A 72089-nucleotide genomic window follows, 5' to 3' on the forward strand; every position below is an offset into this window, starting at 1 on the left:
TTTATTAAATAATTTATGTTCATTCTTTGAAGTAGAGACAAAAACACAGCTATTTAATAAGAGCAGCAATGTTTCTTTAGTTCTTTCGAGCTTACAAATTTTTTTCGGAAGTAGTATTTTAATTGACAATCACAAGAACATTGTGACACCCCAGCATTGCCCCCTTCTCTAAACAGAGGAACCCCATCACTGGCAGAATTGCCTCAGCCAACAAACTAGGATCAGGCCATTCAGAGACATTCCTCAGCCTCCTCCATGCCAGCTCCTGTTGCCCAGTTCTTGCAAGTATTCCAATTTCCCTTAACCTCATTCTCTAGGAATTCAATTTAAAAAGACACTGAGCACTACCTCTGAAAGTCACCTCACTGTTAGTCTTCTGATTGTCACACCTCCTTGATGTCCTTTGCCACATGGTTTTCCCGGGCACCTTCCTTGTTCTGACTGATCTACTCCGTGGTATTAGTCTGGTATGAGCATTTGGCTCTGTGCGTTCAGGAATTTCTCTCCACTTCAGCTCCACTGTGTCCCTGTTCTTTAATTAGAGGAGTGTAGGTGGAAAAACATCCACAAAGCCTGGAGTGCAATACAAATTATCTGCTGCTTTCAGATATTTATTTTACTAATTATGTACCAATATGTGACTTCTTTTGCTGTCTGACATAAGGTTTTTCAATCCCATTTTGTAGACAAAATGACTTCTGATGATCGGTGGATGTCAGTAGCACTACAGAGACGGCTCTTTACTAAATCTGTCTGGCTTTGGGATACCTGTAGGAAAAATGAAGCAAAGAACTCAAAGACAACACAACAGAAGGTCACCATGTAAGAGAGAATGGGAGGCTATGGCTTTGAGAAAGTATATTGGAGTCCCCAGTCAACTTCTCAGCATGCATCCAAAGGAAATACTAGAATATTAGAGACACCAGCATATGTTTGCTTAGTGCCTCACTGTTTACAGTGGCTGCAGACCTTCCAACAAACAGATCTGTAAAGAAATGGGACATGTGTATGTATGTATGTATGTATGTATGTATGTATGTATGTATGTATGTATATGAATGCTACTGAGCCATTAAAAATAACATTTTAGGGCTGGAGAAATGGCTCTGCCATTGAGAAAACCTCTTCCAGAGGATCTGGTTTGATTTGCATCCTCTACATGGTATCCTACAACAGTCAATAACTCTAGTTCTAAGAAAACTGGTGCTCTCTTCTGGGCTCTGGGGGGCACAATAGTATTGTATAGACAAATAACACACACACACACAAATTAAAATTTTAAAGAAAACTTTTGAAAGAATGACAATTTGGAAACTGCTTCCAAAGAAAAGTGTGGTAAACGGCCCGTGTCTGAGTATGATCAGTGAGGACTGTTGCTTACTTAGAGACCTGAACTTCAAAGTATGTTTTCCACTGACTCTTCCTGTAGAATATGATTCTTCATAAGCTCTAACAGACTTACTGTGGTTTCATCGCCACCCCAGACTTTTAGCTATTCAAACTGGAGTGTGAAGAGTGTTGGAATTATTTTTAAAAATCATAATTTTTGAAAACCATAAGAATCCCTGTGACTGAGTTTGTGCCTGAATCTCCAATAGTAACATGCCAGGAATTTGAAAACACTAAAAAACTTACTCCTGTGTTCCCCCACTGTAAGTTGTAATTCTAAATTGTATGACTGTTTGCCAAGTCCTTGCACATTTCCAGGGCTTGACCTGACTGGGGCAGCGAGGACATGAAGAAAAGACAAACACAGATAAGTAAATGCACCAAAAAGCTGAGATCGGTGGACTTGGCAATCTAATAGAGAAACCACAGAAACCAGAAGCTCAGAATGTTATGTGTTATGATACACAGTTGAACAGGAAGGTGGGGTTATAGCATACAGCTAAATAAGGGAGGTAGAGTTAGGTAATCTCTCTAGAAGCCTTCTTTGTCAGGAACAGACCTCAGGCTGTAAATATCTGTTTGGAGAAAACTATGGTGCATATTTTCTGCACACACTATCAGCGCCCTAAAGAAGCCATTGCCATCCTTCTCATCTCTGCCCGGAGAAGGCTCCACCACTCCCACAAGGCTGAGGCAGTGAGCGCTTGGCAACAGGACTGCAATCAAATCAGTCACTCGGAGTTTTGTTCACTCCGGGCTTCCTCCTCTCCTCACAATTGTTTATGAATGAATGTACTGATTTTTGTTAGTGGTGTTGTTATGTTATTTCGTTTTGTTTTTAAGGATACTATTGTTAACAGCAAAACAGAGTACGTTGCAGGATATTATGTGACGTGAAAGAACTCAAACACAGAAAGATATGTTGTGCTTGTTCCCTGGCCTATGTGCATGCTTTAGGAAGTCTATCGGAATGTGTGATCATGGTTCCTGGAGGCTGAGAAAGTGGAGGGAGGTTGGATAATGAACATCAAGGCTCAGTAAGACAGACAGAATAGGATCTGGTGTTATACAGCACCATTAGCTCATAATAATTATTACCATATTTTATGACTTATTAGAAGATGGTGCTTGAAGTCTCCAAACACACAGTAATAAGATGTGCATACTGATTACTTTAACTTAAGGACCATCTGTTTCTCCATTATTATATTGAAAGATTTAATTGTTTCTAATAAATATATGCAAGTAGTCTAAACAACCAGATAATCAAAGGAGTGTTTACATGTTTAAGGAGGTAGAAATGTTCTCCTGATTTCATCACTCTACAATGTATATCTGAATTAAATAACTACATTTATCTCATGGTTTCACGTAACTAAAATAACAATTAATGAACAAAGAATATGCTGTGGAATTAACTAGAATGGATATGGAAATTGCTGAACTGTGTCCCCAGGTGGCTAGCAATGAAATAATGGGACAATGAAAAAATGAATGTGGAAATATGTTATGTATGAATTAGCTGTGATGGGCCCTATCATGTCTATGTTCTCTGAATGGTCCTTTGCCTAATACAACTATTATTACACTTAAACAGATCAGGATTCTGAGGCGCCAAATGACTGGAGTAGTAACTAGAGACTTCTAGATCCAATCAACTTTCTCTTTGCTTGCCATTCCATGTCCTCAGGATTTCATTTTATTTACATGTGACAAGGTCAGCAGGTCAGAGGGTAACTGCTATCAAAAACATGCTTTGTAACTACTTCACAGCACCCCCTGCACCCCACCCCCTGCAAAAAAAGGGCACACTATTCAAGCAAAGCCACAAGGTTGAGTGAGGCACAGGGACAGTGGGAATAAGAGTGAGGGGAAAGAACAGGCCTGGACTTTAGTCTGGTGCTGGCAGGGAGGAAGAGGTGTGACACTTAGGCAGCTGAGCCTAGGACAGGAACTCAGGCAGGCTGTGTGCATGTGGTCCAAAACTCAGGTACAGAGAGGTATTGGACAGGAGGATAATGTCCTATCCTGGGATGACCGGAATCCCATGGGACCATGGACTCAGGAAAGGATGTGCTATGAAACTTATTTGCTTTTCTGGGAATTGGCTACCCCTAGCAGTCTGTCTTTCCCCAGATTCATGAGCAATCCCTGGCTCTGACTTCAAATCATCATAAAATATAGAATACAGAAAGCTTGATAAATACATGTATAAAGTTGTTAGTTTCTATCACTGGAATTAAAGTGCCTAATGACTTCAATTATGGATAATCCAGATGTTGTCTTCCAAAGGGCATCTGAATATTAATTTGAAAAAGACATACCACTCATAGTGTCCCTGTGTCTGTTTTTGTTCTGTCTGGATCTGGTAATCCTCCCTGTCTATTGTCTATCATCTTCTCCATTGTCGAGGACGCACCTCCTCTGGTAAAGCAGCCTCCTTGCCTGTCTCACAGCTGCCTATCCAGGAAGCCACCATAGAAAACACGCATCCACAGGCTCATAATTTCCCTGTGAACTTCAAAGACTTGTGATGATTTAGTAGTATAAGCTGCACTTATCTTGGCCTTCTGCAGTTTTGAATGAGTTATCTTCAGAGGTAGGAGTTGCTGTCTTTGTATTTTCTGCCTCCCTATTATTAGGCAACCATCATACTAACACTGATAAAAAAAAAAACCAAACCTGAATGTTTCAAGCATTTTTTTTCTGTCTGACATTATATGCACTGCCTTGTCATAATTTTCTGATTCAATCCTTGCAACAAGCCTAAGATTAGTAGTAATGTTAGCTCTTTCTAAAACAAGGAAGGTAGAGCACAGGTAAGGTAAATAAATCACTGACTAGAATGGTTGTACCAAGTTCAGTGAGTTTTCCCATTAACTATAGTGACATTTTAATTTCACTATACATTTTCCTGAGTGGTAGTGGAAAGGAGTCAATTGTGTATGCACTTTGAATGGTGGAACCCTCAATGACAGCTACCCCATATAGACATATTTCTAAAAGAAGTTCTTACTTGGCCTAAATTCTCCCACTCTGTTCTTTGTAGGCATTCTTTCAGAGTAAAACACTCCTTTTCTGAAGGTGCTAAGGAATGGGTTACACTTAGCTGGGAGGAGTAAGGCAAAACCTCTATGCATCTTGTAAGCAGGGGTGGGGGGAGGTATTCGTTCATGTGAGGGTGGAGGCTGAGCTCTGATGTCGCAAAGTGGGTAAATATTAATGGTAAATGCCACCCTTGTATGCAGCTCTGTGAACTCCCTTGCTGAGTGTGGAATGATCTCAGTAGCTGGAAGGGGAGGGACAAAAGGCAGGAACAAAAAAAATTACCACTCACTGTGTACATCTTACAATAATGTTATATATCCCAAATGTGCTTTAGCCCAAATAAATGGAAAGAAGTCTCAGAATTCATTCATTAATGCTGAAGAAATGGAGGTTCCGGGGTTAATTAATGTTCAAGGTCTCTCATCTAATAAAGGCAGAGCTAGGATGCGAATAGAGGTTTCTCTAACTCTGAAACCCGTGGTGTTTTCTGCTGTACTACAGTGCAATACATGCCAAAGATAAATTTGTTTCCTCCTATTTTCCCTCTAGGCTCCACCCCAAGGATAGTCAGAATTAAAACACATCCACGAAGTGGGCCTTCTGACATCTGCTGTGTTCTTATCCTGCATCTCCAGTCCGGAAGGAGGTCATTTGATGGGACTCTATGGGGCCTACGCGCTGGGTCACGATTTTAGAATGTGAAAATGCTTTCCTTCATTTTCAAACTGGTTTGTGTGTTTAAAACAGCAACATAAAAAGCCTTTTGAGCTGCAGACTGCAAGAAGGACTTCTGCATGCCATTTTGGACTGTGACCATTGAGAAACAAATGTCTGCCTTTATTTTTAAATGTTCCTTCAATGCATGAAGCCATTTAAGAAACAAGAACGAGGTTCATAAAATGTCCTACTTATCCCCAAGGGAGACTTCTCTGGAGAGCAAAATCAGAGAACTACTCGGACTGGGTTCTGCAGCCCACCACGTGGGCTCTGAATTATGAGGGACTATCCAGGTCTTCTGCTGTTGTGAGTTCACAGGGCCTGTTCCTCCATACTAGCCCAGATGGTTTACACCTGTAGGCATCTTGGGGGACTCATGATTTAGTATACATCACAGTGGTTCCCTGTCTCACTGTGAATAATATTAAGTAAAATTGATTAGATATATCTAGATATGGGGACAATATGCTTTCCACCTGTGTTTTATCTCAGTAGCCATTGAAATTAACCCAGGACAAGTTTTGATAACAAATGAACCCAGGAGAGAGTCTGGAGTACAAAGCCTTACTGTAGCACTGGGGGTAACCAAAAACACTATTGGAGGGTTGACCAAGCAAACGGCTTGTAATACCAGCACTGATCTCAAGTGAGGACAACTTCATTCAGAAGAATTCCAACTGAAGCCTCTAAGCCTGTTGCTCACAAATATTTGGTAAACCCAATGGGAAAGCAGCTTTTGTTTTGTCTCAAAGTTAGTGAAATCTTTCCAGCTACTTTAGAGCCTGGGAGAGTGAAGGGATACCATTTTCTCATTGTTTACCATTAGGGAAAACTAATGGTTTTCCATCCTTCTCTCCAGCGGAACTCAGGGAAATGAAACTTCAAACCTGAACTGTTGTTCAAAGGTACATTCCTTGATCATGAGATTGAAGCCTCAAAGGAAACGTGACTACTTCCAAAGAAGGCATAAAGGTTGAAATATAAGTATTTATTTTTATAACCCAAGATCCATCGAGCGTTCCAAACTCAAACTGCCTTTCATGTATGTCTCATTGAATGAGCTTGGGAACGAACATTAGTGCCTCTATATTTCTTCCTAGAAATACCTGGATGGCCGCTAACCTTCAGACTGAGGAATTTGATGGCTTCAGTGAATATCATCACGGTACAGAACAGCTTAAACAACGAAGACCTGCAGACTTGGGAACTTAGAAAGCAAGCAAGACACAAGTTGTTCTGGATACGTTCTTTCTGTCTCTCTTTCTATCCATAAGTGTTGTGTGCCTCTTGCAGACTCTGAGAAGACTGAGGGTTGAGTCAGCTGGGAAGAGTTTGTCTTCCAAGCAAAAGAAAGGAGGAAGGTCAAGAGTATTCTAAGCAAATGGAACCAGCTACAAAATGGCTTGGACATTCATGCCCATCATTTTAATAATGACAATAATAGTGATGAGTGTCGTTTTTTGAGTGACAGATAAGAAGTCCAATGCGCCGGGCAGTGGTGGTACACGCCTTTAATCCCAGCACTCGGGAGGCAGAGGCAGGCAGATTTCTGAGTTCGAGGCCACCCTGGTCTACAAAGTGCGTTCCAGAACAGCCAGGGCTCTACAGAGAAACCCTGTCTCAAAAAACAAAAAACAAACAAACAAAAAAAGTCCAATGCAGGGAATCATAACTGAGATACGGGTGACAAGCAAGTCTCACCTTCATAGCCTGTTCTGTTCGGTTAGTAGAGCTTCCCAGATTGCTCAAGAGGGACGCTGAGTTCTCCCCCAAGAATAATGGGGAAACATATGATGATTGACTAGCAGTACCCCCTTATCAATAAATACATGTTCTGAAAACAACATTATGGGGTGGATACTAGGAGTCCTGTTTTGTAGGAGATGAATCTGAGACTTAAAGAAGTTTAAATTTTCAGGGCTCTGGGACCTGGGTCTGTCCCTGTTCAAAAGCCATATACTACCTAGCTTCTTAGACAGGGTCTTAGGACACTATAAGTGTTAAATAATTGAATGCAGGTTTCTGAAAACTTTGACAACAGCAAAATGATTGTATGCACTGACCCCAAGTTAACTTCATGTATGTGTAATGAAGATTCGGAATGTCTACCCATGTTTGCCTGTGTTATGTCCTACCTTTTGGTTCTAAACATAGACTATAATGCTCTTGGCACATGCTTCACCATGCAATACCTAGAAACTGCCTGAAACAGCCCTGGTTGGATCGGAGACTGTTCTATGTCAAGAACTGCAGGTGTGTTCAAGTTTTTTGTTCTTGTATAAGTATAATGACTTAATTGTGTTAAACAAAGACTTTAATATTTCCCATCATCATACACCAATACGTCTTGTGAGAAAACTGGTTAGTGAAACATTTACAGAATGGCATTGCTGTAGATAGCACATCCCTGGAATTAGCCTGGAATGAAAGAGAGGCCACCTTCCTACTTCTTGTCTCATAAGATTGCCCTACCATAGGTTCATTTTGGAACAGAAAGGCTAAATTATTGTAAATAAATCAATTCTGAGTCTTTAACTCCCTTTGAAGAATATTATAAAGTCGCTTGTATAACATCCTATCTATTACATGCTTTCCCAAGTCTGCCCTGTGGGCCATGAGCCCTTCCCACAGACAGCCATCTAACACCAGAGATCCCTGCTGGAAGTGATGTTCCTCCCAGGGCTTTAAGAGACTGCAGAAACCCTGAACTTTTCTATTGTAATAACATTGGTTTTGCCTTAAAATACTGTAAGATAGTTCTACAAAAATAAGCCACGATTTCTATGGATACTTTCACATCCACAGTAAATTTATGAAGAGATGATTTGCTATAAGTTTTTTTCCATCCTTAAAATCATAAAAATGCTCAGGCTAATGTAAAAATATGGAACCAATTTTGCTGGCGGTCATTAGCAGACTGATCCTGATTCGTACATTTGTCAAATAAATATGTTTAGAAGCTCCTGTGGAAACCATGTGAAGAATATTAAGTCAAGAGAAATCGTTGAATGTTAGATCATGAAAATTATGCCATCATCTTTTTCTCCTACTTTCTAGTTTCTTATTATATTTTTATTTTTTCTCCACCCCAAGCTATAGCTACATAGAGAACAGTTATAAAACAATGACAAATTTCAAATTTTCACAGTGCAAGAATAGCCATTTATTTCTTGAATTTCAAATATAAATTTCCATGCCCTCAGTTTCTACTGACTCACACATTAAGATTATTAAAAATAAAAACCAACAATTATTAGTGAAGAAAGAAATGGAAACATTTGTGAGTGGGAAGGTAAATGTTACAGACACAGGAACATGTGATGTCTTCTAAGCACGTTGAACACAGAGTCACCCTATCACCCAACAGTCCTGCTCCTAAGTACCCAACATAAATGGAGTGGAAAGGCTCTCATAGATTCTCACTTGATCATCAGTTTCCAGAGCAGAATTATTCACAGTCGCTAAAAGAGAACATCCAAGTGTCCATCAACAGACATTCATCTGATAAACAGACTGTGGCACATATGCACAATAGAATAGAATCCAGCCCTAAAGGGGGATGAAATGCTGATACACGCAACCAAGTGCATAAATATGGAAGACATCACACACAGCGCAACAGGCCAGCTGCGGCGAGGGAACGAGCAGCATCTGATCCCACTTACATGAAGGACGGCGTGGCGTCTGAACAGACACAGCAAGGAGGGTGGCGGTTGCCAAAGGTGGGGGCAGAGATTATTGCTTAGTAGGCATAGTATTTCCATGTGGGAAAATGAAAACATTCTGTGAGTGGATAACGCAGGCTACCACACAACACTATGGACACACTCAAGGCTTCAGACTTATCTTCTTAGAAAAGTGGTTAAATGGTACATTTTGTATTAATTTCGTATGCTTTGCCACAAGAAAAAGAAAGAAAGACTTTTAAAGAAAGACTGCAACATAAAGGATTTAGCAGATGAAGCTTACAGTTATCAACTAATTTTTAATAACATCGGGATTTACAATTCAATTAAGCACCTAACTAAATGAAAAAAATTTTCACTAATTACCTACTACTTAGAAACCTCTTTTGAAGTGTTCCTCTTCCCGAATATTTGTCAAGCGTGGATTTTTGAAGCCAAAAAACTGACCCTAGAGCCACAAAGAACTGAAGCCACAGGACCTATTATAACTGAAAGCATGATTCCTGCTGAGCCTGTGAGCTGAGACCAGATCACCAAGATGTTGCTCTTAGGACGAGGTAGCTTTGGAGGTGTTCAGAGTATAAATGAGACTCCTCATGAAAGGGACTGGTACTCTCATTGAAGATGCTCCAGGGGACTGTTTCACCCTTCCACCATGTAGAGAAATGAAACCAGGCAGGTGGAAGCGCTCAGCACAGCCAAACTACACCAGCACCCTGATCTTTGACTTTCTGAGCCCCATAATTGTGGTTTTAGATAAAATCTTTGTTGAGTATAAGCCCTCAGTCTATGATCCTCTGTTACAATAGTCCACAGGGCATAGAGACCAAGCTAAAGGTAATGACAGGGAACACAGGCATGGGAAACCTGAATGTGTTATTCATCATTCTGACACATTCTGGTCCTGTTTAGAGAAACATTGACACACCATGATGTGCTAAAAATAAAGTAGCTCAGATTGAGGGTGAAGCTGAGACTACTTCCACGAGGGGTGACATTTTTTCTGAGCCTCAAAAGACAAAATGAGAATTGGGCAAGAGAAGAAATAGCCAGGCAGGGAAGAATGTTTGGGGGAGAGAGAAGGTGCCAGTGAGGGCACCAACCTTGAGGCAGGTGAACCTGAAGATCCAGCAGTTTTGAGATTGGGAAGGCCCTGAAATAGCTCATTCAATAATAATGATCTTACCCTGGACCACGTGCATCCTTCAAACACTGAAAAGAAGAGTGTTATTATCGAGATTTGTGTGTTAGAGAAATCATCTTCAGGGACGAAGGCCGACTGAATGTGGTATCGGTGTGATACCCGCACATTCATTCACAGGCTCTCTAATGTTCATAGCTTTCTTTGGGTGTTTTCACCTCTCACCCATCCATACTCTGCAAAGACTACTTCAGCATTGAGTTTTATACTCAAGATCGCCTATCAGCATGGATATGTTTGAAGTTCTTCTGTCAGTGTCCAGAACTATTTTAGAAGGCATGGAGGCATGGCTATAGACGCTCCTTTGTGAAGCTTCTGTCCTATTCTTCTGGCTTTTGGTGCTTTCTTGGCTTCATTTCTTTTTTTGGCTGGGACTATAGTCATTGGAGAGAAACATTGGGGATAGGTGAGGGAGCTTCCTTCAGAGACTCCAGTTATTTATTTTCCTCCTGGAAGCCCAGTGCTCCAGGTAGCAAGGACATAAGTACAGAGATAGTCTTCTACTCACTGTCTCTCCTTGTCCCTTGTGAAATGTTCACAGCACTCCTGTAACAGGCATCATGGCTATTGTATCACACTGTCAGAAACCTACTCTTATCCTCCAACTAATTCTAGCAAAATAGTTTCGCTACTGCCAGTAGATGCTTGAATCTTAACTCCCAGATGAGTTTTGTTTTATGGATCGTTAGTGTCATCCTCCAAAAAAGATGAGGAAAAATTAATAAAACATTACAAGAGAGAACTCTCAAAGAGTGATTACCTTTTTGCCAAGCTGGCCATTTTACTCCTCAGATGAACAAGAGCCCCATTCTCTGTCTAGTCGAACAGGCTAGCACAGCCAGGACCTTGGGAAGTGGGTATGCAGATCAACCTAGAACTCTCTCTCTCTCTCTCTCTCTCTCTCTCTCTCTCTCTCTCTCTCTCACACACACACACACACACACACACACACACCTTTCTGACTTTGATTCAAATGGGAGACATTTGGATTTGCATATTTTATTTCCCCAGATGATATGCCCAGAATTGGAGGAAAAAATAATTACATAAAAGCTGGGAAGCTCTTGGGTGCGTGGCATAAGTCAGAAGTAGCAGAGGACTCCTAATGAGGATTCTTGATGAAAAGATCAAAGGCAGTGGCCTTCCTCATAGTGGTGTATGGGTATAAGGAAGCACACTTAAATGCCCACCAGATCCAGCCAGCTGTTTTGTGATCTTCCCTCATTGGCTATGCAGCCTTGGGTAGATTCGTTTCTACCATTCTTTGTGCAAAATGGGTAAAGTAATGCTCACATTGCCACATAGTTTGGGGATCCCAGATGATTTTGTAAGGCACCTAACTCAGTGCTCAGATAAGACTATCAGAGTTAGTGATGGCTGGCAGGGTTATACCTATGAGTTTTATTTCCAGATTCTAAGTAGTCTGAATATGGGCACATTTCTAGGATTTCACTGAAACTCTAAACTTGCTTAAAGAGCAGCGTTGTGTTGCCTATGCCCTGGACTACTCCCTACCCGACCCTACCTGCCCTTGGGGGTTAGAGGTGAGGTGGAGCAGAGTGAATGATGCAGACTTCAGAAGCAGGTGAGAAACAATGGAGCAAACTCCCTGAACACTGCTGCAAGCTACTTTCATACTCTCCACCTCATTGGTCCCAAGAAAGCATCTCTTCTAAACAGCAGTTCCTTATTGGTTGGCATTGTCTACACCAGCAATCCTTGGGTCCTCCTGCAGGAGATGCCTTTGCAGGTGTGCCACCCAGTGTTTACAAAGGCGGCCCACCATTCCTGCTACAGTATTGTACCTGTGCTTCCTATACTCACCTATACTCACTCCGGTCATTCTAACTTAAAGTGATATATATATATATATATACCAACAGGAGGGCAATGACTTGCTCTACTTGAAACAGAGATAGATCTAGTTACATTTACTCTAAATCATCCAACCCCACTACCCAACAGGACACTTCTGTTCTGAAGGTGTGTTGGTGTGACCATGTTGCCAGGAGAGAGTTCTGGCAAATTGCACCATGTCGCCATTTTACTCTCCTTAATAACAGGAATTCATTTGGTGAATGTCAGGCATAGGACTCAAGATTATACAACATTGCTTCTGACCTAGGGAAATTTGGAATTTAATGGAAAATGGAGTAATGATATTAATGCTGAAATCATAAAGCAGAGACAAGTTAGGGCTTAAATTCACCTCTATCCTTACTACCATCGAGTCCAACACTCTTAGGTTAAACACAGTGAGCAACCTTGGCCAGTATGGTCCCACCTCTGTCCCCTGCCATATTTGTATCATGTCTTTCCATATACTCTATATATTCCATAATGAACTGTGGGATACCTGCATAGCTAAGAGTTTGTGGAAACATAGACATCTCTGTCGCCATTTCACAGAAGAGCAGTGAAATCATTTATAAAAATTATCCCAAAAAATGTTACCGCACTAATTCCTTGTTCATATGTGTAAGCTTGTGTTTGTGTGCATATTCAGAGGGACAACTTGCAGAAGTTGATATTCTCCTTGCACTTTGGTCCCAGGAACTGAACTGAGGTCATTAGGCAATATGAACCTTTGTCCATTGAGCCTTCCCTCTGGCCAGAGCAAGAGGATGTGAATGAACAGGGAACTTGGCCAAAGTCACACAGCCAGTGTATGGAAGGACAGAACTTTGAACTCTCAGCCTTTCTATCTGGGAAGCCTATGTTCCTTACTGATCTAAGCTACTTCCCAGAAAGTCACCTCCTCCACTCCCTTAGTCTTCTGAGATTTTCCTGGCTGTGCACGCTTTGTCTTACATGGGTAAATAAACACCAGGTGCCGGTCCTGTTCTTAGAACTCTTGCCTTTGTATTTTCTTCAGAGTATTTGAAAGATCCCACCTTTTACTGGAAATTTTAATTGAAAGGAGTTAATAAAGGGCCTATTTCCTATACTCCCTGTGCCCTGCAGCTCCCCACATATAAATGATCATCCTTGGACTCTTTGGTATCCACTTATTCAGTCATTAAAAATTCTGAAAACTGCATTTTCTGTAACTCCCATCATCAAAATAATTGACACAGGACCATGGTCTTTATTATGTGACAAATTATATGAGCCAAAACATTTCATTTTACTTTTTTAAATGAACCAATTGACTTCTACCCCTGAAGGCTAGAAAATACAAAAACATGGTACAAATATACAAAATGGTACAAAAGTTAAAAAAAGGTACAAAAATACAAAAACATGTAAATTGTTTTTACTATATTAATTCATGACAAGGCATTGGGACAAGAGGGGTAAATGACAACGACATTGGTCTATTTGTGAAGGCAAAGTTTGTTCTGATTAGATCACAGCCTAAAGTTCTGCTTTCTAAATCCTGTTGCATTGGAGATTAAAGATATGTGAATGACAATCCCTCACTCCCGCCCAGCAATGGACAAAGAGACACCTAATGCCCCACTCAGGAAAGAGGGTCCCACACCGTGCCTGGGCAGCACAGTGGAGCTGGCTTTGATAGCGAAGGCAAAGGTGAGCCGGCCCTGAGGGAGTGAGAACAGTAGAGATGGCCCAGCCCCTGTTAGGCTTCAGCACATGAGAGAGTGCCCACCCAGAGCCCTGTACCTTGACTGGGCATTACAGTGGAGCTGGTCTGGGGGATGAGTCAGCAGCCAGCACATGAAAGCAGGAAGAACTGTCCCTGCCTCCTGCTGATGGTGGCAGTGGGTGGTCTAACCAGAGCAGTGCTGGAGAGCTTGACCTGGTGGTGCAGATAAGGAAGAGCTGGTATGTTGACCAGCCAGCTAAGTCACCACCCAGGTCCAGATCCAGGCCTCTGAGTTGGCTCCACCCCAAAATCTATAACATCTGCAAATGGTTTGGAAACGTGAAAGGGTCAGTCCCGCTGTTCTCAGTGACACAGGGCAACAACAGGGTAAGTGGGAGGAGACCCAATGAGGGTCCAGTATTGATAATGTCACAGAAGGCAGAGATCTCAAACAAGGGACTGATTGCAATAAACATTTGCAGGAAATGTGTGGACAGAGGGATATACTGTGGGACACACTGTGACATACGACAGCTTCCATGATGAGATGTTTTATACGTTTTTGATGGTGTGTGTGTGTGTGTGTGTGTGTGTGTGTGTGTGTTTGGGGGAGGAGATTATAATAGTAAATGACCGATCTGAGGGAACAGAGAGATGAGTGGGACTGGGATACATGATGAGAAACACAACAAATCAATACAAAGGTTTTTTGTTGTTGTTTTTTTGTTTTTTGTTTTAAGATAAGTGAATGTTGGTAGAGTCATTTAGACCACAGCAGCCCTAGACTTGGGATACACAACCCTTGCCGCTGTGTGTTTTCCACCACGTTACTCTACCCCATTAGTTTGTGTGACCCTGCTCCAATATAACACTGGGTTAATTATTGTTGCTCTATTGTGAATCTTAATAAACAGGAGGGAAAATCCCTCCTTTCTCTTCCTCATTTCAAAGTACAGAGCTCATGCTTCCATATTTAAAGGTCATTTTGTCGTTTTAATTGAAATTGTACAGTGTTTGAAGTTAAGTTTAGTTGGAGAATATATCTTTGTGACACTGATCATTCTGAATCTCACAACGGTGCGTATTTTCAGAAATTCAAGTTCTCCTTTCATCCGTAAAGCTTTCTACATATAAACCAAAACTTCGTCTAAAATGTATTCTGGGCTGCATCACACATCTCCTCACTGTTGTGACAAGACCCTCTTCTCTGAGGCATTCTCTCCCGGTGACTTAACCAGAAAGGAGCTGTTTTGTTTTTATACACTGAGTCTGCACAGTTTTCATGCAGTCTCGCTGGCTTCAATGATTTGCCGACTTTACTAACTTTGAAGTGCATAGTTTTAATGATTTGCCGACTCGGACTACTTTATGTACACATCACCAGCAATTACGAGTTAGTCCGTTCTTCCACGCATCATTATATTTTATCTTTTGTGTGTTTTGTTGAGTGTTCTCAGCCTTCCAGCACAGTGTTAATAACCATGACAGCAAGCAGCCTCAACCTGGTCATCCATGTAAGAGGATGCTTATGAAGTGTTGCCAAGATGTGTGATACCTCCACAGGGCTAAAGTTTACTAGAAGGATATTGCATATATTTCTTCATTTGCTTAAAATTATTTTTGTCACAAGTGCATATTGGGTTTTTACTAAAGGCTCTTTGGTAGCAGTGAAGCTGACTATAAGACTATCTAATGCTTTAAAGTGGCAAATTAGAATTTAAAATACTTCAACACTTCCATTGTCAAGACAACCTACCTAACACTACCACTTTAAGATTACTTCATATAGAAGTATAACCATTTCCCATAAGTAACACACATACACACACACACACACACACACATGTGTATATGTATGTATGTATATATATATATATATATACATATACTATGTGAGGAAGAGTCATGTAGAATTAGATTTTTTGTTGACTTATCCCTGTATAAAAATAATCAAAGAGACTAATAATGTCTTCTTTAAGGCTTTTGCAGTGAAAGTTATCCTTATGAACAATCTGGGCAAGCTCAAACCACACAATGTCTCAGCATGAAGGAGAAAGGTGGGCCAGATGTTTCATCCTTAGCTGAGGAGCCTTGGCAGTTGATAGATGCTTAGAAACAAAGAATTAATTTGTTATCTTTAAGGATGTGGTTCCTGGCAAGTTGTCTAACAGAGGGCCAAACATCCAAGAGTATATAGGTAGCACTGATTGAAATTGCTGAGATGAATTTATTTAAAGGAAAGAAAGAAGGAAAGAAAAGAAAGAAAGAAAGAAAGAAAGAAAGAAAGAAAGAAGGGAGGGAGGGAGGGAGGGAGGGAGGGAGGGAGGGAGGGAGGGAGGGAGGGAGGGAGGGAGGGAGGGAGGGAGGGAGGGAGGGCCCAAGACACAGTATAGAAACATTTCAGTCTAATGGTCAAAACAAAAGGAACACAATACAACTTTTGGAGCAGTTTGGTTTGGATTGGGTTTTGATTTGGGGGGTTTTGTTTGTTTGCTTTTGTTTTGTTTGTCTCATAATGATTTTTTCACTTTTACCTTGCAGATCTTTTGCATATATATTATGGTTTTCTGATTTGTGTTTTTACAGGATTTCTGTGTGTGTAAACACACGTGTCTGTGTATATATATGTTTCTTGTGTCTTTTCTTAGAATTTTTTTCTTGTTTATTTTCTCCTATTGAAGTTTATTTTATTTTATATATATTATCTTATTTTATTATTATTTTTAGATGCCTGCTTATTTTCTAATGGAGAAAGAAAGGGTGTTGCTTTGCAGGGAGGGAAATAGGAAAAAATCTAGAAGAAGTTTCAGGAAGAGAAACTGTAATCATAATATAGTATGTGAAAGAAAAATCTATTTTTCATTAAAAATAGAAAAAAATTCAATCTAAGCTTATTTATTGTTAGAAATAAGGGTGATTTATATTAATTACACAGAATGTAATAATTATTGAACTTTTGAAATTCTCTATTAATATTAAGAAAATTTTTAAATATATTTTTCTGTAAGGTTGTCTGCTTAATATGGTTTCAATTGTGTAGTAACTTGGTATTATTTTACTCAATATTTTCCAATATTTCCATAATTCCACTTAATTTCTTTCTGCCATGTTGTTATTTGAATATTTGGATATCTTCATTTGTGATCAGCTTGCAAGAATGTTTTTATAGTTTATAATCATTTCATCTTATTTAACAAGTTTTAATTGACATGGATTTTTAAGGTGATCTAAAATGTATATGATGTACTTACACTGATAGGTTTAATTCTACATATAGAACCTCCAAAAATCACCAAATCCAGATAATAAAAATACATGATACCGTCAAACATTACTAAAACACGAATCAAAGTAATAGATAATTGTGGATATCTTTGTAGGTTTTTTCTATACATCTTCTTTCATATTTCTACATCAATATAGCTTCCAGTCTGCTTCAAATCCCTCACTATAGGCTAATTTGAATTTTCTAAGTTCCATATATACAAGCTGACTCATCAGTAAATAATAATGTGATTACTCACTCGTGCAAAAATATAGAGAATGGTTAATGCACACTATCGAATGTATCAATAGGTCATTCTTTTGATTGCCTAATATTCTGTCATATCAATATGCCATAATTTGCTTATGCATATATTTGTTGATGGCTATTTTGGCTCTTATTCACTTTGGTTATTACAGAGAATGTCACAGGCATTGCTGTACAGGTCTTGGCAAAGACTTCTGTTTCCCTCTATCTTGAGGAAATGCCTAGGTGTGGAATGTGTAAATCATACAGGCTGTGTTTGATTTGTGCAGAGACTGACAAGGTGGATGTGTCCCATTGCTTTCCCTATGTGCTTCATGCGAGTATCACTTTTTCCAGGTGCCCTAAATACACAGTGTCGTCATTCTTTGGATTTTGTGCAATATTTTTAAGTATACTTCATTCCTCGTCGTGGTTTTAATGAATATCTCCTTAGTAAGTCGTAAAACTGAACACTGCCTTATGTACGCATTTGCCCTTTGAACAGTTCCTGTGGTAAAAGGTGTTTTAACTTCTGTGTGTTGTTTAACTGGCTTGTTTTATCGCTTTTGAACTTTGAGACTTCATAGATATTCGACCTATATTATTGTAAATATCTGCCAATAGCTTTTCCATCTGTTTCTGTATCATTTGTTTAAACAGACTAAGTTATTTCAGTTAAATTACTTGTGTTCTTTTCTACCACGTCATATTGCCACAAACCTAAAGCTTATTACACGGCACTGTATTCAGTTCAGGTGACTTAATTGCCAACCATTATGGGAGTGAGTGGTGTGATATTATACTGAGTGTGTAAGCAGCGAATTCTAGACATCCAACAACTCTGTGAATCTGCTGTTCATCGTTGTTCCTTAGACTATTGTACCCTCGTACTTATGTGGATTTTAAAATAGCCAGATAAATGCCTATCTTACACTATTTGGGCTTCCCTACTCCAAAGGAAAAATCTCCAATATTAATTCATAAATCACTTGAGTAGAACTGATATCACAGCAATGTCAATTCCTCTGGTCCAGAAACGTGAACTACCTCTACAGTTAATTATGTCATGTCATGGTTTTCTCTGTGTGTTTTCAGTTTTTGAAGTTGTTGTAAACAGAATTTAGTTTCTATTTCTGATTGTTATTAATACATAGAAATACATTTTTAACTGACCTATCATCTCAATCCTACTAAAATTACTTACTTCTTGAAGGTGTGTGTGTGTGTGTGTGTGTGTGTGTGTGTGTGTGTTCCACCAGACTACCTACTTATGACAATCAAGTTTTCTAAGAATGGATAGACCTTGAGTTCTTCCTTTTGATTAGCTGCCCTTTATCTCTTTCTTTTGTTATGTTGTACTAAATTGGCCACAAATACAATATTCCATCAAAGTGGAGATGTGTTCTTTAAAACCAAGTAGCTAGATGTGGTGGCTCACATTTACAATTGAGTTTTCAACCTACTGACACAGCAAGTATGGGGCCAAGCTGGTCTACATGATGATTTCGACGTTACCTTAGGTTACAGAGTAAGACCCTGTGATGATTAGTATTAACTGACAACTTGTCAGAATCTAGAATCATCTGGCAGATGGTCCTCTAAAAAGTCTGCAAAGGGATACTTGATTATGTTAATTGATATGGAAAGATTCATCTTGGTTGTGGGCATTTTCATTCCCTGGGCAGGAGATACTGGGCTACATAAAACAGAGGAAGTAAGAGGAACAATAGAATGCATCTGTTCACCTCTCTTTTCTTATGACTGAAAACATAACAGAGATGCCTTCTCTTCCCTGATGAATGGTAACTTTGAACTGTGGGCCAAAATAAATCCTCTCCCCCTTAAATAGCTTTGTCAGAGTATTTTATCACAACTGGGAAATAAATTAAAATTGTCCCTATATTTAAAAACAAAATGAATATCAAAATAAGCATGTTTGTCATATTTTTAATTTTTAATTAGTTTTCTCAGAGTTCCTTATTTGTTTTGATCGTATTCACCCCTCCTGCATCCTGTCCTGGAAGCACCTCCACCTCCTTACCCATGCAACATTGTGTCCTTTCTTTTCCATCAAGGCCAATTTGTGATGCTCAGAAATTCTTGGATGTGTCATCTTCCACTGGAACGTGTTCAGTCTATCAAGGGCTACATTCAGAAAAAACCGAGTCTCCCTCTCCCAGCAGATAGCTATTGCCAATAGCTCCTCAGCTAGGAGAGAGATTGCTTGCTTAATTCCCATCTCCATCTTGGCTTGGGCTTGCACAAGCTGTGTGTCTGATATTGCAACCACCGTCAGTTCATATGTGCAAGCTGCCTTGCTATGTCCAGAACACATTGTTTCCTTGTAGTCATGTATCACTTGTGGCTCTTACCATTTTTACTCCACCTCTTCTGCAATGATCCCTATGCTTTGGGATCCATTTGGAGCTAAGCATTCAGAAGTTTTTTATTCTCTGCATCTTGGCTAGTTGGGAGTCTCTGAGTTAATTATCATCTACTGCAAAGGGATCTTTCTCAGTTGATGTAGTTTTTATAGTTTTTATAGTTTCTTTAAAAGTAAGGGGAGGAATTATTTAAGAATATAAGTTCAAAGGACTCTGAGTTTTAAATTATTTTTATCTACTAATTATTTTCATTAGGATTCAAATATAGATTCTATATTCAATAAGAATTACATGGGACACTAAAACTGATTTTCATCTTATTTATGTTTTACTTGGTGTACTTTCTAAGGAAGATTTTTATTAAAGCTTTAACATGTCAGTCTTTTAAGTCATCAAAAATCCAAATGGTTTATTCTTCTTCTTAATATTGATGTCCACCACTTTATAGGTGGACACCAATATTAAGGGGCCACCTCCAGAAAACTTCCAGCTTCTGTGTCCTAGAGCCAGCTACACATGCAAATGGTCGCAGAAGCAGAAAAAGATACACTTCTGACGGAGAAAGCAAGCCAGAGCAAGGAGAAAGCTTACCCGCTCACATGGCAAATGCTACAGAAATGATGCGAACTTTGGTGTCACATGGCATATAGGCTTTGGGGTTATTTGCAAACTGTGTGGGTTTCTTTTTTTCCATATGTTCTATCTGTCAAATATAATACTATATGCAGCTTCACATATCACATATCTTCTGAGCATCTTGATCCAAGGTGCATGTCTTAGGGGTATAATACCATAGTTACCTTAAGACACACTGGAGTGCCTCTTTAGCAGCACCAACATTTCCAGCTAGTTCTAGATTGCCTTGGTCTGACCCTTCTCTACCTTTCTGTCTACCCGCAGGCTTTTCTCCTATGCTAATTTTGAAGCCTCTGTGTAAGCCCTTCTGAACTTTCCACCCTACTTTGCTGCCTCAATTCTATCTGACTATCAAATGCCACTAAAGCAAATGGCAGAGGGCGGGGAGGGAAAACGCTGGAGCTTAGTAACATCCAGTTCCTATGTCCTTTGCCTTAGAACCTTGCATGAACTGTAATGAGAAGTGTATTTCTAAAGACACTGAGTAACCTTGCTTTGGCATCTTTAAAAGATACACACACACACACACACACACACACACACACTGGCTTTTCATGAAGATACAAGTGAAAATAATGTAAAATCAGTGAAAAATGGGATTCATAATACTGGCTTTGTAGTGTCTTAAAAAGCGATTAGGGGACATTTAGAAAGTGATCCAATAGGCCTTCATGGTTCAGTATGTGGCTCATAGGACTTCCCAAAACCTATCTGAGAAAAAAAGACTTAATGGTGCTGGCTCTGACTAAGCACAGCAAGACAGAGACATGCCTGAAGAGGCATTCCTATGACTGCCCAAACCAGGGCAGATGGCATGAAGCATGCCTAGCCCTAATGATCACTGTCCCCAGGAAAGGTGGCAACTCTCCAGGGACTGTCCCAAGAGAAATCAGACACTGTGAGCCAGAGTCTTCAAGTTACAGATATTGTGAAGTGGCTGAGTGAAAAACAACCTGTCCTGAGTCTCCTGGTTGATTATCACTGAGACAGAACAAGAACTCGAGTCGTTTCAGGACTGGTCAATTACTCTCCCACAAAGCTATATTCTTGCCTATAATTCTCTGTGGTGTCTGCCACCATCTGCCTTGTCAAATTTTAAAATAAAGAGACAATGTGGCTTGACCTACCTCACCTGAATAGTTAAAACTCTTCTCTCTAAGATATCTGTAGTACAGAGGAGTGCATCTAAATTTATTACTTGAAAATAATAAATTCCTGAGGAAGGAGTAAAGTCAAGACCAAACAAATACCCCCCACCTCGGGGAACCCAACATGCCATGCATTTCTTGCACGCATTCTCTGGCACCCCATACTTATGCTGGTGACTGTGTTCTTAGAGCTGATTATAGCATGAGAACACATCATTTTAGAAGATCAGTCAGTGCTTGGGTTAATATTTTCTGATCTGGCCCTAGTTCTTACAGCCAGATCTATAGACATGGAGGCATCCGTCTGGACCACTGAATCTGAGAAATTGGTACTCGTGAACCATTTTTCCTCATGTCATTACTGTGTCCCACTATAATTCTTATGTTGAAATCATCACCCTCTTGGTTACAGTATTAGGAAATGGGGTCCATGGGAGGTTATGAGGTCACAGAGGCAAAGGGTGACAGGTCACTCATAGGAAAGGAATTAGTGCCTTTAAAGATGCCCTGGAGCTACTTCACCCACTCTCACCACATGAGCACCATGAGAAGACACTGTCTTGTCACATCTTAATAATGTTAACCTTACCAAACAACAATTGGATGGAGGACTTCCAAGCCTTCAGAAATGTGAGAGATGATTTGTGTTGTTTATACTCTGCCAGGCTCAATGCTGTCTGTACTCATGCACATTGTACCATGTATCAGAACTTCATTCTTCTTAAGACTACAGTGTTTCATCATGTGTCTGCCATTTTGTGTATTCAAGTACCAAAAGACGTCTGAATTTCTCCAGCTTTCTACTACTTCGAGTAATGCTTCCAAAAAGATTGAAATATCCTTGTGAGTCTCTGTTTTAAATATCTATATTTATATTTATTTATTTAACATAGTTATTAATTACATATTATTTATGTTCAACATTAATTATAATAAATATATTAATATAATATAGGACACATTGAAAATAAATATAATAAATAATTTTAATAAAATATCTAAATATATAATTATATATTGTATATATTTATACATGTTATATTTATATAGTAACTATACATGTTGCATTTCTTCTGGCCATACATACTGGCTCCATTTCTCATCTCTTCCCCAGGATATGCTATCTACAATTTTTAAAAAATATCTTAAAACTTTTGTATGTATGAGGGTTCCCCGCATATGTGTCTGTGTGCTACATGGGTGCCTGGTAGCCAAAGAACCTGGAAGCGGGCTTCAGCTAGTCATCAGCAATGATGAAACTCGAAATTGTAGTCAATCAAAGTTAGACAGACTCTAACTCACACAAAGTCAGTCTTCTTTGCTCTTTGTTCTTTGGTGGCAGTTTCAAAACCCAGCAAAAGACAGACAACCTCAATCCTAGTGGCCATTGTAGACACACTAAGGTCACATGACACTTGCTCACCTGCAAGCAACATTAACTGCTGTGTTAATCTGAAACAATTCACTTCTCATGTATCTATCTTCACTACTGTGGCTGGGAAATTATGAGTACTTACCTTCATTTCCCCCTGAAGAGAACAAAATCCAGCACTAACCTATTATCCAAGCGCCCTGGAAGCCACCCTGTCTCCTAAAGCACTAGGGAACTGATGGATCCACACCAATATCCATCAAGATTCTGTTTCCTAATTGCACTGTAGGAAGAAGTTGGCTGATAGATTAGAACTTTTGTCCTTTGTGGCTAGACCTCATAAGTTTCTGCAAGGCTCGATATCCTAAATTTCATTCTCTGCAAGTCATTCAGTCTGCAATGAATGCTTGCCGAATCCCCAATGGGGGACAGAAGATAGGGTACAAAGAAAAGAGACACTTCAGCTTCATTCCCAAGAACAAGATAGCCAATTTTGAGAAGTATAAAACGAATTAAAAATGGAAACGCATGATCACTCTTCAAATGTGCAAATATTCAAGCTTGTTTGGGCCAATAACATCATGAAAAAAGTCATGTAAACTGTACCACAGAATAGTACAGTCAACTACAGTGAGCATAAGATGGTATTTGCACTACTTAAGAAATTACAGTTTTGCTATTATAACTGGAGTTTGTCCTCAGACAATTCTGCAATTCCATTTCTCTTGTGAAATGAAGCATTCCATCAAGATGAATTGTTTTATTACTTTGCAAGGCCAAGACCAAGTTTTCTCCTTATAAGTAAATCCCATTTAAGTTTAAATCCAAGTCACTTTCTAGATCTACTTCCAAGTCTCTGAACCTAAATATGAAATCCTGGTCTTTCAAGTGGCACAATTTGAAATCTCTGGAGATTTTCTGAGATACGTTGCTTACTTAAAGTATGAATCTCAAAGCATGTGAGTCTGAGTTCAACATAAGAAATAGATTTGAATACAATTAGTTTATAAATCAATATTAACAGAATAAAAGTGAAGATGTAAAATCTTTCTGATATACAGGATTTGAGGTCAACAATCTGTTAGACAAGAACCTGGGACATTCTTGGTTCATTTATAATATTGATGAGTCTTTATTGGGTATTCCTACCTTCTGAGCACTCTATGTACTGGATGCTTGGATTTAAATATCTTCTTGGGGAATATTCATTCCAATGAGTTCTTAAAACAGAAAATACTGATTATCTTAAGAAGTTCCAAAGAAAGCAAGGTAAGAACACAGTGTTCTCAATTAGAGCCTTCAAGCCACGGGTTATTTATTTTATCTGAAGCCAACTACTTTGAACAGATTTAATATGCATAACACAGCCCAAGAATGACTTGTGCAATTAGACCTCAGTGCAGAAAAAGCTAGTGTAGTCATGACTCCCAGGCTGGGGCACACTGAGGTCTCAAATATGTATGCATTAGGATCAGAAGGAAGTGAGAAAATACTCTATGCTGGCATCTGTCACTGTGACATTTTATTCTGAAACAGGTGTCAAAAAAAATTAAATTCAGGTCAACAAATGGAACACATAGCACACGCACACCCAGACACACACTGCTCAGGGACCATCTTAGAGGAGAGGATGGAATGGGTGTTAAGAGCCAGAGGTTGGGGAAGAGCAAAGTAAACAGCATCTTCTTCTGGATACGACAGACACACTATACTCATACACACGTGGCAACTGTGGTTGTCTATACAGAATCTGCACAAGATCAAGCCAGCCAGCATTGTAGCGCAAAAAGAAATGGCTCATAAACCCCAGAGGGAAAGGTGGTTGTTACACAGTGAGAAGAAGCTTGCAATATAAAACACATTCTAATACTGTGTAATGAAGAAGAAAATGAAGGTGCACATTGTAGAAGCACTGTAGTGAAAATTATCACAGGGGAGGATTAAAATACAAGGCATAATATTTTAAAACTTTCTTTACAAGTATATATTTATAATCCACTTATATTATTATAAATAAACCGTAATATTCTATTTACATTTACTTACATAAACAGTTATAATAAACATAACAATACATTTTATATTTACCAGTGACTTATATATAATAAAACTAAAGTGACATTAATGTATCATATATAAAACAATGATATGTATTTATCCTTTCTATATTAATAGTGAAATACTTATGGTATAAAAGGAGATCTTCTATATTAACAGTGAAATACTTATGGTATAAAAAGAGATCCTTGAGCACTTTTCTTTGAGTACATCTAAAATAACTTTGGAATTAGACACTCAGATTTTCCATGTATCTTCATCATACTGACTCCTCCAAGCAATTTGGGCTGTTGCCTGTACTCTGTGCAAAGCCATTGAAGTGAAATACCATTCCTTTGGCTAAGTAGCTTAGGAGGAATTGAATCCTGGAAAATAAATACTATCTATCATCTACCCACTATCTATGTAACATCAATCTTCTAATATATATGCATTCACACATACACATATACATACATATAAAACACTTAACTATCATTATATATCTGTCTACCATTTACATATCTCCTATACACATAGCCTGTCTGTTAGAAGTAGACACTGAAAAAAATTTAATTGTCTTGATAAATCATCTTTAGTTCAGAAAACTCCAAATGTATACAAAAGTAGAGAAAATATAATAATAAACTCATGAGTATCATCATCTAATATCTCCAGTTCTCTAACAAACCTACCTGAACTCACTTTGTAGACCAGGCTGCCCTTGAACTCAGAAATCTGCCTACCTCTGCCTCCCAAATGCTGGGATTGAAGGCGTGTGCCATCACTCCTGGCTCAGAAAATATTTTTATTAACTCAATATATGTAGTATATTGTTTCAAAGTAAAATCTCTATAAAATTACTAGGTTCACTTTTTGTGCATCTTGGAATTTAGTCTACCTGCCTAATAGTATAGACCAAAGTTTCTCTCTAATAAACCATGACATGAAGAACCAAAGAAATGTAGACAGAGGATGAGTCTCGAAAGATGTTAGCCTTAATCTGCCCAAACAGACTTTATATACTTATAGCTTATTTAGAAAAGTGATTCTATACAATAGTAAAACAAGATAGGGAAGAGAACCCTAAGAGGGAAATTCTGTGCAAAGATACATTGTGGAGAATGTGTGCTACAGGCTATGGTGGTTATTGTGCTAGCATCTGATCACCTAGCAGGACCAAGGAAAGCAGGCACACTATACTCATCCACGCCAAGTCCTAGGGACGGACAAAGACTTCTCTTACAGATGTGAAGGTGTGTCTAAATATCCAGTGATTTTACAGAAGAGGTAAGCCTAGGAGAGGAAGCTAAGGTCATCTTACTGGGGTACAAACAAAGCATTGGTGAGTTGTAACCCCTAACAGCTACACTAATCTAGCCAAAGCCTCTAGGGCAGCTATATCTAGAGCAACATGTACAACCCCAGTGTTCTGGAGCAGAATACTATAAATGCCTATTAGAATAACTTTATAAACTTTAAGTAAACAAATGCTACATGAAAACCATTTCCATGGACATGTGACAGTCACACCAAGGACAGGGAGGACAAGAGACCTCAAAATGCATAGGGAGAGAAAGTATTTGACCAATATGTCAACTAACCTCATACTTTTCCGGCTTTGGAACTGTTTGCGTGCAGTCAATGATATCTGAGAATCTAGCCAGAGGCCATAATGTTTGAGTTTTCATGTGCTTATTCTTATTGTGTTGTTTTGTTGTTCTGGAATTAATCAAATTTTCAAAAATAGCACAATAACCAATCAGTTCCTAGAAATTATAGTTCTGAATAAGCATGTTGCCATGACATGGCTGAAATGATTTATAAGGTCATTTTATCAGACCTGAAAGAAACATCAGAAGGTACTATGTCAAACAAATGTCCCTAAGTGATATAAAACCTCTTGGAAACGTTCACTAGACATGAGCATTCAACACAGACTATACTACTAACACTGGCATGTGGAATGGGGTCCGTAGAGTTGGCACAAATCTAGACTGCTAGCCCACCCTACATGAGAAAGTGCTGTCTTCTAAACAAGGACCAGACAAGCTTCATCTAGAAAAGAACTAAAGTTCAAAGTTGTCGTCTCCTTCCTAATGCATTTTTACCAATTTTGCCAGTTCTGTAGTATAAAATGTTTGTTATCCTATTGAATGCTTCACTGCAGTGCTCTAGCAGACTAGTCATTCAGCTCTAAAGATGAGTCTTACCATCAAACCTCTCAGATGGCACTGAAAGCAACTGTGTTAGGACTGGGGAAGTGACTCCCTCGGGAAAGTTGTTCTGAGTGCCCAGACCATGCATCTGAAACCTGCAGCGCTGGAGGAGGAAAAGGGAAGACAGGTGGATCTCGGGGGCTCACTAGCCAGCCAGCCTACCTAAATCAGTAAGCTACGGTTCAGGGAGAGTCCCTGTTACAAAAACAAAGTAGAGAGTGACCAGGTCCACCTCTCATCTCCATATATGCATGTTGACACTTATGAGCATGCGTACACACATGCACACGAACATGCGTATACACCACCAATAAGAACAAAAGGTACTTGTTTATGAATTCTACACACCTTTTTTGCACCTCACTCTCTTGATATGTCAAAGTCTGATTCTTTTTAAGTAACTGGCTCAACACTCTAGCCTTCTTAGACAAAATTAATTAATCTGGAAATAGGTACAGCATCAGTTTATAGTTCCACTTCTGTTCTCCACATCACTGAAAGGAGCAGATAACTCTCACTTGAGGAGCAGCTGAGTGGGTCTACAGAATAAAAAGTTAACAGAACCCTACACAGGAGTAAGGCAGGAAATAACATCCCGTGAGGTTGGAGGAGAAAGTGGCATTGAATTGGAAGTTGAAGGGGAAGGAAACAGAGGTGGGCCTGGTTTCTGGGACTCACACGGCATGCAGAGACAGGGAGAGATGTCAAAGCACTGTGGGCTCTTCTTCAGGTTCTTCACATGCAATTCCTTTTTCTTTGATCCATGACTTAGCTGTTAACTGCTTTGTGAGTCTTGGTGATAACTCTTCTCTACTGACGCTTAAGGTCCAGAGATTTGTGAAGGAAGACCAATTGCATTTGCTTGGAGGGAGGGAGGTAGATTGGTAAGTAGGTGGGTAAGTGGGTGGGTGGATTGATGCATGCATACATATATAGGATAGATAGATAGATAGATAGATAGATAGATAGATAGATAGATAGATAGATAGATAGATAGATAGATAGATAAAAAATTTTAAATGCTACTTACTTGGCTTATTGTGGTTAATTTTTTAACCACATTATTAGACACTTCTTGTTTACCAGGCACAGGCTGAGTACCAACTCTACAGAAGGCTTGACTCTGTCGCTAGTGTGTTGGATATGATCAGTCATCAGGCCTCATACTGCAACTCAGTGGCTGCCAGCAATGGCCCAGGAATATTCTCCAGAGCACCTGAGCAGGAATGTCTAGCAATACATTCTCATTAATAACGGCATTCACAGCATGGCCTGCCACCGTCTCCAGGAGCTTAACATGCCGGCTGTTGCCAAGACACAGCTCCCACCAAGACAACCTCAGCTCTTTGTGTAATTATTCACACAGTAGATAAAAAGTGAAAATTTCAAACTCCCATTCAGATTTGTTGCCAATACTTAGAAGTTTCTGGGCAAACTGTCTGGTTTCCTTTGCTTTCATCCTGATGTTTAGCCTCATGTGGCCATATGCTGTGTGTTGGTACTGTGAGGCGTCTGCATCCTCCTCGGGGTCCAGGGCATTTTCCTTGGAGTGGAAGTGATAACACAAATGGAATGGAGTCATGGCGTTTGATGAATCTCTCCCATTCCAGGAAAACCAGTTGGAGGATGTTCAACACCTGAAATTAGGCAGAACTTCAAGTCACACATCTCCTCATTAAATTTATCAGTCCACAACCTGGATTTCCTTGACATGGAAAGCCTTTTTAAACAAATAGTTGAATCTGGGAAGATGCCCAGCACATTAATCCTTGAACCATACAAAGAGAATCATTTTGTAAATGGAAATAGGGCCTTTAATATAAACTTGGCGATCATTCAGTCACTAGGCCTGACTTTGCAGTATCCCATTTAATCCACGGAGTGGTTCTGTTCTCTTCCGCTCATCCTGTTTGAGGCCATGAATATGTTGCTTCTCACTTTCCTCTCTGCAGATTTTCTTCCTTATCATGATTCTAAAGCAGCCAGAAGAATCATATCAGAGCCTGGAGATGAATTATGAATCAGTTAGTAGTTTTAGAATCTAAAAGGAAAAGAAAACCAACAATCCCAAATAGACTGTCCATTCTTTTGTTCTGCTTTTTTATTTTTTCAAAAAAAAGTTATCATTTGTAAATTTGCCATAAACTGTTCTTATTAAAGCCAGAGGGGTCAAAGATGCTTTGGAGAAAAAGGATGGGATAAAAACTGTGTCAGATAAACACTACCAGTATGTTCTCGTGCATCTATGACAGCTGGAATGCCTAAGGATGGGGTGGTGAGGTGTAGGTTTCGGAGCCTCCTATTTAAAATGTGTTTCACTGCTTTCTACTAAATGAAATGTAAATATCCAGGTAGAGTGTTCTTCCTTTGCTAGAAGCCAGATCATAGAAAAGATCAGAAGACCCATTCAGGGATGAAGGCTAGCCTTGCTGAGATGGCTTTTAGATCTGATATAAAGGACTTTTGTGTTGAGAATGTCTGTCTGTGCCAAAAGTAAAAATAGTGTTCCTAGGACCATACTCTCATAGCCCAAAGAAAACTGAAAGAGTTAAACAGATGGTATCCTTAGATTGGCATTAAAAAGAAAAATGGTAAGGGGTTAAAAATAGATCATTCTGAAAGGAACCCGGTCATGCTTTGTGTCAAACTCAAAGAAAAAAAAATCTACAGTGAAAAAAAAATCTGTTTCTTTCTACCCATGACACTGGGAAAGGATTTTACAAAGCGTGTGTCTTCCTAGTCTGTGTGCAGAAAACCACAAAGCTCTGTACAGGTTCATTGATTTAAGAGGTTAACTACTTTTTGTAATGCTTCCAAGTGTAGAGATTATGTGTAAGAATTTGTTAATATAGATTCATTAGCAAAGATGATAAATATGTAAGTGATTCACTTTTTTTCTTTGCCTCAAACCCAAGGCCTAATGCTGACTAGAAACATGCTCTCCTTCTGAGATACACCCCAGCCCTGAGTGTTCATTAACTTACTCCTACAACTGAAGAGAATGGGCTGCTTTGGCTCAGTTCAAATGGCTGACCAAGAAATGGTGTTGACTTACCCCAGTGTCCCAGTGTCATTTCTGTTGCTGTGACAATACATCCTGATAGAAAGCAACACAGAGAGAAAAGGTGATTGTATCTTATATCCAGGTTCTCGTCTATCACTGTGAGACAGTTCTGGCAGCAAGAGCTTGAAGAAGCCTGGCCACATCACCTCCCCCATCGATAGCAAGGAGAAATAAGTGCACACATGTCTACGTGCTTGTTTGGGCTCAGCTCAAGTTCTCCATTGTTATACAATTCAGGACCTACTTTGCAACCCACAGCAGGCTTGGTCTTCCCCACATCCATTAACTTAATTAAGACAATCCTCCCATAGACATGCCCACAAGTCCGAACAATTTAGACAATAACTCCCTGAGACTCTTCCCAAGTGAGGCTAGACTGTGGGCTATTGACAAATAAAACTAACTATTCACCTCTTCCTTTAGTAGTAAAATCCAGATTTCTAATAAGATTACTAGATTCAGCATATAAAATTATAAAATGTGTAAGTTAAATTTGACTCAGAAAAAAAGGATCAAATTTCAACATAAATAGGACACCTACTTCAATTTGAATTTCTCGGAAGGCATAAAAACTTCTATTATGCTTGGGTCCCACATATTACATACTTATGAGAAAATCTGGACCTGAAAATCAAATTTAATTAAGCATTCTCTATTTTATCACATGCACTCTTAACTGCTTTTGATTCTCTTTTAGATGGGACAATATATGTCCAATGCACAGGATGTGACCATGGTATCAACTGCCACCAATGATGTGAACATTGAGTGGTGTCCTTAGAAAGTGACCTTTAAGAAAGAGGACATGTTCATCTTGCACACTTCTGTCATAGAAGGTTTGCTGAAAAGGGTAATCAAATGTGGGGAATGTAGATGAGGGTTTTGGAAGAAAGGAACTGGGGTCTATCATATTGTCAACATACTAGCCCTGAGCACCTTCCCTGCAGAGATAAAAGATTCTGTTTGATTAAAACCACCATTGATTCTTCTATATTCGACTGAGCCTAAGTCTAATAGAAACAGATGCTTACATCCTTAGAGATTTGTGAGCATACCAAAGTCTGTAAAACTAGAAAATCTGTGAGAAGCAGAGTATCTAATATTATCTGTGAATGTTCTCACACACACACACAAAGCTTCGCACTGTCTTTTGGACTTAGGTTTACACACACACATACACGAAGACTCTCCTACCTTCCTACAGCCTTGGGTCTTCCAGCTTCCTGAAGGCTTCATGCCAGTGTTTAAAAGTTAGCTCCAGAAATCCAGAAAAGAAAATAGCCATGACTAGAAGAACCAAAAATAAAGGAAATTACAGCTAGCAATTTCATTGAAGAGATTGGATGGCATTTTCTCAGAAGTATTTTTGTTGATATTTCTTGAGTATACTGTCAGGCAGCATGAAGAGGAACAATAAATTAAAACACTATTTCCAGTATCTTTGGCTTTAGGGAAAACATATAAAAAATGAATTCCTAATAACAATGAAACCTTCTGTAAGAGGAAGAGACCAATACAGGATCCCTTGAAACTTTCCTGGATAAAAATATTTTTATGTAAAATTCATTGCCCAAATGGGCAACATTGGTTCTTTTTTTTTTTTTCTTTCAGTGCTTGTGATTTGCCAACTTCAACATTTTTCTTGGTGCTATAAAAGATGTTGCCGCTGGCAGTTGTTCCCTCTAAGTTGGAAAGCAAAAAGAAAGAAAAAATAGTATTGAATGGTAAAGTTACGAGAACAGGAGTCTCTAAATACTTATTAATGCATTTTCCTGAATCTGATGAGAAGATTCTGTTGTTGCTGTTTTTCAATGAGGGGGAATAGAAATATATAGAAAAGAGGTTAAACAAGTAAAATCTTTAAATTCGAGAACTGAAAGTAAACTAAGGCAAGGGCAGAATATTAAAAAAAATTATGGGGGGATGGTGCAGCTGTTAAAGGCTAAGCTTAATATCAAAATATAAGATTACATATGATCTAGTTTATTATGATTTAAAAGAAATAGCCACCACTGATTGACTTCTACAAAGATTAGAATTTTCATTGTAGTTAAACATTACAGTGGGTTAATTAGTGTCCCTCCAGATTCATGGCCACCTGGAACCTCAGATTTTGATCCATTTGGAGAAAGGTCCATTACAGATGGAATAAGTTAAGATCATGGCGATATATGTGGACCTTCAGTTCAGTGCCTGGGGTCTTTGTAAGGCAAAAGGACATAGAGTGGGCCAGATGTTGGGGTACTGCTGCTAAACAGTGAGTGATGTCAAGTACTGCTGGCAACTCTACAAGCCAGGAACAAGGCATGGGATAGTCCTCCTTGGGTGTCTAGCTTTAAGAACCAGAGAAGCATTACCTGTGTTATGCTAAGCGACATGGGTTGTAGTGCTTGGTAATAGCAGGAGGAGAACACTCATTGTTAATCAAATAATACTATGAATTATAGGATGTTTGGAATATCCTAGTTCTTAGTTTTCAATACCCTTGTCCCTGACCTAGGGATGCCATTGATGAACAAGATTTTTTTCAAAATATGTTTATTTGAAGGTCTTTCATTTGGCCTGCCAAAATGGCAAGTGTGCTTAATTATATTATATCTTACTGAGACCTTAGCTGTTTATGTTTGTATTTTGTGTCTTCATTGCTTTTTATCAAAAAAAAGTAGCAAGCAAAGACAAAGAACATGAAATGCAGAAAAATTATATCAGATCTCAAAGTTTCTGATCTTCTTCAACACAATCACATAATCAGTGGGTTTTGTGTTTTCTAAGCATGTGGAGGTTTGTGAAGGGTCCACCAACACCCAACCAAGTATATTTCCTGTTACTTCAACCTCACTTTCATAATTCATTAAAAGGAAAACAGGAAAAAATTGCTTCCATAACTACAAGTAGAGAAATCTTGCCTGTGATAAACCCCAAGGGTCTCTGCAAATTGTTACTCTATCTTTTTCCTATCAGCACTCACTGAAAAAGCAATCAGTTGCTCAATAAATGCAGGACAACAGGACTCAGAAGATATATTAGCCACCAACAGATGGCTTTAGGCTTTTTCGTGCGTCATGGAAAACAGTATCTTGAAGTTGGGGAGTTGGCTCAGCAGTTCAGGAAAACTGTTCCTCTTTGCAGAGGACCTGGATTTGATTCCCAGCACCCACATGGCCACTTACCACCCTCTGTAACTCCAATTTCAATGGCCTCTTCTGGCTCTGTGAGTACCAGACACACATGTGGAAAACAAACATACATGTAGGCAAAACATTTGTACATATAAAATAGAAGTAAATGTTTTAAAAATTAAAATCAAACAGTATTTAGAATAAGATCTGAAAGTCATACAACTTATGTGATGATTCTTGAATATTTATGAATACAATTTTTGAACCTAAACACAGAGCAGCAAAGCAGTAAAATCAGTATTTTCTGGCTGACCTTTCCAATAAGCACCATCATGAGCACTAAAATACAACTGTTGCTACAATAGAAGATGAGAACCATAAAGACCTCTATAGCTTCACCATCAGTGCAGGAGATGTCAGGGGGACCAAGGAGACTTAGGGACAGGACTTGGGGGCAGGAATTAAGCAGGTGCTTTTTCCGTCATGCCATCTCTGGCGGCTCACAGTGAAGCTCTGGGCTATTTGCTGACTCCCTTGTCATGGCTTTCACACATGGTCATTGTACCTTAAAAGTACGTTTGAGTACTGCCAAAGGAACAAGCACAAGTCTGAGCAAGTCTCTGGGTCCACTTACCCATTTGCAGGAACTGTAGAAGAGAAACCATGAAGCCGTACACAGACAACCCAAAAATCTACAAGTGGAGAAAATCTTATGTGTCAATTGCCTTAGTCGTTCAAAGAAAACCACGGACAAGAAAGCAGATACTAGCATAATGTGTAGACTCTAAAACATTTTTTAAAAAGACAACATCAACATTTTTTAATGGACATGCTTGGTAGCAAACAACTGTAAAGAAATTGCAAGGGTCTTCTTCCTGAAACAGACATGGTAGTAGGTGCATTTGGGCAGCAGTTCTCAACCTGTGGGTCGTGACCCCTCTGGGTTATCAAAGAGTATTAGGAAACACAGATATTTACATTACGATTCATAACAGTAGCAAAATTACAGTTCTAAGGTAGCAATAAAAATAATGTTATGGCTGGGGTCACCATAACATGAGGAACTGTATTGAAGGGTCACAATGTTCTGTTCTAGAAAGATTTTTGTGTGTGTTTGTTTGATTGCTTGCTTTTTTGTTTTGTTTTTACAAGGTCTTATGTTATTCCACATTTGTAGTGAGGATGTTAATATACCCTGGTATCTCCATGGTTTTCAACAGAACCATTATTTTTCTTATTCTAAGTTTTGAGATTACCTTTGACTATACTTGGGGGTTTAGTTTAGCTTTCTGTGTGCTTTATTACTTCAGGATCCAAGTTAAAGGAGAAATGTCTATCTGAGGGATGTTATGGTCCTGGGACAGTACAGGAGAGCAAGAGGCCTGCAAGAGACTCATGTAAAACTGGCAGAGCCGTATGGCCATGCCCTTCATAAGTGGCAAGAGAAGATATGTACGCTACCAGAATAAACAAGGACAGAAAAGCAAAGATGTCCTGTACAACAATATCACCAACCGGATGTTACATTAATATCTCAACAGTAACATGCATTACTCTACACCATTAGTTACATTAATATAGATTTTAATTATATTCACTAAATACACTGTTGAAGATGGAATGTATAATCTGTTTGTATCGCACATACAAGAGTTTTATTGAGGCCTCATTCACTTTTCTTACTTCTAGGTCTTCGGTACTTTTTGTACACTCACCATCTAAATTGTTCCTAGATACTTGGAACATACCAAGTAGATTTAAATAACCCTGTACTTAAACTGTACATAGGAATTCACTACAGTTGAACTATTAAATTCAGTAGGGCCTGAAATTATTGATTGCTTTTATTTCTGATATTTACATTCATGGTGCCTGGTGAGAATGGCATGTAGTTTTCTATTCTTATATTTGTATAATTTGGGTATTGTGCAAACTAGAATAAAAAGTGCTAACTTCTGCAACATTGAAACTTCAAACCATAGCAGTGTATTAGAGTAAAAAGTATCTCAGCTCAGGCAACATCAAATCTGATTTTCTTTGATTCCTAGCAATAATCCATACATTTATTTTTCTGCCATTTTCTTGGGCCTTGACTGTTTCCTACATCTATCAGGCATGGTCCTAGGGACAGGAAAGAATATCTTGCAGACCACAAAGGAAGGATCAAAGATTGAAGCTTGAAATTGGAACCTTTTATCATAACCACTCATTTTACACAAGCAACACCTGAGTTTTATAATCACACTCTGAAAAACTTAGAGTGAATTATGCAGGTTCTCTTAGTAGGTTGCCTCCCTACCATGTGCAAGGCTCTGATACCAAGTCCCAGTACTGAAAGGGGAAAACTTAGAATCAACTCTTACATAAATGTGTGATAGAGCTATCTGCTAAAGCCACTTGAACCAGATTAGGACAATTTTAAACTATTGCTTACACTTTTCAAATAACTATAGGGGTATTGAGGTTTTTCACTTGCAACTGATTTATAGTTTTATTTGTTTATGTTGGATATTTCGCAAGCTAAACTAAATAATGCTAACTTCTGCAACATTGAAATTTCAAACCTTAGCAGTTCATTGTAATAAAAGTTTCTCAGTTCAGGCAATGTGGAATCTGATTTCTTTGACTCCTGGCTAATTTCCACAACTTCCATTAAAATCATTTATATCAATGTTTGCACAGAAAACTTTAATGTTTTAAAATTTTTATTATTTTGTTTATTAGATCTTCTATGAACCTCTATAACACAAAAAAAGTTTCATAGTTCCAGCATACATTGGCACAGAGTAAACATTACCATTTGGGAATGTGGTAAAGGAAGAATAAGAAGAAAAGAGGAAGATGCCAAAGAACAAAACCCAACAAGGGGGAAAATATTCCTGCAGCTCCACGTCCAGGATTTGAGATGTCTGATGGAGTTATCTGGACCAAAATTGGCTCTAGTAGTCCTACTTTTTCAGTTCTGCTACCTGCAGCATCTATTGCCTCTCTTGGTCAGCCCCACTCCATGCCAGCAGTATTCAGTTACTGTCTCAAGCTTTTGGCCTCTCCAACATCCTGGAGTCTTCATGTAAACTTCACAGCGTCTCACAGCAGTCTTCAAGGACCTTTGACCCTGCCAGACACTACTTTCTGGCACTGTAGAGCAAATCTCCATGACCCTAAATCATATGTCTCTTATCATGCTTATGAAACCAGTACCAATGTGGACAGTCATACCAAGTTCTGTGGCCAACTTCGAAGAGTATAAAACCTTGTGCCTTAGACCATATCACTAGTGGTCTCTGTATGCTCTGTGGAATTGAATCTATAAGATCAATTTTCTAGGAAGTTATTTTTTCATCAGGGAAGCCTTTCACCTACATTCTTGGTTTAGACTTTTTCCTTCCAAATAAATTTGCATTTTCATTAGTTGGAGCCTTGAGTGGGCAGGCTCTGGTCCAAAAAGCACCTTCACTATTGCTCCATGCACAACAGGACGCATCCGAATTGGGCTGGTTTCTTTACACTTCAGTTTTTAATCACCTGTCCTGCAAATTTAAACTGGCTTGTGCTCTTCTACTTGACAAATTGCACTTGTTTTATAAATGACAACCTCAGTTTCCTTTTTACTATGGATGGGAGTAAAACCAGAAAGCTATAACATGCCTGACTGCTGGCCTGCCTTGTAATTAGTCCATTACTTTTAAGTTCAATCTTACTAAAGTTCTCAGGACAGAGACAGAATGAAGATAGACTTGGCCAGAGAGGAACACAAATGATTTCTAGTCCAGCTCCTAATAGAGTCCTGGATCCTCTCTTAAACTGTAGAAACTGGGAATCCATTGTCAACATTACTAATTAAATGAATTTGATTTAATGAAAAAAAAAAGAAAGTGAAACACACACACACAGGCAAAGGAGGGGAGGAGGGGAAGTAATCGGTATGTGGTGTAGCATCAAGCCAGTTACTACAGTGAGGGCTACAAGATAAGCTGCTGGAGGGATCCAGGCACTTAAGAGTTATCTCACACAAGAAGAGAAGGTCCTGGGCACCCCCACCCATTCCATTCAGTCATTGATATAAACATCTAATACCAGCACTTAAACATACAGCATAGGAGAAAGAATGGGCTTCAGTTGCCAGAAGAAAATCCTACACTGAAGCTAATACTGAAGCCAAAGCCACAGTGGAGGTCTGCAAGCATGCTATGAAGGGGCGAAGGCAAGGGGATACAGAAGGGAATGATGATGATTGTATATGGATCATAGTATCATGGCCATGTGGTATTCCATAGCCGTACTGTGATGGTTTGTATATTCTTGGACCAGGGAGTGGCACCATTTGGAAGTGTGCCCTTGTTGGAATAGGTGTGACCTGGTTGGAGTAGGTGTGTCACTGTCAGGGTGGCCTTAAGACTTAAGTCAGTCTTCCACTAGTAGCCTTTGGATGAAGATGTAGAACTCTCAGCTCTGCCTGCACCATGCCTGCCTAGATGCTGCTATGCTCCTGCCTTGATGATAATGGACTGAACCTCTGAACCTGTAAGCCAACCCCAATTAAATGTTGTTTTTTAATAAGAAAAATAAATAAATAAATAAATAAATTCCCACCAGAACCATCCCCTGAGCTCTGCTTACAGCATTGCATGGCTTTTCCCCCCAGAGTTCCAAACTCTTCCATTGCCTCCCTGAATATCAGTTCCAAGAGACTAAGAACTACATGGTAGCCTCATGATCCCACGTTCTGCTACTGATATTTTTTATTAATTATCTTTCTCCATACTGTGAGAACATTTCTGGGAAAAAAAAAAGACCAACAACTTCTAGAGAGGTAGGCTTTATTCTGACTTGTAGCATGAAGGGATACATAAGCCATTGCAGTAGAAGGGTGTGGACACAGGAGTATGAGGCGGCCGCTCACAATGTATCCACAGTCAGGAAGGAGAGTGAGCTTGAGACTTAATACCTGAGGATCTGCCCTCCACCACCCACTTCCTCTGGCAAGGTTCCACCTCCTAAAGTTTCCACAGCCTTCCCAAAGAGTGCCACCAAGTGTTAAACACATAAGATTCTGGAGGCCTTTTCTCACTCAAGTCATAAAGTTGATCAGCTGACTACTTAGTTTACATGTGGATGGCCAGTTCCTCCAACAACATCTGTTGAAAAATCTCTCTTTCCAAGTGTGTTGCTTTTGCTGGTTTGCCAAAGATCAGTTGATTGTATTTATAGATCTATTTCTGTGTTCTTTGCTCCAATCCATTGGTCTGTTTGGTCTTTTGCCAACACTGCACTGTTTCAATTACTACAACCTTCTACACAGTCTTAAAGTTGAGTAGAGTAATTCTTCTTAACTTGGCTCAACACTGAGTTGGCATCCCGATGTCTTGTTTGGATTTTTTTTTCCTCATATAAGTTTCATAATTAATTTGCTGCTGTCCACAAGAAAACATGCTGTAACTCTGACTGCGACTCCATATTGCTGAATCTTGTTATCCATGGACTTGGGATACCTCTCCATTTACACAGCTCTTTATTTCATGCATCAGATTTTTGTACATATTTTTTAAAAACTGGTAACTAAGTATTTATCTTGAAGAGATGAGTGTGAATGGTATTATGTACCTTTAATAATTTATAACTCTTTTCATCCATTGCTATTATATAGAGAAGTGATTTTTTTCCATTTATTATATATTATAGAACTCTGCTGTGCTCATCTTCTAGATCTAACAGTGTTTTGTTCATTATCTCAGACTCTTTACATATAGAATCATATGATATGTGAATAAAATAGTATTTCTTCATTCTCAATCACAATACCATTTATTTCACCCCTATTTTTGGTCTTTCTTCCCCCCACAAAGAGTTCAAGTGGTAATTACTATCGTTCATCTATTAAGCAACATCATACAATTATGGTTTCTACTGGTTCTATCTAGATCTGATATTCATTTCTGTTGCTTTATTAGGAAACTTTATTGTCTGAATTTAAGAATTTCCACTTTAGCTTCCTCTCATAATTATATTCTTGAGCTTACATTGAGCATCAGCATTTATTCCAGCTCTTTGGCCATCCTGAAGTATAAAGGCCTTCTTTCCTACCTTGCACCTTCTGAGCTGTGCCGTGGGTCAAGCTGAAATATCACTCCAGTGTGAATAGCCAGTGTACTCAACATACTTCACGAGTTACTAGATTTCTGGCCTCTCTCTGCCCTGAGAAACTGTTAAGGAAAGGGATGAACTCCCTCCTTGAATGCTGGCCTCGGCAGTTGTGCCTCCCTCACAGTAGGAATGTGTCCGCATTAAAGGCTGTCTGCACTTGGGGTGGGTGAGAAGCTTTGCTCTTTCTTGCGCTGTGTAGGTGGTAATGAGAAGAGTTACCAAATGACACATTTGTTGGCAGCCCAGCTTGTCTTCACCCTGTCACACCCTGGACCACAAAGCTTTCGAAGCGATTGCACCTGTTGACAGAGGGGCCATGAACACAGCCTGCAATGGCTCAGCTTCTCTCCAGCAGAATAACCTGCTCATCGTTAGGTTCCCACTCAGCAGCCTTAATCCCATGGGTGGGACAGGAGGTACAATGGCTTTCAAAAAACCCATGTGCTGCTATGAGTGGTTAACAGGCCTTTGAGGCTTTCCAGAGGAAAGCAAAGGATAGCGCCTTCCTTCCTCTCAGAATGTTCAGCCCACTGCCCTGAAATGTGTCTAGCCAGCTGGTCAGGGAAACAGGTGTCAGACTTATAGCAAAATATTGAAGCCATGCTATGGTTTTTTTTCTTTCATATCTATTGGGTAGCTTCATTCCAAGCTTTTATCCTTAAAAGAAAAAAAAAAGAAATTGGGCAGCTGTTACTCCAAATCTACACATAATATCATCTATGGTACACCCTCTACAATTCCATATAATCTAACAGTATGATTCCTATAACTTTAAACTTCAAATGTCAGTTCACAATGATTCTAGCTTTCAGAAACTTTCTACTCAGCACTATCCATTACAGTACCCACTGTTGGTAATTCCTTCATCCAGCCAGTGGATTTCACAAGAAATTGCCACATCAACTTACCATATTCTATTGAGTACACCCTACCACCTGTCAGTCAGGGGACTAGGTGTGAGGCATATAAGGATATAAATCCTGTGCAATAGCCTTTTCTGAGGACAGCTGTGATTTGCATGGTAGAAACAGAGCAGAGTTAGCTACACAAATAAAAGAAGCTCAACCTGCAATAGGTACTTTGAGGGAAGTATATGTAGCTGAGCCTAGCCTGCAAGACTGTGACTATGACCCTTTTATCTTGCTGTCCCTAGCACTTAGGAGACAGCCTGACCTATGACAGGTGCAGAGAGGGGAGATGGTAAGTAATATTCACATGGATCAATCCCTCAGGGGAAGAGACAAACTTCTTTGAGAAACAGTTACATTTTACATAAAATACAGAAAGTACCACATTCTTAGGGACGCTTTGCGTTTAATATTCAGTTCTGTGCTTTTATCTTACACTGAGCCAACCCAGAAGCAAGAGTAAGTGTTATGGAAGAACAAAAATCCTGCTTTTCCTCGTTTTCTTCTGGTCAGACACAGTGGACCGGGGCTGCCAGCGTTAAGCTGTAGAATCAGTGCTAAGAACATCCTATGTGTCCCAGGAAGCTTTGCTGATAATTAAGTTCCCTGTTCTCAAGTTACTTGTCACCTTCCTTTTAGCTGCTGGAACAGGAACAGCATGTTTCAGTCTTTACTGCCCAAGGACTAAATGAGCAGCTGTGTTTTGTCCCTGTCCTGTCCTCCTGGACCCTTGCCTGGTTCTCAATTGCTTCCTTAAATGTCCTGTCAATTTGGAACCTCCCCAAAAAAACACTGGCTGGAACAGTGCTCATATCTCTAGGCAGGTCTCATGACCTCCTCAGGTGACGCACAGTCTTCATGGTGGTGGAACTTCTGGTGGCTGAGAGGCAGGTACCCTGGGAGAGATGTGGGCAAGCAAAGCTTTGAAAACCTGGGAAATCATACTGTTTGAGGGGAGCTGAAATGGAATAATTATCACCTCCAAATGACTGCTGCACAAGACAGACGCTGAGGCCCCAAGTTGACATCAATAAGCTAGTGGTATGGGAAATAGCTGACCCAAGGCTAGGCAGGCAGGGTACACAGGTAGACAGCCTCTACTCAAATGCCCAATGGCACCACTCTTCCCAGCAATCCTGCAGCACTGACTATAAAAGTCCTTGCTAGAAACTGAGAACCACAAGAGCATGTTACATGATAATGAAGCACTTTTATGGGTCATCGGTCAAATACATGGATATTATTATAAAAGGAAGGTATGACCTCTACTCTAGGGAAAGGAGAAAAACAAACATATACCACAGCCTTGTAAATGAGAAGAAAATATAGAAAGTTTAAGCTACAGCCCTAGTATTTAATGAACGAAGAAAATCCTGATGAAAGCGGCATGATTTGTTGAGTGAAATAGTTCGCTTACAGAAGGGCTGGTATTAAACGGCTGAGTCTCCTAACTCCCAGACTGCCATGCATTCCACTGTGTCCCACAGGCTCTGCTTAGCTACGAGAACAACCAGTGAGCAAGTCCAGGAAACCCTGAGCTTGGACTTTGTGCTGCTGCACACTGAGGATGCTGAGAAGGAGAGAGTAAGGATGGAAGCAGTGCACTTCACGGGAAGAGGAAGCTCTCAGTCAAAGAGTCATAGAAGAGTTGCAGTGTGTGTGTGTGTGTGTGTGTGTGTGTCTGACTGTGTGTCTGACTGTATGTATGTATGTATGTATGTATGTATGTATGTATGTATGTATGTATGTATATGTGCATTGTGTGTATAGAAAGAGTAGAAAAAAGGAGGGAAGGAAGGGAATCTGAGGCAAGCAGGTGAAATAAACCAGGTCTAGCTTTAGAATCCAATAAGAAGACCTAAAACACAAACTGAATGTGAGTGCTTCATGAGAACAGAGGCGACATCACACAGAACATGTTGTGATATTCACCACACACAACTGAGCACCGCATATATACCAGCACTGGAGACAGACTAGGAAGATGAACAAGAACAATGCCCTATGATCATGGCTTCCCACTCTGTCACTCAATTCTTGATTCTAAAAACCAGGTATAGCAATAGAAAACAAAACCATGAGGAACTTTATCTGATCTTTATGGAAGATGATTGGACGACATGATGAGCACATGAGTGATTTCAAATAAAAAGATAGTTCTTGATCTATACTAAGGGATGCTCGTGTGACATCTGAATAACATTCACTGATACCAAGGATGGGTAATGGCTCCACCGCACCTAGGTAGGCTACCATCCTCAGCTCATGAAATTCATAGAGTAGTTGCTGAAATTAACATGTTTCCTTCTCACTTTTTCTATCTTTTCTTCCATTAAATATGCACAAAAGTAATGATCTAGAAGATAAAGTTCATTGTAGTGGTTTGAATATGAGTGGTCCCCATAAGCTCATATATTGAAATCTTTGGTTCCCAGTCGGTGGAACTGCTTAAGAAGGATTAGGAGGTGTGGTCTTGCTCAAAGAGGTTTCAAAAGCCTATGCCAGGCCAGTCTTCCACTCTCTACCTGCTGTTTGTGGATGAGGATGCAAGCTCTTAGCTACTGCTCCAGCACCATGCCTGCCTGGCAGCCTGTTGCTAAGCTCTCTGCCATGATGGTCATGGATATGCCCCTAGTTCTGTAAGCAAGCCCCCAGTTAAATGTTTTATATGAATTGCCTCAGTTATTGTGTCTCTTCACACCAATAGGAAAGTATCTAAGACACCCATGTGCTCATATATTCCATTTTTATGTCAGCCTATTTCCTATTTCATGTATTGTTGACATGCAAATGACAGAGTAGTCCACTAAAAAAAATGTTCATGCATGGGTTTTTTTGAAAAGGGATGCCCAAAATATTTTACAAATAAGGACGTTACCTCAGAGTATTTGGATACACTCTTAGTATGTAGTCAATAAGCATTCTTAGGGACAGCATCAAGGACTATGAAATTAATACTTCTTTCTTCAACACATAGTACACATGACTTTACTGTGGGAGTGACAACAGGTCAAGTTAGTTCCCTTTTCTTGATGTCTCATCAGATGTGTAGAAGACCTGAGCCAGTGGACCACAAATCAGATATTTGCTTCCATTTCCAAAAGAAAGATCTTTCTAAAAACAAGCACTACCCTTGCCAATATATATATAATGTTTTAAATCTAAGCTTACATAGCATTCTTATTGAACAAATATATATATATATATATACATATATATATATATATATACATATGTGGGGGGGGAGAAAGAGAGAAGGGGGAGAGAGAGAGAGAGGAGAGAGAGAGAGATATCTTTGGGGAAGTCCCTATATCATTAGAATCTATTTTATTAGCATAAAAATGAGGGAGCTGAAAATCTCTGTGCCTCTGATCTTCTTCCTAGCCCTAATATTTTACAAGCTATGAAACTGTAAATTTCTCACACCAAACACTACATCCAATATATTATTTATATTATGTCTCTCGTTATTACAGGAACATTTTATATGGCATGTCATTATGTAAGCCTTTATCACATTCATCAACATTTATTGAAGACCTCTGCTTGGTCAGATGTCAACACATGCTACCAGGAAGGAATGTGAAGAAGTCCACATTGTGCAGATTCCATTAGTGACTATGTGGCAATCTCAGATCACACACAGATTTTCAGTGTCTAATCATGCCTTGTCCTTCTGCCAGCCTGTCCACAAGGAGTTGTCTTGCTCTCTGGTGGCTGGAAGCCTACTCAGTTGGCTGGAGGGAGATTTGTAGCACTCAAAGGCATGGGCATGAGGAAAGATTCCTTTTAGGAAAGTGATAGCACCGTGGACCATGGTGTTCAGGCTCTGACATGCCACAGATTAGCAGGCACGCCTCTGGAACAAGGCATGTGATGAGCCTTTGAGTCCATGTCCTGAATAGAGTCATATAAATGCACCTTTAGTTCCCTCCTCCATCTTTCATTGACCATTTGGCTCATGACATGAGAGTTAACTAAATTAACACACGTCAATTACTCAAAGAACATTTAGTACCTGTGAGCATGACGTGTCTAAAATCTGTTGTTATCACTGGTGATATTTTTAGAGTTGTAAAGCCAAAGAGGTCCCCCCTCCACAAATCTGCCAGTGGCAAATGCAACATTCAAAAATTGTTGACAAAAATTGAGCTACAAAGCAAACACTTGATTGCCAGATGCCTATGGCTTGTCCTGTTCACTTCTGAAAAGCCATATTACTTACTGCCAAGTATGCCACTGAGTTGATAAACTTAAGGTACAGGTATCACATGGTATGCCTGAGGTATGACACAATTGGCACCACACATTGTGGCATGCCTCCTTCCTGCCAAAGGCCTCACGTAGATTTCCCATAGAATTGTAGAATGTTCTGGACTCAAAGTTCAATTACATGTGCAGACTTGAAAAAATTATCATGGCAACTTTTTCAGAATGTGCCTATATTATCTGTGACCTAGATACTCTCAGGAGTCAATAACTCATGTCGAAAACATTTTTCCTTTTTGCCTCTGTTTAGACTGAATCAAGTTTTAATTTAAAAAGTTAAGAATAGAGGGCTTGGGGCATGGCACATGCCTTTATTTTCAGCACTCAGGAGGCAGAGGCAGGTGAATCTCTGAGGCAAGCCTGATCTCCATAGTGAATTCCAAGATAACCAAGGCTATGTAGAGAGATCCTGTCTCCAATAAGAGCTAAAGAAAAGGAGAAAGAAAGAAGGAAGGAAGGAAGGAAGGAAGGAAGGAAGGAAGGAAGGAAGGAAGGAAGGAAGGAAGGAAGGAAGGAAGGGGGAGAGAGAGAGGGAGGGGGGAGGAAAGGTTAAGCATAGGCTAGTAAGATGGCTCAGTAGGTAAACATGCTTGCTATCAAGCCTGATGACCTGAGTTCGATTCCTAATACCCACAGGAGAGAACTAACTCCTGCAAGTTGTCCTCTGACCCCATAACATGGACCAGGTCATATGCATACACAACCCCTGCTCCAATGAGTAAATAAATGCAATGAAGTTATAAAGGAAATGTTCTGCTTTGTTTTAAGTTAAGGGAAATTATTGTATGCTTTGTATAGAAAAGTTATCTGTCATTCTTTGCTCACTGCTCCTCTGCCAACCTCATCTCATCAGAGATCATGTGATAAGAAAAGTTGATCAACGGAGTAGTGTGGAACCTACATCATCACAATGCTACAACCATTTTGTGGAAGAAGGAATGAGTCCAAAGTTGTTTGATTTATGCAGACCATACATATCTGAGAAAAGTGCTAGCCAGAGTAAGCGTTCAATGTTATCCCACCAAGCTTTTACTTGTGGGGAAAAAAGAGACAAAGATATCAATGGGGAATGAATCAAGAAAGAAATCACAGCATTTCTACCACTCTCTAACGAAAGCTTCTGGGAGAAGTTTGGTGAACAAAATTTATAGAGGATACAGCAAATGACCACACTATGTGGCATCTAGACCTAAGTAAGAATAAGGCTGCTTAGAGGCTCTCTGAGCTTCTAAGCCTTCTAAGCCTTGATGGCAACATACGCAATTAAGTTCTTAAGACTTGGGCACTCTTACCATGTCTCAGAAGTACCTCAGATGGCACAATCGGGCATATTACACCAATTTACTCTGGATCTACATATAACCCCAGAAGGGAAGAGCTGTGTTTGGGGTAGACACATTAAAATACATAAGCAGCCAAAGCCTTCGAGCTGGAGCAGCTTCAAAGACACCCAACACTAAGCACACCTCAATAATAAATGGGTCAGGTGTGTGGATTTGTCCGTTAGGATACAGACTAACTTTAAAATCTTATACAAATTACTTAGTTGTTGGGTTCTTCCTTGCTGTATAGACATCAGCCACTCAAGAAATGCAAAGAGAACTCTGGTGATGTGTGCACAGTAGTTACCACAGTACCCAGAGTCCATAAAGTTCCACTTTGACACGCTGAACTCCTTTGCATGAGACTTAACAGAGCTCAGCAGAGACTGGAGGAAGAGACTAGCAAAACCCTAACCAGTGACCCTGCCCTTCTCCATAGCCATGAAATTAAAACACAGTGCTGTCACTGCCAGGTCCTTCCATGGCTCCAGGTGCCTGGGGGATGCAAGGGAATGAAGTAAAGACAAAGACACAAGGAAATAGCTGAAGTCAGGCCTGGACTTCCTGACAAAGACAGCAGAGCCCTGCAAGCTGGTTGTCTTTGTTATATACAGTTGCATAGAGGCATAAGGTTATTGCATGCAGATAGACAAGGAGGTGAAGTTTATGGTACAGGGCTGCATCAGTGGGGCAGGTTTAGCTAATCACAGTAAAGGCAATCTTTATTCTGTAAAAATATCTGGAGAATGCTACAGTGAATATTCTCTGCACATGGTGTCAGCATTTTCTCTCAGACCAAAAGCTTCATCACTTTTCTGAGCCTAGGAATAGAGAAGGCTTTGACCCTTTCCTATGGGTCTGAGGTTTTGGAATTATTGACTCGGCTGCACCCATGTCACCATTTGCTCAGGACTTCACAAACCCAGGCCTTCCTCCTCAAGCTGAAGTTACTGTGTAGGGTGGAGTCTATTTCCCTGTTCTGTGACATCCAGTTCTAGACTTGGAAGCATAAAGAAGGATAAATTATGTGCATTTACACAAACTCCTGAAAACTAGTTTCAAAATCAGAGCCACACAAGTTGTGTGCCTTGAAGTCCTGGGTCTCTGTGTCAGAGGAGTGTCTTTTCCCCAGTGGGCTCTGCAAACTGACTTGTAGCTCTCCGTGGCTCCTCACTTGTTTAAACTGATGCTCGCTGTCAACCCCTCTGCCTTCGTTGACTTTAAATCCTGGAGCTCTTTGCAGTTTCAAGGCCCCACTGTGGCATCCAATCAGAGCACTTGGCAGCTCGAGTGTCCTACCTGAGGACTGGGTTGGAACAGGTTGTGACCCAATTTCTGTCTCCTGAGTGAAAAGTAGACAAACTGGTTTCTTTCATTTCCTGGTCTCTCCGGGTGGTGTTTTAATCCGTTCGTTGAACATTAGGTCTTCTTCTGTTGAAGCACACTGGAGACTCCCATTTCCTTCGAATTTGTGCATTTGAGCACAGCCATCTCAGTGCACCTTGGTCACCTGTCTTTCTACTCAAAGCCATTGAGCAGGCCGGGTGGGCTGTTCTCGCTTCTCACAGCAGAGATGTCCAAGGAGAAGTTTAGTGAGTAGGAAACATGTGGTATCAGATTTGACACAAGTTCAAGGATTCGGAGTCTTCACATTTGGTTGCTTATTTAAACCAAATTAAGTCCTAGCCTTAATTTCCTACCGGATTGAGCAGAAATTTAGGAATAAATACTATTGACAATCTCCTCTGCCACTCACTTGCAGTCAGTGAATCATTATATATACAGAAAAATACTTCTGGTCTTTAATCCACTCCACATACTTTGGAAACGCAAATTCACTCAGTCTGACCCAAGTTCCTATAACTAGGATAGGCCAAGGTGGGTAGTCGACAGGCTCAGGCTAAGCATCTATCCAGGCCTCCATTTCATTCCCATCCAACAGCGACATTCAGGAGGGAAGCACGAGTCTCACGATGCATGGGATTCACAGAGCCCGGTCTCCTTCCCTCAAGCCTTCCCTAGTCTGCTGTTTGTATCTTCGCAGTCTCCTTGCTAGCGTGACTACCTCAGCGTGCCAAGGAGGACAGTTCTTGGGCACTACTTCTGCTTCCTGATGTACAGTGTGTAGCTTCCTGAACGTGAAAATTGCAGCCTGCTCCTTAATCATTTTCTTGGAATGGCTGATAGCACATAGGGAAGACAAGACAAATGATCTCAGACAGTTTGCTGTCATTTCGTATAAACTCAGTGTACGCTGTGTTCTCATCTTCTGCTAGTGCAAATAGTAATGAACACCCTAGTGTATATATCCATTTCGCTGTTTGTGATCAATGTTTTAGGGTAAGTTCTTAAATGTGGAATGATCTTGGCAGAAGATATCTACAACTAACATATTTAATAAATAGCAATAAAAAGCAATCAGGCGTGATTTCCTAGCCTTGTGCATCTCTAGCAATCAGAATCTGACAATATTTTTAAACTTTCTCAAGTTGATAGGGAGCCTCAAAACCTTGCTTTTATTTCTATTGTTTTGATTTCTAGTAAAGTTAGCAGTTTGTTCCCATAGATAACAATTTTCACCTAATTCTTTTTCTGACTTATAGTATTTTTTAGTGTACTGAGGCTCATAACTAAGTATGAATCCCTATGGAATAAAAGTGCCCTCTAAAGCCCCATAAAATTGGGCAAATTTTTGTGATCAATGACAGGAGAAAGTCAGAGTATTAAAATCCCCATCATGAGATGGAAAGAAGGTTCAGTGGATTAGGGTGCTTGTCACAAAGTCTGACAACCTGACATCAATCCCCTGGACCTACTGGTGGAAGAAGAAAACCAACCTCCACAGTTGTTCTTCGACCAAGACATGCACACGTACAATGCCCACTTGCACCCACTGATGAAGAACAGTAGGGAGAAGACCCTGCCAACCGCAAGGGAGACAGTCAGTCGTGGAGGAGTCCACACTTGCATTCTCACTACCCAGGGCTAGAAGGGGTAAAGACCTGAGTCATGTGTGCTGACCAAAACCTTCTACAATCACCTAGTGAGATGAGTGATTAGGGTGAAGGTTGTTTTTCTGACAATTGTCTTTCCTGTGTACATAACCTTTGGACAATGTTCTCAATGTTTTTACAATACAGAAGTCTTAGACCAGCTTTTGAACCCACAGACACACTTTCAGATAATGGTGTATAATGTACAAAACAGAAAGGTGTATAAAAGAATCCAAACTATATTGAAATACACTTCTCAAAATACCTTTAAATAAAAGTGAGATAAATGTTTATATAGAAATATTTATTATCTCATTTTATCTGTATGGATGTGTGCTTAAGTGTATAACACCCACATCCAGGAGACTGTGGAAGCCAGAAGAGGGAGTTGAGGTCTTCTGAGACTGGAATTTTAGATAGTTGTGAGCCTCCATGTGGATACTGGGAACCAAACCTGAATCCTCTGAAAAAGCAACAAGTAATTATAATGGGTGGTCCATCCTTCTGGACACAAATATTCTTATTTTTTAACATAACAATAAGGCTAACATGAGTCTCAAATTTGGGCACAATCAGGTGTACTCAGGGCGGTATGGCCATCTACAAGGCTCATACATTTAGAATTAATGCTGAAGGTAAATTATATCAGCACTAACCACACAATGACAGCACAGGTAAACACTAATATTGATGTCTTTGTTGTCAAAATTCATCATTGTCAAGAATGCTAAGTTTCAATACAAAGTGTGAGAGGTTGAAGAAAGTAAGATATAATTTTTTCTGTTTCAGTTGGGGGCATTCAGAGCTCTTGGAGTATATTAAAGAACTTTTGTCTGAGAAACTAAACGACTGATACTAACTGAGGGAAAATGGTACTTCAAAGTCTATCTTTAGAAGCCCCAGAAAATACACACACACACACACACACACACACACACACACACACACACACACACACACACACATGGTTGTTATAAAGAAGTCTTACACTTTTTTGATTTAATATTTTTTGACTTATTTACTTTACAAACTGCTCACTGCCCTCCTCATGGTCACCCCCTCCCACAGCCCTTCCCTCATACCCACTCCCCTTCTCCTTTCAGTAGATAGGGGTCTCCCTGGGTATTCCCCCACCTTGGCACTTCAAGTCTCTGTGAGGCTAAGCACTTCAGCTCCCACTGAGGTCAGACAAGGCAGCTCAGCTAGTAGAACATATCCCACGTACAGGCAACAGCTTTTGAAATGGGCCCTGTTCCATCTGTTCAGGACCCACATGAAGACCAAGCTGTGTATCTGCTACAGATATGTGGGCCTAAGTCCAGCCTGTATATGTTCTTTGGTTGATGGTTCAGACTCGAGAGCCCCAAGGGTCCAAGTTAGTTGACTCTGTTTGTCTTCCTATGGAGTTCCTCTCCCCATTGGGGCCCACAATCCTTCCTCCTATTCTTTTGTAAGAGTCCTCAGGCTCCATCCACTGTTTGGTTGTGGGTGTCTGGATATGTCTGAGTCAGCTGCTGGGTGGAGCCTCTCAGAGGACAACATGTGCCTGTCATACGGTCCAGGAGTCTCGGAGTCTTACATTTTTATAGAGTCTTGTTTTAAGTATTGTTTTGAATTCCCCTACTGCCTGAAATACTATTGCTTTCTTGGTAGACAGACATTTACTCCAAGGATGGGACAGACATCAATAAGCTACTTGCTTGTCCACAAAGTCAACTGAGACTTTGGAGCTTAAAAGCCTGTGGTTAGTACAAGGACTGAAGAGAAGGACAGTCAGGCAATACTGGAGAAAATGTATAAACCAGTCCTGGTTCTTAGTGGGCCCCCCTCAATAAAACCTATATGATTCTTTGCCCATGAATCCTTCCAGAACTTTAGAAGGTAAAATACACTTGAATTCTTCTATTTGCAACTTATTTTGCAGTAAAGAACGAGGAATTTCAACCATTTTGCTAATGGATGATCACTGCTGGTGCTTTTCTTATTGATATGAAATGTCATTACTTTACTGAATCTTTACACAGTATTTGTTTCTGCATTCTCTATTCAGTTTGGGAGCTTCTTTACTCCACAAAGTCTAGTGACTTGACTTTATGACTCATATAGTATTTGTTTCCTATGGATTACCTGGGAAAAGAACAATCACATCTTATAACACTAGAGAAAAGAAAGAAACAGTAAGTACCCCTGCGGTATGACATCCTTTTGCATTTGTGCAACTTAGCATCTTCAACGATGTTGCCCTTTCACATTGGCTGGAATCCCTTCTGGCTTCCTTGAACTGCCTCTTTAACCCCTTACCTTTCATTTCTTATGGGTCCTGCTTTGATTATCATAAAACATCTGGTTCTAAACCTTGTGACTACGCAGCTATTTTTCTAAGTAAAATATGGTTTAGTTATAACCACATAAAAGCAAGTACATATTGTATCTAATACTTCTAAGGAGATGTTATTGGCACAAACTATGCTTTTAGTGAATTCAATGTAGCTGGAATAATGGACATCTCTACCTTGAATCTTTGAAAATATTCACTACTCAAGACCCTTTCTGCCACCTCTGCCATCATTTTACTATTTATAATGTCATCTTAAATGCCACTTAGTCAGAGAGTAAATAGATATCATCTTATAGGTGCTCCTCATGCATAATAATTCTAATTATATGAATTACTTTTTAATTATATTGTTAATATCTCTCTCCATAATTAATGCTTCATGATGGCAGTGATCATGTTTGCTTCAATATCCTCAGTGCCTAACTCAGAACCTAGCCCTAACACATAGTATGACTTTTACAATTTTTGTAACAAAACATCAATTCTTATTTCAACAGGGGGATAACATTACAGCAAGTTATAAAGTTATTTCAAAGTCAGCATGCCTGAATACAAATCTGTCTGTACCTTTTATTAGCTGTCAGATCTTAGACATATTACTAATTTTGTCAGCACCTCACTTTACATATCTGTCAAGTGAGGACAGCAGCATGTGTGGGAAAAGGCTTTCTGAAGACAAAGCATGCAGCATAGCCAAGTCAGCTACTCTCATCATGTTCATTCTGGGGGAGGAGGCTGGTTGAAGAAAAATAAAGGTAAGAAATGGAAAACTTTAAAATATCTCACTTTACATCAAGTTCTTTCCTATATTTTTTCAACTGATGGTAATACAAAAAAAATCCCCCCAAAGAAAAAGTGTTTCAAGAAGAAGAAGAAGAAGAAGAAGAAGAAGAAGAAGAAGAAGAAGAAGAAGAAGAAGAAGAAGAAGAAGAGGAGGAGGAGGAGGAGGAGGAGGAGGAGGAGGAGGAGGAGGAGGAGGAGGAGGAAGAGGAAGAGGAAGAGGAAGAGGAAGAGGAAGAGAAGAAGAAAGAAGGAGGAGGAGGAGAAGGAGAAGGGGAAGACGAAGATGAAGACAAAGACAAAGACGAAGAAGAAGATGAAGAACAGGAAGAAGAAGAAGAAGAAGAAGAAGAAGAAGAAGAAGAAGAAGAAGAAGAGGAAAAGGAAGAGGAGGAGGAAGAGGAAGAGGAAGAGAAAGAAAGAAAGAAAGAAAGAAAGAAAGAAAGAAAGAAAGAAAGAAAGAAAGAAAGAAAGGGAAAGAAAGAAAGAAAGAAAGAAAGAAAGAAAGAAAGAAAGAAAGAAAGAAAGAAAGAAAGAAAGAAAGAAAGAAAGAAAGAAAGAAAGAAAGAAAGAAAGAAAGGGAGGAGGAGGGAGAAGGAAGGGGAGGGAGGGAGGAGGAGGATTTTTTTTTTGTTTAAAAGAATTGTGTAGTCCACTCACCAGAGGTCTTAAGGAAAGGATGGTCCATCTAGAGACTGCCATATCCAGGGATCCATCCCATAATCAGCTTCCAAACACTGACACCATTGCATACACTAGCAAGATTTTGCTGAAAGGACCCAGATATAGCTGTCTCTTGTGAGATTATGCCGGGGCCTAGCAAACACAGAAGTGGATGCTCACAGTCAGCTATTGGATGGAATCCATGGCTCCCAATGGAGGAGCTAGAGAAAGTACCCAAGGAGCTAAAGGGATCTGCAACCCTATAGGTGGAACAACATTATGAACTAACCAGTACCCCGGAGCTCTTGACTCTAGCTGCATATGTATCAAAAGATGGCCTAGTTGGCCATCATTGGAAAGAGAGGCTAATTGGACACACAAACTTTATATGTCCCAGTACAGGGGAACGCCAGGGCCAAAAAAATGGGAATGGGTGGGTAGGTAAGTGGGGGGGGGGGTATGGGGGACATTTGGGATAGCATTGGAAATGTAATTGAGGAAAATACGTAATAAAAAATATTTTAAAAATTTTTAAAAAGTAATTAAAAAGAAAAAAAAAGAATTGTGTAAAGGAGTTTTAATCCAGCAACATGGCTGCTCTGATTACGTCCAAAGACGTTCTAGGACTTTGTGATCTGGCTGGAATGCAGATATACCATACACCTTTAATCCCTCTGACTGAAATAAAGACACATCTTTAGTACACACCTTTAATCCCAAAGAATGATGTCTAATTAAAGGACAAAGTGGTGAATCAGAGAAAGAATTGAAAGAATAGAATTACACCCTACTCTTACAAGAACAGCACAAGAAAGAAAAGCTATTTAATAGCATCCCAGAGTAAATCAGTTCAGTTCTGTGCAAATTCAGTCAGTTGGGAGTCAGTGTGGTGAGTGAGTTCACTTCAGCACAGTTCGGTGCAATTCAGTTGAATGCAGTTGAGTTCAGTTGAGTTTATTCAGTTCTATTTAGTCCCTGTAGTCAGTGCAGTTAGTGATGTTCAGCTTGTGGAATTCAGAGGAAGTTTTCCCCAAGCAGAGCAATTCAGTGAGAAGCCAAGAAAAGTCAGATTGAATCAGTCAGCTTGGAGAGGAGTTTGAGCCAGACCAGAAGAGGTGAACCAGCTGACCAGAACTCAGAAAGAACTAGAAAGAGCAAGCTTATTCAGCAGAAAGCCTCCAAGAGAACAGTTACAAAGCTACAAGAGAATAGCTTTTACAAGTTGCCAGGCCACAAATGAATTTTTAACACTGCCAGAAATTTTTCTGACATAGGACATCTCTGGCAGCATCCTAACTAGGATGCAGGAGAATGTAGGGGATGATGGCTGGCGTTTGCATTTTCATCCAAATTATTGACCTGCAATCTCAATCAACAACTCTGAAATCCATGCCAACAGGTAAATCCTGAAGTCTTCTTTATCTCCAAGGGCACGTCTTTACTACTCATGTTTAATCATAATGAAGCACTTGCTGTTTAACTTCATGAAGAGTTTATTATTTTTTGGCCTATGAGCGTAGTCATGGGCCTGGCCCAGCAAGATTTTTATAAGAAAGAAAAAACAGACATATCAACTCTTCAATGCTAAAGGGGGAAAAAATTACCCCAACAACTTATGACAGTGAGAATTCATTATTCATGAAAATGTGCCTATAATTTTAATACAAGCAAGTTCCTTATTTTGTGCCTCTCCATTATATCAACATCTTTCAAAATGCACAAGTTTAAAACCCCACACTTTATGTTCAAGAGGTTCACTTGTCTATAACAGAATAGTGACACAGGCCCAATCTCATACAGGTTTTGTGAAGATGACCTCAGCAACAGTGAGTTTATGAGTGTCATGGTTATGTCATGCCGAAAAGACATCTTTGTGTTCCACAGCTCCTCATCCTTTGTATTCTTTCTGCTCCTTCTTCATAGCATTACCTGTGGTAGTTCCCATAGGCTTGCTATTGTTCAATATTTGAATGCTTAATCACCATGGAATAGAATTGTTTGGAAGGATTAGAGTGATTAGGAGGTATGTCCTTGTTGGACAAAATGTATCACTGGAAACGGGTTTGGAAGTTTCAAAAGCCCACACTAGGTCATCTAGGCTCTCTCTCTCTCTCTCTCTCTCTCTCTCTCCCCTGCCTACATGCTGCACTGCTAGATGATAATGGTCTAAGCCTTTGAGAATATAAGCAAGTTTCCAGTTAAATGCTTTTTTATAAGCATTGCCTTGGTCATAATGTCCATTCTCAGCAATAAAACAGTGACTAGGACATTCCCTGAGCCTTGAACAGGGCAATATAGCTGGTCCACTTAAGGCAGAGCAATCTACTGTCACTTATTTTCAATACATTGGCCAATTAATAGCTTTCTACATTAACTCCTCAAACTACAACAAGAAGTTTCTTGAATGAAGGCTGGGCATAGCATCAATGTATGGGTGTAAAAATGTAGAAGGCATTTGACAACACGATGATGTAGCAAAACAATAATTGTAGGTTCCCCACATAGGGCCTATGACCTCACTTACCTTGGGTTCTTTACTGGGTTTACAGAATCAGCCATGGGTTCCATCCTATGGGAGTGAGCCTCAGGTCCAAGCAGAAAGCAGTTGGTTACCTCATCAAGCATTATCCTCTTCACCATGGCCTGCAACTTCTGGAGATAAAAACTTAAAGCCCTTCTTAATGTTACATCTCAGTTATTTGGTGGGAAAGAAAGGTTAACAGAAGAAAATGAGATACACGACTTCCTTGTTATCTTAGAACTCTAAATGTTTGAATGACTAGCCGGTATCCATGATGCCCCCAATTGCTTCACTGCAGAAAGCACAATTTTGTTTTTCTTTAATTTTATTTGAGCAACTTGGAAGTTTAAAAATTTCTTCATAAACCTATTTCTACTTTTGGCACCGACTTTATGTAGGAGTGATAACAGCTTTGAACGAGTGGGGTTTACATTTTCCCATTTTCATTATGACCCAGTCTTCCTAGCAATAAACAGACTCCTTTCTATTTTGATGGATAAATGTTCATGTCTGAAGCCTGATATGAAGCCTCAAGCTTATAATCTCAGCATTCAAAAGACTAGAACGGAAGAGCCTTAAGTTTGAAGCCAGCCTAGTCTACGAAGCAAGACCCTGTCTCAGACTCAGAATCTAAGACAATCAAGCAAAGGAAGGAACTTAAATGCAAAAACTTAAAAAATAAAGAAGAGTAGTGGAAAAGAACAGAGGGAGAATTGATAGTGAGGAAGTGGTAGGCAAAAGAGATCAAGGAAGACCAGGAGGGGGAGGGACATGTTTGAGAGGAAAGTGATGAGGACAAATGAAGGACAAATGTTGAGAGGAGGATGGCTCTTCCAAGTGAGACAGGACCAAGAGCCAGTAAGAGGACGAAGCATATGTTGGTGTGGATTTATTCCTGGACGCCTGGAGCATTACAATGAGCATCCCTCTGGCTCTCTAGGCAGGAGAGTTATTATAAGCCAGAGCTTGGGGTTGAGAGAGAGAGAGAGAGAGAGAGAGAGAGAGAGAGAGAGAGAGAGAGAGAGAGAGGAGAAAGTACTCATGCTCCCAAGCCAGACCCAAGTATCACAGTACCAGTCAAGATGGGGACATCTAGCAAAGAATTGCTTGCTACCCCCCAGGACTCACTAAATGCTTAGGAATCTAGATACTGGAATCCCTAAAAATATCTAGCTGTTTCTCTTCAAATTTGGGCTGAGTCTCCTTTCGCAATACAAACTATGATCCTGCCAATTTTAAAGTTTACAGCCCCAGCTGTTGAGGAGTTATGTAAGAGCAAAAGTGATCAAAGGGCCTAAAGAATGGAACATGCCCGCACCCCCCCCCTTGCTTGCATAACTGCTAGAATGGAATGGCAATGCAAAATGCAATGGAAGCATCCTCTGCCCAGCCTCTGTCTCCTCTCTAAGGAGACAGGGATAGGGGGTGCAAACAGCTTTGGGGGGAGGGGGGCTAATGAGAAATTGTGCTGGATTCTAGCAGTGCATATATTCATTCTCTCTCTCTCTCAGATGATAGACGGACAGACAGACAGACAGACATATATTTGCAGAAGGTTAGACAGAAAGATTTTAATAGCCAAAAGAACAGGGAGTTTGCTAGGAGATTGTAGATCCTAGGACTGTCAGAAATTACACATACAAAGTCTCATCAACATGATTGCCTAAATGTTAGCTGAACAAGAACACATTAAAGTGACTAGGGAAAGCCCACCTCCAGCCTACACAAAGAAGGACAGGCAACTAAGAAATGCTGAGAGTGAGAGGAGTAGGGAAGAGCTCACCAATCAATTGTCCAATGCCAAATGGTCAGCCCTGAAAGCATATGTCCAAGTAACATTGTATGGACTGAGCAGGTGGTGTTTATGTATTTAGGAATTCATATGTATATACATATGCAATTGTATGTAACAACAATGAAAAAAGAGGCTATAAGTTTGAAAGAGAACAAGGGTGAGTTTATGGGAGGGTTGGGAGGAAGGAAAGGGAAACAATATGATATTGTAATCTCAAAAGGCAAAGAAATAATAAAAATAAAAGAAGGTGTGATGAGTGGGATTTGACTTGTTACTTTAGATTTAACGTTCTTTTTTTTTTTTTTTTTTTTTTTTTTTGGTTTTTTTGAGACAGAGTTTTTGTGTATAGTCCTAGCTGTCCTGGAACTCACTTTGTAGACCAGGCTGGCCTCGAACTCAGAAATCTGCCTGCTTCTGCCTCCCGAGTGCTGGGATTAAAGGCGTGCGCCACCACGCCCAGCTCGGCCCTTCTAACTTTAAATAAGATGCTCTGAAGTACCATATGCACCCTTGTCTTCTCACTGTTCACTCCATCAGCCTTATCTGGGCCTTCCGTTTTTCTGGTCTGTATCTTTTATCAGACCGAGGAAAGGAGAATTAACATAACAGAAAGATGCATTCACACTCTGGATATTACAGCTTTCTCACTGGTCTCCATGCATACCCTTCCTCTTACCGCCTTTCCTGTTCTGTAGAGACATGAGGTTGTTTTCATTCACTTATGGATGTGCTCCAAGCTTACCAAATGAAGGTCAACCTAGCCTGGCTTTCTTGCTGCTTCTGTGGTTTGGTCCTTCTACTTTTCTCTTATCTGCCACCTTTCCTGGAAACAGTATCCCCCTTTCTGAATCATGGCCATCTTTTCATACCTTTCTCTAGTACCTTGTATCTAATTTTCCTAGGACATGGCATTGTCTCAGTTCTCTGAAATCTTTATATTGTGTGATTTATAAGGAGGTGTGCATGCACTCTGCGTTCTAGTTCTTGCTAGAACCATAGGTTAGCTGCTGGTTTGCAATCATACAGCATCATCTTGGAGAACTTGAATCCCAATAGCTCTAAGAACACTGACCTAGAATGAGATGTAACATCTCAGCATTTAGTTGCTTCCTGACTCCACGGCTGGGAAAGGGATTTTCCACCATGTATAGGAATGGTAGCTACACTCTTCAGCAACAGGAGCCAGGGATGTGGTTCTATAGGTTGCTTTAACTGGGTTCAGTATCATAATTCTATAACTTAGAAAAACAGACAGTTTTATCACACATAAAGAAAAGGGTTGGCTAAATCTTAGAGATATTGTCCCCTAAGAAGCCAACTCTGTTGACAAGAACTTTTTTATTAGAGATAAAAGGTTTGCTTCTAATAGAAGATCAGTAGACCAGAATGTCTGGGGACCATGAAATTTCTATAGTTATTTTTCAAAGATAACATTTTTTAAAAGACAGCTGACATATTAAATATTAAATACAGCAATATGGAAGAAAAATTTACCCATGGAATGTAGAGCTTAGATGAGACTGGTTTACACATATACTTGCAAGCATCAAAGTACTATTTAAATGTGGTCTCATTTGAAGTATTTTACATATGTAACCTATGAGTATATAACATGTTCTTATCATGTGGCATTATACCAAAAAATAAAAAATAGAATAGACAGCATAAACTAAATCCACCTAAACAGAAACCAAATTTGACATAGAAAACAGCAGTGAGAAAATGAAAACTTGAACTTAAAATAGCTTTGAAAATAAAAGCTAAAAATAATTTTAAAAATCCTTATCTTACATTTCATATTCTTTATTATTTCATATCTATGCTAAATACGAGACAAAAAATTCACAAAATCTCTGGAGTACTGTATGTAACTTATTGATCAAAATTGTGTCACAGCACAATACCGCTAGTTTGCTTCACAATGGGCCCCTCCAAATCCTCAGAGAGGCAATGGCTTTCACCAATGGCACTAGAAGTTTCCTGAGCTTTCTCTAGAGTAGTTCCCATGATGCCCACTTCCTCTTCAATCCTCTTCGGTCTTTGATTGAAAACCACTCACTTCTCATCTGATTGGATATATCTCCAACACCCATTTCTTCAAGTTTATAAAACTTCCAATGTATTCCATGTCTAGCTTTTCTTTCTTGGCTTTCATTTTTCCTAGTATACCTTTTGCTAGTTTGAATATCAGCCAGTCCCTCAAATGCAGAGACATGGTAAAGTGGATCAGTTGTGGAGTTTTGGTTGGTTGCTTGCTTGGTTGGTTGCTTGCTTGGTTGGTTGCTTGGTTGGTTGCTTGCTTGCTTGCTTGCTTGCTTGCTTGCTTGCTTGCTTGCTTGGCTGCTTGGCTGCTTGGTTCCTGGGTTGCTTGTGAGACAGGGACTTCACTATTTAGCTATGTAGCTGTGGTGTCCTCACATCCACAAGCCTCCTGCCCTGGCCCTCCTGAGTGCTGGGATTACTGGTGTGCAGTATAATGAATTCACTTTACAGATGACTGATTTAGACACTTTTTGTATCAGGACAACTTGCTTCCCTCTGTGACCTGGCTATATACAAGAATTTGGATGATAGATTCTCAGAAATGAGAACTTGGTACTATATTTCTATTTCTCTTGAAGCCTATCTTGTGGCCTTATGAGATAGACACTTGATTCCTCTTGACTGAATAAGAAATGGAGTGGGTGAGTACATGAAGAAACTGAAGGAAGAAATAAACAGCTCTAGGCTAAGCAAATATATAATTTATAGCTTATCAAGGAAACCACAAAGAGCAGTGGCTAAACAAGAGAACCATGAAATCTCAGGTAAAACATGGACGGAAACCTGGTCTTCCCAGAGTTCATGATGAAAATGTGCTGGTTCTTCCTAGGCCCATCCCTAAACATGGCTGTAAAAATTACATTCATACAGCAAATAGTATTTGGAGTCAGAACTGACACTAACCCTGTCCTAAGAGCTCGTGAATGCCAGACACTGACTCACAGTCTATTCAATAGGGATATTGAAAGGTTGCCCAAAGAAGCCATAAAGCTCTACAGTAAGATTACTTGTCTCGAGACAAAATTGCACCTGAAGACTCCAAGGGGAGATTATTCATGTAGTCTATATCTTAATCTTTAAGATTTATTTATTTTATGTGCATGAGATTGCCTACATGCATGCCTAGTGGTCACAGAGGTCAGAAGACATCAAATACCCTGAAATTGGAGTTACAGATGGTTGTGAGCCTTCATGTGGGTGATGGGAACCAAATCTGGGTCCTCTCCAAGAGCAGCAAGTGCTCTTAACCAATGAGCTATCTTCCCAGCCCTCATACAGTGTGTGTGTGTGTGTGTGTGTGTGTGTGTGTGTGTGTGTGTGTGTGTTTGCCATTTTAAGTAAATTTACCTTTGCATTTTTTGAGGTTTTTGAGGTTTTGAGGTTTTCCTGCATTGGGCATCCCATTGTGGATCCATCCTTTTGAACGTGTCCAGATAACACACAGATTCCTCTCTGCTGTAAGGAACACTTTGGTGGGGAAATTTGGAAATATTCACAAACATCCAAGTGCTGGGGCTGGGCAATGAACAAGATGTCAGGCTAGTTCCTTCTTAGGAGGTATGATGGTTAGTGTTGATATTCACCTAGGCACAATATAGAATCATGTGAGAGACGGGACTCTGGGCCTAGAGGATTATCTTGATTCCATTAGATGGTGTAGGAAGAATCATTTTAATTATAGCTATTCCTTTAGAACAGCTGTCTTTCTTTCTTATTTCTTTCTTTATTTATTTACCTAATTACTTTCTTACTTACTTATTTACTTGTCTGCTTGTACATTTATTTTTGAGACAGGGTTTCTCTGTGTAGATCTGTACTGCAACTTCCTCTGTAGACCAGGCTGACCTTACACTCACAGAGATTCACCTGCTGCTGCCTCCAGAGAGCTTGATTTAAAGGCATGCCTGTAGAACAGTGGATTATAACCTCAGAGTCACGACCTCTTTATGGCAAAGGGGTTGCATAATAGGTATCCTGCATTTCAGATATTTGCATTATGACTCATAACAGTAGCGAAATACAGGTATGAAGTAGCAGCAGAAATAATTTTATGATTGGGGTCACCACAACATGAACTGTATTGAAGAGTCTCTGCATTAGGAAGGTTGAGAACCACTTCTTTCGAATCTGGAGTATATACAGTGAGAAAGGCAATCTGGGCACTGGCAGGCCTGTATTCATTTACTGCTGTCTGCTCTTGATTGTGGACGTAATATAACCAGTTCTCTCATGCTCCCCCATTTTGTAACTTCCCAGCCATGATGAACTGTAATCTCTGTGTGACCCGAATAAACCCTTCTACTTTTAAGTTGCTTTTACCTGAGTATTCTATCATAGCACCAAGAAAAATACAAACATGGAGGTATTACTAACAAAGACTGAACTGCCACCTTTCCAAGGTCTCAGGTGGGAGAAGGAGACAGTACGGTGATTGGCTAGCAGCTGAGTGTGGGTGTTGCTGAGCTATGACCTCATTTAATCAATTCACCCTAGACCTGTTTGGTTTATAGAGCCTCTCCTAATCACCAAAGTGGGAACAAACAAACAAACAATAAACAAATAAATAGCAAGATCCATACATAATGAAAAAGGGAAGTTTTTCCTGGACCTAGAATAGAGTCACATTGCAGAACCTATGACAATGGGTCACTGCAACATCCTCCAGAACAAAACATAGCCCTGATCCAGCATCCCCCTGACACAGAAAGTAGAGTCATTCTATCAGGAAGTCAAACTGTCTGCCTCTCAGCTCTTCTAAAACATAGGAGCTTATGAGCTGAGAAAACACAGAATTGCCTGGATTGGCACTATAACTTGTGGATAAACCACAATAGGACATAATATTCTTTCTTGCTAAGCTCCCATATAATTCTGGTTTGATGTCCATACTTGTGGTTTCTATTTCTGCCCTAGTTTTGTTTCTTAAATTTCAGAAATTTTGCGTGCGCTCTCTCTCTCTCTCTCTCTCTCGGACTTCTTTTGATGAGAAAAGTAAAAAGTAAGAATTGCAGAAATAGAAGTCACAGACATCTGATCAGATAGCCAGGGCTTTTTAAGGAAAACATGATAAAATTTTACATGCAGGCTTATCAGTAGTCTTGCAAGAGACCAGACTGACCCTGGTGATGAGAGGAAGAATGTGTGTAGCAGGAATTGTGGAGAGAAAGTACACTGATTGACAGGGAGCACTAACCTACACCTAGATGGCAAGGCCCCTGCTATGTGCTTTGAATGATCCTTCCAGCAAGCTCACCGTAGGCTAGGAAAGGGCTGGCAAGCCTGGCACGGGACTGTGGTTCTAGCTACCTAGGAAAACTGAAGAAGGAAGACTGAAAGTTCAAAGTCAGTCTGGGCTGCAATACAAGTTCAAAGCTAGCCTGGGCCAACTAGTGAGACCCTGTCTTAAAATAAAAAAAAAATAAAGAAGGCTGGAAAATAGGTCAAAAGTAGGATATTTGCCTAACATATATGAAGCCATAAGTTCATGTGAAGCCAGAGCTTCAACTCCACATACTCTCCAACACTCATTCACATGCACACACACATATACACACATACACACATGTACACATGAATACATACATACACATATGCATACATGAGTATACAAACACACAGGCATACATACACATATGCATACACACATACACAAGCATACACACATGCATACACACATGCACACACACAAACACACACTCACATACATACATATACACATGCACACACAAATACACATACACACACACATGCACATATGCATACACACATGCACACTCACACAGATACACACATACACACAGAGACAATTGTTTGTCTCCCACAGACACACACATACACAGAGAGACAATTGTTTGTTTAAAGACACAGCTAATATATGGCAGGGACAGAATTTGAGCCTAGTGACTTGGGCCACCAACGCCATGGTTTTGACCACTGTGCCTCACTGCTAAAGCCTTATTTCCTTGCCCACCACAGACTAAACTTCACAATGTCTTTGGTTGTTCTTCCCTCTGTGTTTTCTTTTCCCCTATCTCTATCACTATATGTTTATTCACACAAGAAAAAAACTGCTTCCTGTGCACTGTCGGTCATTGACATTTTCTCTTCTTCATTTATTTAACAGACTAAGGATAGTTCGCTTGATGAATACTTGAAAAAAGGAATAAGGCTTGCTTACTTAAAACACACACAACAAATAAACATTTCAACATTCGGGTATATATCCAGAGAATATTCTTCAGCGGGTTGGAGGTGGGGGAGCCAAAACCAAATCTGTCTTATGTTCTTACTTTCTGGGTTGGAACAAGCCAGACTCTTGTCTCTCCTGGTCCTTGGCCTTTGAGACATTTGATTCCGGTCCACACAGGTTGCATGCATCAAGATTGCAGCCAGAAGCCTTTCTATAACCTGTCTAGCCATTTCCTGGGCTACTTGAGACTATTGCTATTTCCCTGTAACCTTTAGAGCTAGAGGGCTATCTCTGGCCACATGCAGATCACTGTGGCACAGCCTCTGACTTCCTTGATCCTGCTTTGATTTCACTTTGCAGATTCTGATTTGAGTTTCCTATCTGACCAAACACAGATCTTGTCACTTCCAATCCAGTGTGTTCTGTTCCTACAAAAAAAGGAGATCAATAGTTACCTGGGTGCGGCTGCCTTTCATTTACTAAATTATGGATTTCTCAGAGGCAAGAATCTGCTGTAAAACGTTCACCCGGTTTGGCTATCAAAATCTGGCAGGTGGTTAGCAATATCTAATTTAAATGTATGAAAATGAATACATGAATGTTGTTCATCTCCTGTCTCACTCTCTGACATCACTCACTTTGCATCTAACTTACTCAAGAATCCATCCCAATGTATGTTGGGTAATGAAATAGAATCTTAGAATGATAACACAGGAGCAACACAGCTTCTTTTTTATTACTTTTTTTTTTAGTTTTTGAACTTATAAATACACCATTCTCCTGCTTTCCTCCCTCCCACACCTTCTGTGTATCCCCTCACTCTCTCTCAAATCCATGACCTCTTTTCCTTTAATTGCTATTGCTAAAATACATATTTGTGTATGATATGTATACACATACACACATATAATCTTAGCCACATAAACACAGCCTGTTCCATCTATCAGTGTTACCTGTGTGTATATGATATGAGGACTGACCTCTTAGTATTAAATAACTAATTGGAGGGGAATTCTTTCTTGCGGCAACTAAAGAACGCTAAAAGTAAATGACACTGCTTCTATATACTTTAAGATGTCCTTACACATGATATTTAACAGAAAAATCCATCCAGGTTGCCAACTGCTGAAGCTTGGGGGCAGTGCATAGAAATGAATTTATTGTTTTCTAAGTCTTTGTGATTGGATATTTCTGTGATATACCTTTTAAGACATGCCTACCACAGGTTGCACATGTAATTGAGATAATGGTTATTTTAAAGGACTTCGGAGTAGCTAAAACTCTAGCAAGATATTCCCGGTATAATTGTGGGAGGAGATATTTGTATCTGTTGTCACATGTTTGAGCACTGACTTAAAATCAATTAATTTGGAAAGCTTGTGAAAGCATTCTAGTCCAAGGCTAAATAGATGACTTCCTTGGAAATAATATTTATGTTTTGGTCTTCCTGTGGAGGACAGGATCTATCGTGCCACAGCTTCAGGCACCCAAGTAGCCTAGATTATAATGCTGGGACTTCCTAGGAACTGGAATATGAAATGGTACTTGTGATAAAGTTAGGTGGAAAATTTAGACATACTGTGTGTGGAGGTGTGTTTAGACAAAGATTTATAACAAGAGATTCTTCCTCTTAAGAGAAAAAGGAAATCATTGGCTTTATAAACTTTGAAAGATCAGAAATGTCAACAACAACAACAAAAAAAGCTGAGTCTTGTCTCTACCTACGCAAATTGGGCCTTCCTACTATAAAGTTGGGTTAACTAAACAAAAGCATGAAGATATCCTTAGTCATAGCAGCATGTTTGTTGACTACTGTGTGCATTGAACGTTTTTAATGGAATAATTTGCACAGTGAGCAGAAACACACTAAACTAGAATTATTATTGTTTGTAACTTTTAGAAGTTAAAGATTCAAGGACAGGCATTGAGGTTAGGACCTGTGGTGCAAATCACACCCCACGATCCTGCTTGACACATCTTTGAGTTTTCCAATGTCTCTATTTCCTGCTGGATTTAATGGGCAGAGGTCATTCTGCTTAGACTGGAACTGTTTTAGCTTTGAAATGCAAAGACTGCTCTCACATCCCTTGGTAGCTGTACTGGCTAGTTTTGTGTCAACTTGACACAAGCTGGAGTTATCACAGAGAAAGGAGCTTCAGTTGGGGAAATGCCTCCACTAGATCCAGCTGTAAGGCATTTTCTCAATTAGTGATCAAGTGGGGAGGCCCCTTGTGGGTGGGACCATCTCTGGGCTGGTAATCTTGGGTTCTATAAGAGAAAAAGCTGAGCAAGCCAGGGGAAGCAAGCCAGTAAAGAACATCCCTCCATGGCCTCTGCTTCAGCTTCTGCTCCCTGACCTGCTTGAGTTCCAGTCCTGACTTCTTTCAGTGATGAACAGCAGTGTGGAAGTGTAAGCTGAATAAACCCTTTCCTCCCCAATTTGCTTCTTGGTCATAATGTTTGTGTAGGAATAGAAACCCTGACTAAGACAATAGCCTTTTCCCAATATACTGAAGAACTGGTTTCCAAATGTGTGGCATTACCAGCACCAGGCTCCTGCTTAAAACGTGGTAACTTCTGTCCTGTAAACAAACAAACAAACAAATACCAAAAACAAAAAAAAAAGTTCAACTTGTTTGCCAGCTCACTTACCAGTGATGTGGTAGTGGTGTGAGTGAAGATGCCCCTGAAATCCCTCATAGTAGGGTGCATGTCAACTTCTGTAAACACAACAGTAGTGTCCAAGATGAGAAGGTATCTGTAAATTGATTGTGTGGGTGGTAGGAATTTAGCTATTACCTAACCCTGAAAGCAAGATCTCTGTCCTAATGGAAGGTAAACATGGTGTGGTCACAGTCATCCAACAGACAAACAAACACCAAAGCAAAGCTACATAATACCAAACGCAATGCCCCAAATTAGCCAGTAAGCCCCACTTGCTTGGGAACCAAGTAACTTTCTGGATTGCTGGGAACTGTAGTTCTTGGGAAATAGCAAAGCTTCATCAAAAGCATTGGGGTGGACTGGGGAGCTACGGGTTTGCCCTTGTAAGCCTCTGCAACACCTGCCTCAACAACATTCCAGCTGGGAAATTTTGGAGAACGGTCCTGACCAAAGTCCCTCTCTTGGTCAGTGTTTAATATTTTATAATGCTTGCTTTAAATTTAGACCAAAATGGTGGAGTTATTTGTTTGTTTGTTTGTTTTCTCTAGATGATCACAGGATTAACACTAACTTCCAGCAAAATACACAGTTGACAAAGTGTTGGCCTACACATCCATCAGTACAAATAGGTTGTTTTTGAACACGGGACACATCCCATTTGGTTTGAATTGGTTTGGTGTGGTTTTTATCTAGAAGAGGTTAAAAGCTGTATAAATATTAAAGCGATCTGGTTTCTTACTGAGTGAACCAGACCCAATTAATTTTGGTCAGCGAGATCCTAACAAACCAGAATGTTGCAGATGGAACATTCCGAGTGCTGCTGACCCACTTCAAATGAAAGGATACAAAATTGAGGCCCATGCATGACTGGATGGGCCTAATTAGGATTGTTTGTTTTAATGTTTCACTGCATGTCTCCACATCAGGCATATGCCTAGCTGTTCTCGGTCAACTGGTCTGAGGCTAAAATATGTTAATGTACATCATTCAACTGTTAGTTCCTGGAGGAGGGCAACCTTTGATCACAAATCCCTTTGGCCACTCGCTCTGTGTTACCAGATCAAAAAATGTGGGTATTTATTTAATTTGGCATGAATTGGGAAAATTAAATCGACACATCACCAAACGCAAGCCCTCCCTCCAAAAAATGTGGCTCAGGCAAGGATCTGAGGGCAGTCCCAGAGGAGCCATTTCTATGGCACATAAAGTTTTTATGATACATAAACTCTACATTTATTTTTGAATTTTTTTTCAAGGCTGTCAGTGAGAGGGTGGCTGGCATATAGCAAACTCCAGATTGTAAAATCTTTCCACAATGAGGCAACTGCAATTTCCATAGTGACTGTGGTCCAGGTTCTCACAGCCGTGTTTTTACCACACTGGACTATGGCCAGACACCTTGGAGGTCAGACAAATACAGCCAGCGAAGGAAACCCTAGATGATGATGGTCCTGTTACAAGTGTCCTTTCCCATGCCCCTCCCACTCACCATCTTCTGGCTTCCTTGCCACAGGACCAGGGCAACGTCCTTCTCTCCTGCCCAAATTTCCACACCATGGCGAACATTCCTCATTGTTCTTGGCGCAGAGTTTGGCCCTTGCTCCGAGAGCCTCGGAATCCATCTAGAAATGAGGCTCGTCTAAGGCCAACTTCCTGTACAGACTTCAAACATACACGGGGGCCAGAACCGGCTCTCATGGGCCGAGAAAACAACATAAACTACACAAACCTGGGGCTCAAGCCTGCCAACAACAGGCTAATAAATCTTCCCTTGTTGCCCCGGGTGGAAGAAACACTTCTGAGATCACTTCTGCTCTACTTGGGGGATTAAAAAAACCCTCCAAACCCCAAAAATGTAGCCTAGATTCTTTGTCGACGGTCTTCAGGGAGTTCCAAACAGTTTGTGAAGTAAAAAGTTACTTTTTGAAGATCGAAAGAAGATTGTCTCTCTTTTTTAAGCATTCAGCTTTATCTCTCCCCAAACACTGCTCTTTGCAAAATATAGCACACTCGGAAAGAAAATGGATACAGCCACACGTACATAGCACATGTCTTCTTTGTATAACAAAATGAATCTGGAGAGTATTAAGTCCCTTCTAGCAAGGACTTTTCAACAATTAGGTATTCTGCTCACAGGATAGAAAGTCTTCTTTGAGGAAGTAAGATCTAAATTTATAGATTCAAAACTGACAGCTACCTCCACAAATCTTTTTAAGAAAAAAGTATGAATGTAGCCAAACTTGCAGCTATCTGCACCAGAAAGTTGACCACATGGAAGAATGGGATGATCAGGGATGCAGCCACCTATACAAGGTAAGTACTTCAGTGGCCACAACAGGGCTGCATCCACTCGTTTGTCTTGCAACTCACATACTATATATCCAGCAATGGCTTCAAGATGCAAAGCTGCCGTTCCGCTCCGTAGCTCTATTCTACAATAGTCAAATAACAGTTTTCATGTGGCTCTGTGCTATCTGTGGCTTCTATTCGGGGGCCTGGAATGGAAGTTGGTAAAAATGTTAGTATTTCTCTTGCTCCCATCCCCAGGATCATTAGGTCCTCTCATTTGTTGGGGAATGAAGACTCTAACAAACCTAAAAAGGTACTCATTCATTCCATTCTGAGCCTGTCTCCTGGCTATTAGAGTGTACTTCCTCTTTTCCTAGAACTGGACTTTACGTATATTCTATGGCAAAAGTAAACATGGTTTCTATTTATGGAGTATGGGCAGACAAACCATTAGAATCTGAGTACTCTCAGGCAAACTAAGACAGTCTCTGCAGGACCTCAGCGGGACACAGAGCAATCAACACCATGAGTCATGCTTTCCATCAATAAAAGTTCTTAAAACCCCAGCGGCTAGTAATTGGACAAGAGGTCACACAGCTCCAGGCAACGAGAAGAGCTCAGACTCCCAGCCTTTAAGGATAACAGAAGGATAATGTGATGTGCACATTTGATCAAACCTTGATGTGTGTAAGCCTGGCCACATGGTCGCAGGGTCCAGGGTCTCGGGGTCACATGGTCGCAGGGTCAAATGGCTGGGAACTTACCCCTTGAGGGACATACAGAGGCAATAAGGACTTGCTCAGGATCAGAGACCTGTGAAACAGTGCAATTTAGAGTGAACTGATACAAAGCCTGTGAGTTCTTCTACCTGGAAGGATAAAAGACATGCTAATAAACATTTGTTGTTTGGAAATAGAATTCTGCTTGCTTACTTTAACCCCATTCTCTCCCTCTCCCTTCCCATCCAACACACACACATAATGTAAGTAGCTCTGGAAGGTGGTATGGTTATAAAACACAAGCAGTTGAAATGATAAAACAATAACCTCCCTAGATGGCTAAAAATTAAGTAGATAAAAAGTAGGGGACATTTTATTTTGCTGTTCCATAGAAGTGTTAGTCAGTTGTAAAACTAAGAGCTTGTATAATAGTTTTAAGAAGAACTTTGGTTATCCAAGATTCCAACATTCAATTATAAATCTCCAATGATAAGATGTCTACACACTCCAATGAGGAGCTGAATGTCAGTCACCTCAACCAAAGCTGAAGCCTTGCTAAGACTGCTTTCCAGTCCACACCACAAAAACCCAAGTCATTGCTACCTAGAGTATTAGGAAGGTGAATGAGACAATGCTATGGTCTGAGAAGTGCTAAACAAATGCAGTCATTGCTTCATTGTTCAATGGAGCACGGGGTTAGCTGAACACCACCATCTACTTTCCACTGGGTTCACCTCATATCCCTAAGTGTGGAAGCAAAAAACATCTTCCAGTCTCAGAATCTCCTCCCCTTAAGCTCACTAAAATCACAAATATCCCGGTAGATATGTCATGTGGACTCACCACACAAAAGATCAGCAAAATGCATATTGCTAGCCTTGCTTCCTTTTACCAAATGTTTCCCCCCACACACACCCACAAAAGACAGTAAAATAGAAACAAGTGGCTTTACAGGGAATATACCTACTAATAAGGTGAAATGCTAGTCCCTGGATTGCCAATAAGAGCAGATATTAGAAACTTAGACACATACATGAGATCTATGCTACAGAACCCAAGTGCTACCAATACCAATGTTGTATCCTACATGCTAACACAAACACACTTATGGTAACTGATCACTTGAGTCCCAACTGGATAGTGAGCCCAACAAAACATGGCTCCTTTAGGACATTCCATGAGCGCCATGACTCTGGTCATAGCAGGGAGTTCCTTAAAACCAACTTTCCCAAAATATAAAAAGAACTATTAACACCCAATGATTTAAAAACAAAAACAAAACAACAAATAGACCTGTTTAAATATAGGCAAATATTAGACTATTCAATTAAAAATTCATTTGAAAGAATCATCTATTCTTATCTGAATCCTAACAGCATTGTTGTACTTGAAAAGTACAAGTATAAATGGTTTCCCCTAGCTGTCTCAGTACTGGGAGGCAGTGAAACATTTAATAGTGGGGACTAATGGAAAAAGTTGCATTGAGGAGGGTGCGGCTTGAAGGGGACATTAGGACTGCAGCCCTTCCTGTCTCCTTTGCTCTGTCTTTGCCTTCTAACTGCTCCAAGGTAAACAGCTCTTCCACTATGCACATCCACGATGATGCACTGTGATGGCAAAGGCCCAAGGCACAGGGCCAAGCAACCTTGACTGAAACCTCGCTACAGCAACCTTTCCTCCTTTTTTTTTTTTGTTTTGTTTTGGTTTTTTGTTTGTTTTGTTTTGTTTTGTTTTGTTTTGTTTTGTTTTGTTTTTTGTTTTACAGGGTTTCTCTGTATAGCCCTGGCTGTCCTGGAACTCACTTTGTAGATCAGGCTGGCCTTGAACTCAGAAATCTGCCTGCCTCTGCCTCCTGAGTGCTGGGATTAAAGGCATGTACCACCACCGCCAGGCCCTTTCCTCCTTTTAAGTGGACTATTGCAAATATCTTTGTTACAGTGATAGAAAGCTAACACATCAATAAGAATACAGATAGCAAATGAATATGTGAAAAACTACTCAGTATCACTCAGAATTATAGAATTACAAATGAAAATAATAACTAGGAATCTCTACCCATCCAGAATTCAAAACATTGTCCATATCCAAGGCTGGTGAGTGTGGGAAGTTACAGGAGCTCTCCTTCATCACTGGTGAGAAAATGGTATAGTCACTATGGAAAAGACTGACATTTCCTTACAAACCCAAACATTTCCTTACCATATAAAGCAAAGAACACGTTCCTTGATATTTACTCAAAGAGATAGAAACTTATTTTCCAACAAACTCACTAGTTTTTAGAGTGGCTCCATCCAAACCTAGGAAGTAAGCAAGATATCTTCCGGTAGGTATAGAGCAGTGGTTCCCAACCTGTGGGTCACAACCCCAAAGAGATTGAAAGACCCTTTCACAGGGGTTGCTTAAGACCGGTGGAAGACACAGAGGTTTACATTAAGATTCATAATAGCAGCAAAGGGATCAAATGACTCTTTCATAGGGATCATAAGACTATCCTGCATATCAGATACTTAAAGTACAATTTATTACAGTAGCAAAATTACAGTTAAAAGGTAGCAACAAAGATAATTTTATAGTTGGGGGTCACCACAACATAAGGCACCATATTAGAGGGCCGCAGCATTGGTAAGATTGCGAATCACTGGCGTAGATAATCAAAATTGAGTACATTCCTGAAATGGGATATTATTTGAGTATCAAAAGAAATGAGCTATCAAGCCACACAAAGCTTAGGGGAAGCTTCGATACATCCTACTAAATGAAAAGTCCCACTGAAGGCCATATACTGTGTGTGTCCAATTAGATGTCATTTGAGAAAAAGGAACTCTGTCGAGCCAGTAAAATGCCCAGGAGTTGCCAGGCTCCTGTGGCAAAGAGAAAGAGATCTCAGGGGAGTCATAGGTAATGAAACCCCACTGTATATGTGCATGTATGTATGTATGTATTTATGTATGCATGCATGTATACATGCATGTACGTATACATGCATGTATTTGTGTATGTGTGTATGTATGTATGTATGTATGTATGTATGTATGTATGTATGTAACATACTCCTCTGAATGTGTATGTGTGTATGTATGTATGTATGTATGTATGTAACATACTCCTCTGAATGTGTAATGCTCTGCTGGTAAATGGATGACGCTGCATATTTGTCAAAAACCCATAGGACTGAGTCACCCAGAGCACGAAACTCTGAGCATGAATGTAACATTAAAGAATGGCATCAATTGACAGGGAGAAAAAGAGACAGGAAAGAAAGCCCTCTTTCTGACCATTTTTCTATAAGCCTACAATTGCTTTAAGAAGTGAGACTTTTAACTCCTCGTCTATTCAAATCTCTCCTGATGGGTGGGTTTCACTGAAGAGCAAGG

The sequence above is a fragment of the Mus caroli genome, unplaced genomic scaffold (assembly GCF_978045245.1).
Source record: "Mus caroli unplaced genomic scaffold, Mus_caroli_1 scaffold_15, whole genome shotgun sequence".
NCBI lineage: Eukaryota > Metazoa > Chordata > Mammalia > Rodentia > Muridae > Mus > Mus caroli.